We start from the raw sequence: 72,089 nt of genomic DNA, 5'->3' as shown, positions 1-72,089 counted from the left end.
CAACTGTATAAGGAACTGCCAGGCTATTTTCCAAAGTGGTGTGTACCGTGTATAGCAGCAGTGTGTGGGAGTTTTAGTTGCTCTAAATCCTTCCTACACAAAAGTTGGTATTTCAGTCTAGCTAAAATTGAGAATTCCAGTAGATATTTAGTGGTATCTCATTGTGGCTTAAATTTGTGTTTCCCTGATACTAATGATGTTGAGCACTATTTCATGTGCTTATTGCCCAGTTGTGTATCTTCTTTTTTGAAGTGTCTGTTCAGATCTTTTACTTATTAATTTATCGTGTTGTTCACTCTATTATTGAGTTGTAGGAGTTCTTGATGTAATTTGAATACAAGTCCTTTGTCAGATATTTTCTGCCAGTTTGTGGGCTTAACAGTTGTCTTTCAAAAAGCAGAAGCTTTAAATTTTGATGAAGTCCAGTTTACCAGTTTTTTTTTTTTTTTTTTTAATGGTTCTTGATTTTTGTGTCTGAGAAATTGTTCCCTGGATTTTCTCCCAAGTTTTCTTTTAGAATGGGGATCCTCAAACATATTCTTAAAGGACCAGATCATAAATATTTTAGGCTTACAGGCTACAGCACCTCAACCACTCAACTCTGCTGTTGTAGGGCAAAAACAGTTATTGACAGTACATAAACAGTTGGGCGTGGCTGTTTCCCCCCATAACTTTTATTTATAAAAACAAGCAGCTGCCTCCTCCAACTCCAGTATTTAAAAGACTGATAGTTTTAGGTTATATGTTTAGGTGTATGACACATGTTGAATTAATTTTAGGGTATGCTCTGAAGTAAGGATCAAGGATCATTTTTTTTCTCATATGGTTATCAAGTTATTTCAGCACCATTTATTGAAGAAACCATCTTTTCCCCTATTGAATTACTTTAGCAGCTTTTGAAAATCAACTGATTATATTTATGGGTCTGTTTCTAGACTCTATTCTATTCTGTTGATCTATGTCTATCTCTATACCAATATCACACTGTCTTGACAACTGTAGCTCTATAGTAAATCTTAAAATCAGGCATTGTGAATCTTCCAGGTTTGTTCTTTTCAAAAATTTTTTGGCTGTTCAGATTTTTTACATATTTATATACATTTTAGACTCAGCCTATCAGTTTCTATAAAAAAGCCAGGAGGGATTTTTGTTTGGGATTGCTCGAACCTATAGGTCAATTTAAGAGAAATTAAAGCCTTAACACTATTGAGTCTTCCAATCCATGAACATGGCATACTTATTGATTTATCCAGTTCTTTAACTTCTTGCCACTAGTGTTTTATAGTTTTAAATTTAGGATCTTGCACGTGTTTTGACTAATTTATTCCTAAAAATATCTTGTTTTTTGATGTTATTATAACTGTTATTAGTTTCTAAAATGTCACTGTCCAATTGTTTGTTGCTAGTATATAGAAGTAAAATTGATTATGGTATATTGACCTTGTAATCTGTGGCCTTGCTGTATTCATTTATTGGTCGTAGTACCTTATTTATAGGTTCCTTAGGATTTTTGAGGTGCACAAACATGTCAACTTGTAATAAAGTGTTTCACTTCCTCCTTTTCAATCTGAGTGTATTTTATTTCTTGTTCTATTGTACTGGCTAAGACCTTCAGTAACAATATTGATCCTGATCTTAAGGGGAAAACATAGTCTTTCATTATTGACTATGATGTTAGCTGTAGATTTTTGTAGCTGTCTCTTATCAGGTTGAAGAAATTCTTTTCTATTCCTACTTTGGTGACTGCTTTAATCATGAAAGGTTGAAGAATTTTGTCAGATGCTTTTTCTGCATCTGTTAAGATGATCACGTGGTTTTTCTCTATTGAATATTAAACTAAGCTTGATTCTCGGGACAAACTTTCTTGGTTCTAATGTATTATTCTTTTTTATATATTGTTGGGTTTGACCTGCTAATACTGTGTTAGGAAATTTGATCTGTAGTTTTCTTGTAATATCTTTGTCAGCTTTAGGTATCAGAGTAGTGTTGACCTAATAAAATGAGTTGGGAAGTTTTCCTGCCTACTCTATTTTCTGAGAGTTTTTGTAGGACTATTTTATGTGGTTCAATAGATTTCATTAGCGAGGCCATCTGGGTCTGCAGTTTTCTTTGTGAGATATTTGAAATTATGAATCCAATTTCTTTAATACATATAAGTGTATCCAGATTTTCTATTTCTTGTGTTAGATTTGGTTATTTGTGTCTTTCAAGACATTTTTCCATTTTATTTGTGTTGTTGAATTTTTTGGCAAAGTTGTTTATAACATTCTCTTGTTTCTCTTTTAATATCTGTAGGGTCTGTACTGATGTTCCTTATTTCATTCATGATATTAGTAATTTGTGTTTTCTATCTTTACTTTTTGATCAGTTCAGCAAGCTATTTATCTATTTAATTGATATTTTTAAAAAAACAACTTTTAGTTGAATTGATTTTTTTCTGTTTTCTGTCTTCTATATCATTGATTTCTACTCTTACCATTATTTCCTTCCTTTTACTTCCTGTTCAATTTGCTCTTTGCTTTCTAGCCTCTTAAAGTGGAAGCTTAAATCATTGATTTTAGGCCCCCCTTTGTTTCTTTTTTTTTTTTTTTTTCTGCACGTGGGCTTTCTCTAGTTGCAGCGAGCGGGGGCTACTCTTTGTTGCGGTGTGAGGACTTCTCATTGCGGTGGCTCCTCTTGTTGCAGAGCACAGGCTCTAGGCATGCAGGCTCAGTAGTTGTGGCTCAGGGGCTTAGTTGCTCCACGGCATGTGGGATCTTCCTGGACCAGGGCTCGAACCCGTGTCCCCTACATTGGCAGGTGGAGTCTTAACCACTGTGCCACCAGGGAAGTCTCCCTCCTTTCTTTTTAATAAAGCATCTAAAGCTGAATATTTCTCTAACCACTGCTTTTACTGTGTAACTTACACATTTTGAAATATCATGTTTTCATTTTTATTCAGTTCAAAATATTTTCAAATTTGCCTTGTGAAAACTTAACCCGTGGATTAGTTAAAAATATATTTTATAATTTCCAAATATTTGGGGATTTCCCAATTATCCTACTGTTATTTATTCCAAATTTAACTTTGTTTGGGTCAGAGAACATACACTATGATTTCAATTCTCTTAAACTTATTGGGACTTATTGTATGGTCCTACATATGGTCTATCTTAGTGAATATTTTATGTGTATTTGAAAAGACTGTGTATTCTGTTGTTGGGTAGAATTTTCTATAAATGTATATCAGGTCAAATTGGTTGATAGTATTATTTAAAATTTCTATATCCTTACAAATTTTCTCTTATTCTTTTTTTTTCTTGTCACACATTTTTCTTTGATCCACTTTTTAAAAAATTTAATTTAATTTTTAAAACAGCACGTTCTTATTAGTTACCTATTTTATACATATTAGTTATATATGTCAATCCCAATTTCCCAATTCATCCCTCGCCAGCTCCCCCACCCCTGCTTTCCCCCTTGGTGTCCATACGTTTGTTCTCTTATTTGTTCTCTTATATGTTCTATCAGTTAATGAAAGAGGATTGTTGAAATCTTAACTATCATTGAGATTTGTCTGTTTTTCCTCACATTTCTGTCAGGTTTTTCCTTGTATATTCTGAAGCCCTATTTTTAGGTGCATACACTTTTAAGATCATGTCTTTATGATGAATTGACTCTTTTATCATTATGAAATGTTACTCTTTATCCTTAGTAAAACGGGTTGTCTCATATAATAGAGCTACTTCTGCTTTCTTATGATTAGTATTTGCGTGGCATGTCTTTTTCTGTGGTTTTACTTTCAACCTATCTGTGTCTTTATATTTCAAGTCTGTTTCTTACAGGCACTTATGTAGTTGAGTCTTAAGTTTTTATACAATTTGACAATCTCTGCCTTTTTATAGGGGTGTTTAGAGTATTTATATCTAATATAATTATTGATATGATTGGGTTTAAGCCTATAATCTTGTTGTTTGTCTTTAATTTTTCTCATCTGTTCTTCATTTCTTTTTTTTCTTGTCCTGCCTTTTTTTGGATTAATTTTTAAAATTCCATTTATGTCCACTGTTGGCTTATTAACTGTACCTCTGAAGATTTTAATATACGTTTTTAACTTATTATAATATACCTTCAAATAATATTATGCTATTTCACATATAATGTAAGAACCTTACTTTGATTTCCCTCCTCCCTTAATTTTTGCTATTGTGATACTTTTTGCTATCCAGCATATGTTGTAAATGCCACACACATTGTTATTACTTTTGTTTTAAATATCAGGGTTTTTTTAAAAGAAATTTACAAAATGAGGCTTGTTTTGAAGATTTGTTGGGGTGAGTCTAGAATACTATTTTAGTAGGGCTGGGTTAGATGTACTACGAACAATGTCCTTCTGGGATCTCTCCTTGAGTATTCAACAGGTCTCTCTACTCTGGCTGATGAACACTCAGAGGTCTCCCAGACCTGCGAGAGCCCTGGGAATTGTTCAGCTACAGGTCCCTGGAAATTCTTTGTCTATCCTTGTGGGGATTCACCCTATACATATATAGCTTTGTATTCAGCAAGAAAATTAAAGAGTTGCCTATGCAAATTTCTGGAGCTCCTCTGCCTACCTTCTTCCTATCTGGTACTCTGTCCTATAGATTCCAGCTGTCGCAGTCTCCCTGAACTATGATCCCTTTCTCCTCAACCTAGCAAGAGTACCACACTCTGTCTGGCTTCCTCCTTACATGCCATGGTCTAGAGCGTGTCTCCCGGCAGAAAGTTGGGGTGACTGTAGGGATCACCTCATTTGTTTGTGATCCCATCTCTCCAGGATCACAGTCCTGTGCTGTTTGTAGTCTAATGTCTGAAAACTGTATAGTGGAAGGGCAAGTCTGATCTCATTTATTCCTGCACTTGATGTATTTAAAATTTTAAGACTTTTTTTTTAAATCTGGAGATTTTCTTTTCATCGTTTTCCTTGCAATTTATTTGTTTAAGAAACTGTTGTTTGCTCTATAAAATGACCCACAGTCTAGATTTTACTGAGTGCATCCTGTGATGTAATTTAATATATTCCTTTGTGTTCAATATTGCTTATAAAGTGGTAATTGGGTCTAGAGCAAAGTTCCTCGACCTTGACACTATTGGCCATTTGGGGATGGGTAATTCTTTCTTAGGGGTAGAGGTGGGAGGGCTGAGGCGTGCTCTCTTGTGCAGGTAGGATGTTTGGCAGCATCCCTGGCTCTATTCACTAGATGTCAGTACAGCTCCTTCCCAGTTGTGACAATCAAAGATGTCTCCAGACATTGCAAAATGTTTTTAGAACCATATTCTGTTATGAAAAGTAGGCTACCTAAACTACAGAATCAACTTCAGGAATATGAAGATCCTTACCCAGCAAAAATAGCAATACTACCTATGTTAACACTGAAGAGAACACATGAAAAATATTTTAACAATACGCAAGTTGAGGCTTCATAGAATGACTGAAGAGCAATATCACAGAGGATGTGATTTCTGTTTTAGAAGGGAAAAATACTAGAGACAATAATAACGTAAAATGGTAAAAACACAATTTTAAGATGTTGGACTTCTACAATAGATATACAGATGGTTTTACTTTTTTTTTTTAATCCTTTATAATTTAACTATAAACCAAGAATTTTGGAGTTGCAGAAAGGTATCGTTTCAATAGTGTACTTTTCATACTTGAAACTTACTTGTGTGACATAAAATTTCTTTAAACAAAATGCAAGTTAGGGGGAATAAAACAACCCTTTTAATTTAAAAGTGAACCACCATTCTTGCTAATGTTTCCAAATATTGTATTCCTCCTTACTAAGGAAAAAGAGTAGAAAAGATGACAGAAAATTAATCTATTTTTTTAAAAGCTATAAGAGGAGGACTGGGATTGAGAGACTTCTCAAAATTTCCCTCAGATAACCGTACTTATAATTTAATGGTCTAATATTTGTTGACGATTCACTCTGTGCTGGTTCTATGCAGAATAGTTGGTTGTTTTTAGATGGTTTAGAGGTAGATCTGGTGGGAAGGGTCTTGAGATTAACCCAGAGCAGATCCAAGGGGCAGACTTTCCTCCCTTGAGTTCCCTGAGGGTTACCCTGCCTCTACCTTCCATGGCCTTCAGAATCCTTTCCTCTCTCCCCCATTGGTGTCCTTCAGTTTAGTCATCAGTGGTGTCCATGGTGAGTGTCCATGGTGCATCATTCTTCTCCATTAGGATTTGAAGGAACATTTGGTTGTTAGGTGTCCCCAGCATTTTTAGTGCTTTTGATCTTGGCACAGTTATGTTTAAAGTTTTTAAAAATTAAGCAAAGATAAAAGAAATTACGATAAATAGAAATTAAGATAGCTCTACTATCTGCAAAATGATAGTAGAGCCCAGGTAATCAAGGAGCCTGAGGTTCTCATATTTATCCTTTCCAAGTAACAACCTAAGGCCCTAATTGGGTTTATTTGTCCAGAATTGTTTGGGTGTGAGAGGTGTCCGTCTCCCCTTTTTCCGTCCATGGGTAGTTTCCCCGTTTCTTTCTCTCTCTCTCTCTGTCATTTCTGTTTCTTTTCCTTATTCTGTCTGCATCTTATTTTCTCTTTCTCTGCCTCCATTTGTCTCTGCATCTTTCTTGGTCTTCTTTCTCTCTTCTCCACAATTGTTTCTCACCTTCTCACATCTCTTTCACGGCTTTTTCCTCTCCTTCCGTCCCATGTGCTCCTTTCTGTCTCTGTCACACCACCACTTCTACCTCACATACCCTTTCTCCCCATGAGGATCTTGTGCGAGACATTGTTCAACTTTAATAAGAAAAACAATCCTCTTTATTAAGGAAATGGTGATAATGGAATAAGAGTACAAAATAATTAATATACAGGTATTTAAAAATAGATATAAAGGGGTGTTTGAGATTGAGTGACTGCCTTATATTTCTTCCCCAAATCTTCCTTATGATTTAATAAGGGTTGGGATGCTCCAGCCCCCTTTTGCCCTGGGACCCCTGACCTCTCAGTTTGTTTCAGTTCAGGGCATCATCATTTTCCATGGTGAGAGTCCATGGTGCATTTTTCTTTTTAAGTGTGGTTAGAAGGAGAGTTTGGTTTTGAGGTTTCCTTAGTGCCTGTGGCATGTCCTTGGTACTGTTGTGTTTGGGGTTTGAAGGGGTAAATTTGTGTAAGTTGAGTCGGACAATTCCAGTGTGGAGCTAAAATATCCAAGACGCTGAGCATTTTCATATTTATCTTTTCCAAGTAGCACCTGAAGGGCCAAATTTGCTCTGTTTCCCCAACATTGTTTTTAGTATAAGGGTTCAAAGATATGAGAGATGTTCCTCTTCTCTTTGCCAATGAATGTTTTCTCCCTGTCTCACTACTTCACTTGTTGGCTCTCTCATGCTCACTTCCTTTTTGTCCCTGTAAGTAGGTAGTCTCTCCTTTCTCTTTTATTTCTCAATATTTTCTCTTTCTGCCTCCACCTGTCTCTGCCTTCCTTGGTTTTGCCCCCTCTCTCTCCCTATATCTGCAGCCCCGCTTTTGTCCTACTTCTCCTCACACTCTCCCGTGTCTTTTTCTGCTTTCTCCCACATGCGATAATATTTTTCTCTGCCTCCACCACTACCGCCAGCCACCCTGCCCATGTGCCCTCTGTTTCTCCATCAGTTCTTTCTGAACGTTCCAGAACTGAGATAACTAATGACGAGGCTTGTTCTCGTGAGTAGAATGATGTATGTAGAAGCTTTCAGCCCCTGCTGCTTTCTTTAATTATTCCATCTTTCTCAGACATTTTTCTCACTCTGAGCGAGTTTGAGAGTGCAGTTGAAGTAATATAGGTCTAAGTGGAAAATATGACCCTGTACAGAGGGCAGAGTAGTTGGCTGGTTTTGAGGAAGTTTATTCTTCCGGAAAGAAGCCTGGCCTGTGTTACACTTTACCTGTGTGGGGTCTTGTTTTTGTTTTCTTGAGTTGGAGAGAGAGGAACGAGGTGGCCAAAAGAAGTACCTCATAAAAAATGTAGATTGCTCATCCAAGAAAATTCCGATTTGCCAGATGAAATCATCAGGTGACCTGTTCCTAAGGTTCCTCCGCCTGTCCTGCCGCAAGCCGCACGGGGCGGCTAACACGTCCTGCTCGGCTCGGGACAGTTTGCGGGCCGAGGCGAAGCTGACAGCCTGCGCCGGGCGCGCGAGAGCCAGTGGCCGGCCCCACCTGCCGCAGGCGCCCGTCCCCGCCCCCCGGGCGCGCGGGCCAATGGGCTGGGCCCCAGGGGGCGGGCCGCGGCCGGGCGGGAGGTGCGAGGACGGGGGCGGAGCGGCCGGGGCTGGCGTGGTCGTGGCTGTAGCTGCAGGGGCGGCGGCGGCGGCGGCTTGGCCGGGCGTCCGCGGGCCGTGGGGGATGGGAGCGGCGAGCTCCAGCCCTCGGCGGCGGCGGCGGCGGCCGTGAGTGTCGGGCGGGCGTCCGCGTCCGTAACGCGGGATGGAGCGCCGCGGTGAGTGGAGGGTGGCGGCGCTCGCTGCTGCTGCGGCGGCGGCGGCGGCAGGGGCCTGGGGTCACCCGCGAGTTGCCGTCCGGGGTCCGGGCGGCCCAGGCGGCGGCCCGGAGTGGAGGCGACTGCGGGCTGCGCTGGGAGCCGGCGGCGGCGGGCCGGGCCGGTGTCCCCGGGACTCCTGGTCCTCCGAGAGGGGTCCGACCGGACTTTGGGCGCGGCGGGCGCGGCAGGAGCGGAGGAGCGGGGAGGGCGCGAGCTGTGGCCCTGAGCAGATGATGAAGATAATAAAAGCAGACACATAGCACGTCCCACGTTCGGCATGCACATTCTAAGAGCGCTACATGTTTTAACTTCACGGGAGTTCCACGATTATTTAACTAATTTTTCACACGGGGGAAACCTGTCGGAACACACAGACTAGTAATTGGCATAGTGTGATTTAAAGTCGGACAGTTTTGCTCCAGAATCTCTGCTCCCAACCGCTACAGAGTCTGATCGGATCCTGTCCCCCCCCCCCCCCCCCACCCACCCCCCCGACAGCAGCCCCTCAATTCATCTGGGTCTCTGTCCCGAGATATCTTAGAATTTCCGTGGTGCATTGTTCTCGTCCCTGTCTTTTGAGCTGAGGGAGGGGTGTTTCGTTCCGAGGCCTCTTCAGCCTTCAGTGTTTTTTTCCCCAATTCCGTTGTGGACGTGTTTGGGGCTTTTTTTTTTTTTTTTCTTTTTGACGTGGGATCCCAAGTCTGAGACGTTTCAAGCTGGAGCGCTAGTGGCTCACGAGCCTTGTTTCTCCATATTCATCTTTTTTGACTCTCTTCCTCAATAAGGAATTGGCCTCATACCTCTTCGGAGAGGAGGACTGTTAGTTGCTAAAGGCGGGAGCTGAGCGCCCCTTCCCCTTTCTCCAGGTGTCTCCGAGATGGTATCTCTTGTCCATCGCTATCAGTGCCTGCAGCCCTTTTTGGTTGCTCCATGTTCCCATTCTGTATTGAAATTCTGGGATGGGGAACGTGGTCTTTGGCATTGGGTAGTTTTGGAGAGCCCTGCCTGTCAGGAATGCTGGACATTCTGGAGGCGTGGGAGGTTGGGCAGCTTCATCTTCTTTAAACGTGCTGAATTCTAACTGCCCAGGAATGAAGTGTGTGTGCGTTGCACGCCTTTCTTTAGAAATTAGTTATTTGCATATTATTGATAAAACTTTTTAACATGCCCCATTCTGTTTTTGTGAAAAGTGCATTTAAAAAACGTAATCAAAGACCTCCAGAATGAGTTTTTCTGAGTTTTAAAAAACATCTCTAGGTATCAATAGATTCTTACCAATCAGAAATTTGTTGAAATAGCAGATTTCAGAAATATATGGCAGTTTTTCCTGAGGTAGAAATAGTAAGATAGGGAACTATTAAGTACAGATATTTGGGGTTGTTTTACTCTTCAGTTAGGCAGCCAGGTGCCTAAAATGAAAATACTTCTGTAAGGATACAGAATTTGGGGAGGAGGAACATGGGGCAAGAACATTTGATTAACACAGGCTCCTGAAGTCTTGGAAAAGCCACATTCCAGGGTACCGGAAGTTAGTGTTCACATTTCTAATACACATATTACTTAGAATTTAGAACATATAGAGAAAGTAGTTTGGCACAGTGATTTTCTCTTTGCTACAAAGTTCTTTGCGAAGTGGATAAAATGCTTTTTTTATGTTGATGGTTTGGAGTTGGAAGAGATGCAGAGAATTAGGAGGGTTTCACAAATATTTTGCTCAACAGTCTGTTTACACAGTTCAAACTTCACTTGGAAGCCATTTAGTAGGCTTCCATGAAGTCAGTTAAGTTTCTGGAATTGTTTCCCGTCCTATATTTCTTGCTCCCAATTTACAGATATATTGTAGTGAAGTCACATTTTGTTCATTGCTTACGTATGTTAACAATCTCCCACAGTAAAGCACGCTAGTGATAATGGCTAACAGTTATTGAGTCTTCATGATGAACCAAGCGTTGTGCTAAGTGCTTTCCATATTATTATCTCATTTAATTAAATTTCCAGTTGCAATCTGTTAGTAACTACATTTTATGTTACCACCAACTAGAGGATGTTCATTTTGGGACATGAGAAAGTAATGTGGATGATCTCGGAAAGTGTATAACCTCCAAACTTTCTCATTATCATAGTTCAATTTTGTGAAAGCTTGGATTAACTTTATGTTAATATTTTTTTCAACTGTAATGTTTCCTTTTTTCAGTTTGAAATATGAAAAGTAGTAAAGTATATGTAATAAAAGTAGTACATTGCTCACCGTAATCCCGACTAGAGGTAGAGTATAACCCCTTTTAGTTCCTTACTTCCCCATCGTTTTTGTTCGTTTACAGACATTCTTAGTCTTGACTAAATATATTCAAGCATTTCTGAAACACTTTTTACAACTTTGAGCTACTAATTTGACAGTTATATATATTTTTTTACTGAGATAGGTGAATTGTTTTATTCGAAGCTTGTGATATATGCTTTAAAATTTATAACCATCTTTTTACCAGTGACAATGACCAATTTTCTAATTTACTGAACTAAAAGCCATCAAAATTAATCAGAGTGACTTTATTAAGTAAGCTGCAAAAGTGATAAATTAGGCTAATAGTCCTCTCAATTAACGATTTGTAAAAGAGCTGCCCAAACAAGGCACTTGAGTGTTTTGTTTGTTTTTGTTGGAGGGGAGACTTAGGACAATTTGGGGGACACTTATTATACCTAAGTTCATTTTAGAAGTTATTTACACATTTAAGGATTAATGTTAAGGTTTGAAACTAGATTAAATGTAGAAATTGCATTTCCAGAAATAATTTGAGATTAATAAGAATACTGAATAAAGGAATTTTAAAAGCCATTGAAGAAGTGTCAGGACACCTTATTTAATAATCAGAAGTAGAGAAACAATAATAGAAATCAAGCTTTGATTTCAGTTTTATGTACTCTTGCCTTTACTCAACTTCATATGCTTGGTTTTTTGGTAAGATACTATTTTAGAGACAGATTTTTAAAAACCGATTCTATTTTCCGTTCAAAACACTGCAACAATCCAGAGTTAAACATTTTTATTTCTGTTAAAATTAATTGAAACTTTATAAATTTTTAAAGTTTATAAATTCATTATAAACTACTTATTTATTATTATTCATTATTAGTTCTGCAACTTCATCACTCATTCTGTGGACAGTTTTTTGAGTTGTTTATCCCTCATATGCCAAGCACTGTGCTATAAGCAGAGAACGCTTGGTTAGCAAACATTGGTCATGATTTCCTTGAGATTATAGTCTGGATAGGGAGACACGAATCACCTATGAGAACTTCAATAAGTGCAGTGATGAAAAGTATAAGATAGTATAAAGTATGTAACAGGAGATTCTGTTCTAGTTTAGTGGTGGTGGTGGTGGTGGTGGTTATGGGAGCAGGGAAGGTCCAGGAAGGTTTCTTTGAGGAAGTGATCTTTGAGCTGAGATCAGAATGAGAAAACAAAGAGGAAGGAGTAGTCCAGGCAAATGGAACTGCATATAGACAGGACCCTGAGTCCAACAGTTGGTGTTTCTCAAGTTGTAGGGACAGAACCCATTATAAGTCTGAGACCAATTTGGTGGGTTGCAATCGGCTTTTTAAAAAATGAAATGGGATAGGAAAGAAAACATCTAGTACATCACCTGGCTCCTTAGCCAGAATCTGTTTTATGTTTACGCATTCCTATGCACACACCACACACAAACATAACATACTTAATGTGTATACTGGCTCCACTGTGGGTCATGGTAAACAAATACTGTTGGAAAAATGAGAAAGAGGTGTGTGTGGCAGGAGTGTTGAAAGTGTTGAGTAGGAATTGTGACTCCAGACGACGTTGCAGAGGTAGGTAGGAGCCAGATCTCATGCTGAGCCTTGTAGGGCACGATAGCTTCTCACTTGTCTTTTGGAAGAGTTTTGAGCAGAGAAATGACATGATGAGATTCATGTTTTGAAAATGTACTCACTACATTTGGAATGAGACAAGAATGGATGTGGAGAGATCATTAGGAAATTAGTAACAGCAGCTAGACTACTCCTTCCTCTTTGTTTACTCATTCTGATCTCAGCTCAAACATTTGAAAAATGTTTTAATGATAATGCTTGAGCTAATTTAATTCCTCCAGTCATTTCCTTTTTGATTTCAAACAAAATTAGGACTTTTAATTCCAGAAAGGTAAAAGGTAAGGATGAAGTAGAAACAAGCTAAGATTTTCTTGAGTTCCAACTATGTGCCAGGTTTAGGTGTTTTAACATATGAAGTCTTTTAACTTTGTGTTCCCTTTTAATCTTCATACAGCCTGTAAGCAAATTGTACAGGTCTTACATTTAGGAAGTATTCAGTAATGATTCAGTTCTCAATCTTTCTCATAATAAAGATTGTGTTTTTATTATACCACCCTGAAATTACCAAAAATATGGCTCCAGTAATCATACATTTATTTGTTCAACCAATCCAGGTGTGTCAGATTAGTGGACATCTTTAGAACTTGTTTTCAGCAGAGAAATGTTCTTGATGAAAGGTGATAATCCAGAATATGTGTGTGTGTGGGGGGTGTGTGTGTGTGAGTATGCATTATTATTGAGAACATACTGCACTTGAATTTCTTTTATGTGTTGGACACTTCTATACCATTGTCTCTTTTAATGCTTACAATAATCTCATGAGGTAGGTATTGTCAGGATGTTATTTCCATTTTATAAATGAGTTTACCAAAGTGAGGAGATTAACAGTTTGTCAGGTCATGCATAGTAAGTGATGGAGGGGGATTTTGAAAGCAGGTCTTTCTTTTTTCAAAGCTCATATTTCACCTTTATTTTTGAAGGTGATGTCATGGAGGGAGAATATTTTCTTCCACTAATTGACATTTCAGAATAACTTTTACAGTTTAAAAAATTCTGTACCTTAGGAGTTAAGAGGAAGTTTATTAAGAGCATGGGTTTTGGTGACAAGGCAGATGTGGGTTTAAGTACCAGTTCATTTATCAGCTGAGAGCTTAGACAAATTATTTAACCTCCAAACCTCAGGTTCCTAACTTGTGAAATGAAGAGAATAGTAGCTTGCATAGCATAGAGTTGTCAAGATTATTGGCACTTAATAAATGGAAGTTGCTTTATCAGTAATACAGGGTTTGTTGTTATTGTTTTAAATAGAATATTGAGGCAGGCTTTGGGCTATTTGTGAAAATCTAGTATAATGTCCCCTGATTAATGTAGTATTTGTGTTTCTCTCTTTTTCTCACCCCCTTAAGGAGTTCCATTTTTTTGACTGTTACATGAAAGGATGATTGCTCACAAACAGAAAAAGACAAAGAAAAAACGTGTCTTGTCAACAGGCCAGCTCTCTACTGATGTTACAACTTCTGAAATGGGGCTCAAGTCCATAAATTCCAACTCCATTTTGGATCCTGATTACATCAAGGAGTTGGTGAATGATATCAGAAAGTTCTCCCATGTGTTACTATATTTGAAAGAAGCTATTCTTTCAGGTTCGTCAACTCTTTTCTCTTAGCATTCTTACTGAATAGTTTGTAAAATTTTAAATGCCAGCCTAGCTACAGATAAGTATTTACACAGTAGTAGCAACAGGGTATTCTGCTTTAGTTATTCTTTTTTTTTTTTTTTTTGCCAAATGTTTGATGTTTACAGTGTAAAGTATTTTATAATCAGATACAGTGTAATACATAGTAGAAACTTTGGTAAGTGAGAGAACAAGAATACAAAAAAAAAATTCATTCTTTGCTTCTTAGAAGTTGGACCCATTTGACATGGGAGATTTTTAGATAATTGGAATTTTAGCCACCTTGTTAATGGTAACAGTGCATTGATTGGTCTTTAATACGCAGACTGATGTTTTTAATTTACATTGTTGACACTTCTGCCTGGATTCAGTTTTCTATATTGTTCCTAAAATAATCTAAAATCACCGATTTGAGTGAATTTTTCCTCAAAAATCAAACTTAATTCTGTTTTGCTATTCTCTTCTTCAATTAAGAGATAATCACAGAATTTATTCTCTGTCTAGTTAGAAATGGATAATGGAGCATGAGACTTGATTCACCTCAAGTAAAGAGCTATATGTATTTGTACTCCCTGACTTGATCTTAGTACTTAAGTCTTTCAGCTTTCCGTGCCTCTTTTATATCTAATTTTGATGGCAATTAATAATCATACAGTTCCTGTTCTTTTGTAATAAGTAGCAGTTCAGTCCATATTCATAAAGGTATGTCTGGATGTAGAAAAATGAAGATTCCTAGTGTTACTTATATGAGACCTTCTGAGGCTTCATAGACATTTATAAGATTTCCATAAATATTTTCTGTGTTTATAAATTAGATATTCATTTTCTGACATGTGTTCCGAAAAACAGAAACTGCAACCATGTCTTCTATTTGTCCTAAACGCTGCTTTTAGGAGTTTATTTCTAACCTAATTGTAATTTTCAAGTTGAAATGCCCAAAATACCTGGACTTGAATTGTAGCCTCAAAATTTTAGTATTTGAATTTTCCTTAAAATGACAATCACATAAGTCATTCTTTTGACACTATATGTATGTTTTTAGAGAAGAATTTACTTACACTTATGTTCATTTTAATAGCTTGAATTTGAAGTCTAATTATGGATAATTAAATGGTAATAAAGTTATCTGGTTAATGTGCAAAGATATTCTAAATACATTAAGCATTATACTGGTAACAGATTCATTACTAAAATGACACATCTGCCATTTATTTAAAGAACCATACCTTTGTAATAAAGACTTGTTCTTGACTGAGTTACTTGTTTTAAATTTGTTTTCTAATTTACACACAATAAAATGTACTCTTTTTGTTGTAGCTGGGTTAATTTTGAATTTGAAATTTAAAATGATGTATTAATTAACAAATCATTTACTTCACTTTAGGGTAAAATCTGGTTTTATTTAATGTATCAATAAAAATAGGTTTTCATTAATATAAATAAGATTTTTAGTTAGGATATCTGTTTGTTTTTATTTGTTTTCCATAGGAGATTTATATCATTTGAAATCCTCATCTCGCATATTTATCCCTTGTTTCACAGATTTAAAATGATGGTAATTTAAAACAAGTTGGACCCACTCCTTATCTCCACAGTTTTTTTATATGAGTTTTAATTTGTGAGTAAACAGTTCATAGGTTAGGAAGAAAGAGGACTGAAAGCTGATCCTAAGTGAGAAGAAAAGAGAAAATTGGTAATAAGTATAAGATAGCAAAAGGAGATTACCTTTTGAGGTAAAAGGGTGTGTGTGGAAATATATATATATATATATTTTAGGAGTGTGTCTGTACTTGTCTCCTTGTTTTATTTAATTTATTTAATTTATTATTTGTTTTTAGACCTTTTATTTTATATTGGAGTATAGCCAATTAACAAAGTTTGTGATAGTTCCAGGTGCACAGCAATGTGACTCAAGGAAATATATTTTTTACAGAAATGTAATATTAAAAATCTGAAAGGGTGTTATTCTTTTAATAAGAAAACCAGTACTTCATAATTTAAGACTTGATTATATTGCTAATAATAAAAAAGCTTGCCGTTTATGATTGGTAAATTAATTTAAAAATGTGGAAACCATCTTTTGGGTAACCAACTCTCATTAGTAGGCAGTGGCCAGAGTATTTTCATTAATTTATCTTTGGATTGATTTTAATGCTTGGTTCTTCAGTCAGAGTTAAAAGGATTTATGTATGCCATCTCAGAATAAATCTTGGATTTAACAAGAATTTGTTTTCTGTCTTTGCATCATTGTTATCAAAATCTGGAAATATATTCTTTAGTTTATTTGAATTGATAGAACCTTTTTTGTTTGTTGTTTTCCTTAAGGGAGTATGTTAAACATATAAATTGGGCCTCCCTGGTGGCGCAGTGGTTGAGAGTCCGCCTGCCGATGCAGGGGATACGGGTTCGTGCCCCGGTCTGGGAGGATCCCATATGCCGCGGAGCGGCTGGGCCCGTGAGCCATGGCCGCTGAGCCTGCGCATCCGGAGCCTGTGCTCCGCAACGGGAGAGACCACAACAGTGAGAGGCCCACGTACCGCAAAAAAAAAAAAAAAAAAAAAAAAAAAAAAAAAAAAAAAAAAAAACATATAAATTAACCTCATTATAGATGACAAGAAATGCTACATAATAATATGCTTCTTTAATTTTGCTCATGATTTTCAGCTTGTTAGAGTATCATACTATTTATTTAATAGAATTATTACAACAATCACATGAGATCTTCAGGAAAACAGGTAAAAAGTTTAAATTCTGTAACTATTTAAGGTGGTGTTATTATATATGTTACTGGACATAGACATAGGCCATGCTTTTGTCTCTGGGTATTGAGAAATATCCCTGGACTTCTGCTGTTCTTTAGTACCAGCATAGTTGTAAACTGTGGCCACTGTTTTTATTTTGGACTGAGGGATCCTTGTCAGTATTGTATCAGCGGCCTTGCCAGTATTTTGTCTTTTGCCTCCTTAAAAGAAGGAAGCCAAATTTTTGGTATTGTTTGTTACTTTTCAGTTCATGTCAGTTGGCTGTTAAAAAGCTAAAAAGTTAGCTTTTAAGAATATAGACTGTGGGTATACTAATCACCTTTCGATGTTATCTGAATACCATTTTCTCTATGTACTTTACCTGTATGAGGCAATGATGTGCAAAATCACTTGACTACTGCTTCAAGTGTTAAATCATGTTGTTGAGACTAGGCTTAGGTTAATAGCTTTGTGATAGGCTTATAGCCACATTTCCCTTTCCTAAACTAGTTACAGAGATGATATATAATTGTATATGGTGCTTCACATTTTACAGAGTACTTTTACATACAAATAGTATATAATCATGCAGGCCCCACAATGACAGGTACTTTTAGACCTGTTTCACAGATAAGTTGTATGTATAATTTAGATTATGTGATTTCATCAACCTCTTATTGCTGATAGATAGTGGTTTCATTTGGAGCCCAGAGGTCATGAATGCAGAATGGTGTGTTCTTTTCTTGCTATCTCAGCTGCTTCACGTGGCAGGTACTATAAAAACACTGCTCAGTTTTCATTATTTCGTTAACCAATTCTGTTTTCCGTGGGGTTTATCTCGACCTGCACTATCCAATATGGTAGCCTCTGGACATATGGCTATTTAAATTTAATTAAAATTTAAAATGCAGCTCAGTTGCAGTACCACGTTTCAAGTGCTTATTCGCCACCTCTGGTTAGTGGCTACCATTTTGGATGGTGAAGTTATAAAAATTACCATCATTACAGAGATTTCTATCAGACAGTGATGGTATAGACATTTGGCTTTTATCAATCTCGAGAATATTGAGATGAATTTTTGAGCTCTAAGTATTTTTGATTTGTATAGCATGAAAAGCAAACCTAGAAAAAGTTACTATTGGAGCAAATTAAGGAAAATTTTACCTAGAAATAGGAACTCTTGGAATCTATTTGGAATCTCCCTCAAATTGCCTTTGGAATGTTAGCTTTCATGCCATTCTTTGATTTGAACTAGCAGATCACTTTCCAAGCATTTTATACAAGTTGGTGCGATTGGTAGTAAGGAATGACAGAAAGAGCTCAGGAAAGAGAATCACACAATCTACGTTCTAGGCCTAGTTCTGCTATTAACTAGTTTTGGAATATGGCTTAAGTCATTTAATAATTTGTTAAGAATGAGGCACTTACACCAAATGCTATTGATTTTATAATTCTGTGATCCAAAAATTGATTAGAGTTGGAAATTCTACATTGTTCGGAATATTGACAATTCAGGGCTGAAGAAAACAGCTAAGTATTTGTTTTCAAACTATATAATGCATTTTAGAGGACATTCGCCTCCCACCAGTCTGTAGCATTTTTTAATGTGAGTTTTATGATAACTTTCTTAAGTGTGGGTTTATGAAATTTTCCCAAGTGAGAACGTGAAGCTCGTATTGCAGTAGGTGTTGATGAACTGATTAGAAAAAAATTAGTGTCTGCCAAAGAACTCTTTGCCCCCAACAGAGTTAAGATATGTATGCACTGTCTCTACTGTTTTTTTAAAAAAATAATTAATTAATTATTTTGGCTGCATTGGGTCTTTGTTGCTGCGCACCGGCTTTCTCTAAGTTGCAGCGAGTGGGGGGCTGCTCTTCATTGCAGTGCACGGGCTTCTCATTGCAGTGGCTTCTCTTGTTGCGGAGCACAGGCTCTAGGTGTGTGGGCTTCAGTAGTTGTGGCTCGTGGGCTCTAGAGCGCAGGCTCACTAGTTGTGGCACACGAGCTTAGTTGCTCCGTGGCATGTGGGATCTTCCCGGACCAGGGCTCAAACCTGTGCCCCCTGCATTGGCAGGCAGATTCTTAACCACTGTGCCACCAAGGAAGTCCTCTACTGTTTTTATTTACAAAAAGTGGAGAGCTTTATGTGGGAGATCAGAGGACTATGAACATGCTTACTTTGATAGGGTAAGTGATAGTTTGTTGATTCTCTGTCTACTACTAATTTCCAGGAGGAGGTTACCCTGTAGTCTTATATAAGTAACAGATGTGGAATTTAAAGTTTTAGATCCCCATCTAGTGTCATTAAGGTGCATTATGAATAATTACAGGGCAAAATTTTCATCTTATGTTAAAATGCTGAAGGCATGCAATTATGCATATGTCCTTTGTATTTAAATATAACACTGCAGATTAATGTATGTGCAGTCTAAGTACCAGTTCAGGTTTATGGTTGCCCCCCTGAGGAATAATGTGTTCTGAATTCCAAAGAACACATTCATAAATGTTCTTCTAGTTTATACAGTAATCTTAAACTCTCTCTTTGTGACATACCTTCCCATTCCCAGGTGGAACACCATGCGTGGAAGTTCAAAATCTGGGAATTTGAAAAGTGCAAGGCTTTTAATTCAGCTAGAAAGAGTAGTGCAAATTGCTTAATTTGTCTGGTACTCAATGCTTGGCAGTGTCCATTGCCATTATAACATATTTGAAGAAAAATTGGCGGTTAGTCTAATACTTCTTGTAGCTTTTTGATTATGTAACACTATTTTTAAAATGGATTTTAATAAAAGTTTACTGTTGTGACAGTGGTGGCTTGTTTTTCTGTTTTGTTTTTTAAATAGGCTAGAAAGGAAGATTAAACTTTATCATCAGTTTTAGATCAACTAGTTAAGTTCTCTCATTATTAAAAATGATTTCTAATTTGAATGTATCACTTTTAATTTGTAAAAATGTAACTGATCTCTTAAGTGATAGCTTTTGATGAATTCTGGGTCCTAAATTTGACAGAACTATAGTCAGAAGTGGTATATTAACTTTCTAAAGCAAATTTTATTGAAAGAAGGAATTAAGTAAACATTTTAATGTCATTAAATACTATGTTGTGAGAGGGAAGTTCTGTATAAATTTTCAAAGTCTTAATTGAAATCCTGTCTTGTGGATTACCCCAGTTTTTTTTCCAGAGTAAATGAATATACAGGAGGATGTGTAAATTTATTTAGACAAATTCCAGTGAGTATTAATTTTACCATTGTTGACTATTACTTAATGTTCACCCTCTATAGTGTGCAAGATATTTTGTGAAATGTTGGAAACATTAAGTTGCTAGCCTCAGATATGTCCTCCTGCTATGTTTTTTTAGAAGTAAACCTCTCTAGAAGTGATTTCCAATGGTTACCGTTTAGGAAAAGCTAATATGAATGTTAGTAGTTTATGGCTTAGTGCCTAGAAGGTACAAAATGAATCCTTGAGGAATGAAGTATGAAATACAGGTAGCTCATTTATTACACATGTACCAGCTCTTAGGAGATAGCTTTCCTCTTCTGCACTTACCTAGAATGGCTTACATAATGTTACCATTTACAGTAGTTAACTGGCATATTTGATTGGAAGTTAAAGCCTGTGAAATCACAGATTGCAGAGTATATCTGTCATTAAGCTATAACTTCTTTAACCATGTTAAAGTTCTAGAGCCAGAACCCTGAGGTGGAATCCTCATTCTGCCACTATTTGTATATAGCCCTGGGCCAGTTACTTATATTCTCTGCCTCAGTTTCACGTCTGCTAAAAGGAGATAATAGTACCTACATTATTGAGTTGTGAAAATTAAATGAGTTCATAATTCATTTATATAAAGCTCATAGAATAAGTGTTTTAAAATGTCAGCTATTATTATTTTTACAATCCCCAAGTGGCTGGGTAACGAAAGCTGCACTTCAGGCTTCATTTTATCCTGTAAATTCAGAAGTCATTACAGAAAAAAAAAAAGTGAGTTTCCTAGTGATAAGTTCTGAACATTTTCCTTCCTTCTTGTTTTCATTGCTTTCCCAGAGGGGTTAAGCTGAATTAACAAGACTGATGTTAAAAATTATTGTCAGTTTTTTTTAAATCAAGGAAAACACTGTTTTTTCATTTATTTACATAAGCATTTCCATGAAGTGTTTGCAATATAAACACTACGGTATTGTGTTAATGCATGAGAACCAAAAAGTGGAACTGGCTAATCTGTTCTCACTTGATAAGCTGAATGAAGCAGAAAATAAATGGCACAAACGAATGAAACAATAAATTAAAATTCAGATTACCATATAGGGATGGTAGATAAACAAGCAAACATTGGGATACAGGAGTTTTACTCTTCTATATAACTGGTGTTAAGACTGGTTGAACATTATAATATTTGCATATATAATACCTTTGTAGTATAAATTGAATTATTACATTTACAATGTGACCACTGTAAAACTTAAAAATTATCTGGTAATTATATGACTAAATGAAATACTATAACTTGATAGATATAGAAATATTTTTGTAAAATATACTCTTAATTATGATTTTATTTCTAAGTAATTTACTAATTTAGATTTTACATATAAAATTAAATTGAAATTTAACTTTAATGTCTCTTTTTCATTAGCCAAAATATTGTGGGACCACACTGTAATTTGTTACTGAGTGTAATTCTGTGTGAGACAATTCTGTTTTCAAAGGTATTTAGTTTGAATGGTTTACAGATTTAATAGTAATAATAGTTTACATACATTAAGACTATAAAGCAGTTTCATTTCTGTTAATTTATTTGATATTCACAACAACTGTTTTACTGATGATGAATCTGAGGTCAGAGAAACTGAGAGTTTTGTTTATGGTCATTTCAAGCAAGTGGCAGATCAAACATTGGAATTCAGGTTTCTTGCTTTAAATCTGTTGTTCTCTACCACACCAACCAGCTACTTACCTTTCTTCTGTATTAGGGAAGAAAAATTACTCTCTCTTTTGCTTTGCTCATTGCTGCTGCTGTTGATGTGGGGATATTTAGTGTTGGTGAAGGAGCTGCCTAAATTTAAAACTTTCTGAAAAATAAAGTTCGTGAGGCTTTTGCTTCATAAAAATAATTTGAGGTAGCTTTATTCTACTATAAGAAAATAGAACGTTCTACCACTCATAAAACGTAATTAAGGGCTTGCTATTTTATAAAGTCCCAGCTGAAGTATTATCAGAATATACTGATGTCCTAGTAGTTGGCTCATCTACTCAAATACATAGGAGAATTTATGAATCTTTGTAATTAATGCTTGTTAAATTTAGCTGTCTTGTTCATTTCTGTTGATTTATAGCCTTCAGAGATGTGTTCAATCACAGAAAATTGGACTTATTTATAGGGTAATTTGAGAAACTTTGAAATTTCTTACTAAATAACTCAGTTATTGTTTTCTAGTATTTTGCTTTGAAACAACTTCAATATCTGTTTAGAAGGGCTTCCTTGTAGGAAAAAAAGAATTTCAAATTGGTAAAACATTTATGTTGACAATTATTGGAATGTTCTGCAGTGATTTTAAAGAAAAATTATAGCAGCAATCCTCAGGACCCGTTATGCTGTTAAAAATTATTGAGAATCCAGAAAAGTTTTTGTTTTTGTGGGCTGTATCTGTTACTATTTACTGTGTTAGAAATTAAAACTAGGAACATTGAAAAACATATAATAGTATGTTTTTAAAACATACAAAGACACTATAATAATTTTGAAATATGTTTATTCCACATAGTTAATTTCCTTGACTCTGAGAAGACCAGAATTTATTAACTTGGTTTATTTAGGCATTTAAACCATTAGTATTTTGTAGTTCTTGCTTAATATCCAACCCTAATTTTGAATATTGATATTGTTGACACACAAAAATCAAGCTCTTTTGTCCTGAGACCTCAAAATAAGACAAAGTATTTTTACTTAGTATTTCCTAAGTATGTTAGTATCTGTAGATTTTATTGTGAAACATCAGTAGGGGATAGAAATGACTGGCTTTCCTTTCTCTCTGTCTTTTTTTCTATTGGCCACGCTGTGCGGGATCTTAGTTCCCCGGCCAGGGATTGAACTTGGGCTCTCAGCAGTGAAAGCGCAGAGTCCTAACCACTGGACCACCAGAGAATTCCCACCTTTCTCTTTTTTAAGACAAACATAGATTAGGCTTCAGAAAGAGTATAGCACAACTCGTTATGACATTAGATTCAGCCTTGGTTTTGACAAGTAGGCAGAAGTATTACCATAAAATAGCTTTATTTAGTTATATATATATATATATATATATATATGTATATATATATATATATATATATATATATATATATAACAAAGGATAGGCTTTGCAATGCAAAACTGGGAAAAAATACATTTATATTATTTTTTATAGGTATTCAAATTATATTATTGTCCCAGAAATTTCTTTCATTTCGAAGCTACTTGATTCTATTTCAGACCTAGCCTATGTTGTTAACCTATTTCTACTTCTGTATAAACTAAAAGAAATAGCTGCCAACATTTATGGAGGGCTTACTATGTTCCAGCCACTGTTCCAAGTGCTTTATGTGTTTTAACTCATTTAGTCCAACAACCCTATGAAGTAGCTACCAATATCTTCTTTTTTTTATAGATGAGGTACAGAGAGGTTAAGTAACTTGCCCAAGGTTTATCAGCCATGGAGTTGGAATTCAAATTCAGGCAATCTGTTTCTAGAAACTATGCTTTTAACCAACCACTAAGCTGTATTGCCTCAGCTAAGTAAACCGACCAAACTAATATCCACAGTGATAAAACAGACAAAATATATAGTGATCATTTAATTAAGATAATTCTTGAAATTACATGCTTACATTTTCCTTAGGAATTAAAAAATTATAAATGAATTTTTAAATTATAAAAGTAATATATGTTTATGGGAAAAATTCCAACAGTACATAACATTGCTAAAATCTTTTGTCCATTTCTATTTCATTTATTAAATAGACTATTTTTAGAACAGTTTTAGATTTGCAGTAACATTGAGAAAATAGTACAGAGAGTTCCCATATACTCCTACACCCAGTTTCCTCTATTTGTTAACATCTTACATCAGTGTGGTACATCTGTTAGAGTTAATGAACCGATATTTGATAATAATGATATATTATTAATTAAAGCCCATAGTTTATTCAGATTTCCATAAATTGTTTCTAATGTCCTTTTTCTCTTCCAGAATTGTATCATATTACATTTAATTGTCGTGTCTCCTTAAGCTCTCCTTAGTTATGACAGTTTCTCAAACTTTCCTTATTTTTGATGACCTTGACAGTTTTAAGGAGTACTGGTCAGGTATTCTGTAGGATGCGCCTTTTTTTTTTTTTTCGGCTGCCTTGGGTTTTCCTTGTTGCGCGCGGCCTTTACTCTAGTTGTGGCGAGCAGGGGCTACTCTTCGTTGTGGTGCGGTGGCTTCTCTTGTTGCGGAGCGTGGGCTCAGTAGTTGTGGCTTGCGGGCTCTAGAGCGCAGGCTCAGTAGTTGTGGTGCCTGGGCTTAGTTGCTCCGCGGCATGTGAGATCTTCGCAGACCAGGGCTTGAACCCATGTCCCCTGCATTGGCAGGTGGATTCTTAACCACTGCGCCACCAGGGAAGTCCTGGATGCTCCTTGATTAGAATTTGTCTGATGTTTTTCTCATGATTAGACTGGGGTTATGGGATACTGAGAGGAAGCTAACAGATGTAAAGTGACATATTTCTTATGTCATTATCAAGAGTACATGATTTATCGCTGTTAATGGTGACCTTGATCACCTGTCATAAGAAGTAATTGTCAAGTTTGTTTAGTTTAATCTTTTTGTCCCCCTTTCCATATTGTACTCTTTGGAAGGAAGTCACTGTGCACATGATTCACCCCTTGAGGACAAAATATCTATATAATTTATTTGGAATTCTTTTATACAAGAGAGTTGTCTCTTTCCTTCCATTTATTAATTTATTCAGACATTTATTTGTATCAATATGGACTCATGGATATTTACTTTATACTTTGAGTTATCATACAGTGGTACTTTTAAAATTTATTGCTCAAATTTTTCCACCTTTGGCCATTGGGAGGTCTTTCAGTTGGTTCCTGTGTACCTTTGGCATACCCTCTTCAATGTGAGGGTTTGTTTTTTTTTAAGCTCTTACTTTCTGGCATTACAAGATGCTCCTAACTCATCTTGTGTTATTTCCTGACACAGTCCTAGAACCAGCCATTTCTCTAAGGAGCTCTGGTTCCTTTTATTGGAGAATGGTATTAGAGGCCAAGATCAGGGTGCTAGGTATGTTTGTTGCTACTGGGGCATCATTTCTTTTAGGCCCTCTCACCTGATGAAGAAAAGAAATATATGTATGTGTACTAACCTGTGTATATACACACATCTATAAATATTTCTAGCCACCTATATCTATATTAAGCTAAATACGAATTCTTACGGAAGTATCCAACTCTAATCTATCACCACATGGATCATTATAGCCTCCTCTCCCTGCTTATTTGTAAATTTCCATTCCAACAGTGAGATTCCTGGCTCCCACCATCCGCCGTCCAGTTACCTAGTTGTTCACTTCCAGGATACATGTATAGCAATATCAACATTTTTAACCTGAATCTTCATTGAAAACACTTTATCAACCAGAGTACAGTGCTTATGTGCATTTCCTTTGCCTTTAATCTTACAGACTCCAATCACTTCCAAAGCTGCTTAAGCCAGCACCTAATCGCCTGTGTTTCTTTTTCTATTATTAAAATTTTTGGATGAATGAGTTGGATTTTTTCCTGAAGGCACTCTGTTCTCTCTCCTTCCATCACTACCTGAACTATTCTTTCTTTACCCCTTCCTGGGATACTCTTTGCCCTAATGTACCCAGCTCCCCACCTTGCACTCACCTTGCCTGCTGCTCTTATACTACTTATTTCTCTCTTGATAATGCTGTTAATGAATGGAATATTTGATAGATGAGAGTAGAATTACTTGTTTTTGTTTTTTATCCTATAGACAATTTTTCTTTCTAGTGATTATCTTTTAACATTTCTGGAAAAAAAATTGCATAATTATAAAACACTCTTAAAAATTTTAATCAGCATCTTACTCTTTTTTTTTTAGATGTTGGGGGTAGGAGTTTTTATTAATTAATTTATTTATTTTGCTGTGTTGGGTCTTCGTTTCTGCGCGAGGGCCCTCTCTAGCTGCGGCAAGCAGGGGCCACCCTTCATCGCGGTGCGCGGGCCCCTCACTATCGCAGCCTCTCTTGTTGCGGAGCACAGGCTCCAAACGAGCAGGCTCCTCAGTTGTGGCCCACAGGCCTAGTTGCTCTGCAGCATCTAGGATCCCCTCAGACCAGGGCTCGAACCTGCGTCCCCTGCATTAGCAGGCGGACTCTCAACCACTGCGCCACCAGGGAAGCCCTAAAACACTCTTTTAAAAAATGTTTTTGATTGTTTTTTTAAGCTGTTTCAATAGGGAGACAGTATTAAGAGCTTAGCTTCTAGAATTATACTCTCTGGGTTCAAATTCTGACTTGGTAAACTTAGGTTTGCCTCAGTTTTCTCATCTGTACGATGGAGATTTAAAAAATCATCTACTTAATAGAACTGATGTGAAAATTAAATGAGATAATAGGTTTTAAGTGCTTTTAACAGTGCCTAGTACATAGGAAGCACTTAATAAATGTGCCATTGTTAATTAAACATTAGTGCTATGTGTAAGGTTATAGAAATGAACATTACATCAGAGTATTGTATTTCAGGTGGTTGTCTTTTCAAACTTTTGAGGTTTACTTCAGGGTTTTTTAAAAAATTATTTATTTCTTTGTTTTTGGCTGTGTCGGGTCTTTGTTGCGGCACGTGGGCTCTTCATTGTGGCGTGCGGGCTCTTCATTGCAGCGTGTTGGCTTCTCTCTAGTTGTGGCAAGCGGGCTCAGTAGTTGTGGTGTGCGGGCTCAGTAGTTGTGGTGTGTGGGCTTAGTTGCTCCGCGGCATGTGGGTATCTTAGTTCCCCGACCAGGAGTTGAGCTCAGGTCCCCTGCGTTGGGAGGCAGATTCTTTACCACTGGACCACTGGGGAAGTCCCTACTTCAGGGGTTTTACAGGTTAGGGTGACTGTACTTTCTGGTTTGCCTGGAATGGTGATCCAGGGGTATGCCTGTTTGCTGGCATGATTATGAGTAGTACCCACCTTTTCTCTTGCTAGAGTATTTTGGTTTGGAAGATAAATTATATGGTCACCTTATTTCCAGGGGTTATAAAACGTTGTCTGTGTCCCTCTGACCAGGGCTGCTGTAAAATGGGTAGAGCAGACTAGGGCTAGGCAGGTAGGGACTGGGAAAGAAGCACACCTAAGAGAGCAGTACTGCTCTGTTTCAACTGCTTGTGGCCAAGGAGGATGGGGGCCTGGTATAACCAGATTTTGATTTTTCAAGGGTAGGCATAAATCTGGAGCTTTTGTAATGATCCCCCAATTTTTCATCATTGGCAATTAGTTCAATTTTTCTAAAAAGTACAAAATTTCATTGAACCATATAAAGATCTATGCATTTTATTGTATGTAAATTATACCACAGTTTTAAAGATGTGCAGGTCAGGTGGTGGTCCTTATATATATGCCTGTGAGTTGCTCATTTCTAATATCTGATAATAACTTAATGCAAAGAGTCAATTCTTACGTAGAAACTTAACATGTAAGTGCTATTTAATATTAGTTAATATATCAGGCACTATAGGGCTTTAACTATGTTACCATATATATTAAAAAGTATATTATAGTAAAAACTGTAAGACAGGAAAAACTTGTAAAGTTGCCTCAAGGGAAATCTGGAGAGCACATTTAGACTGAGAAAACTGAAAAAGGTAGTGCTAAGTTGACCATGACTGTGAGTGACTTTGAAATCTTTAATGAATTAAAATGATTATGGATTTTTGAAGGCTAAATAAATTACATATAATTGCAGTAGTGAAAATAAAAGTGAACATACAGTAGGCAAAAGTTGTGGAGCCACTGCTTCTACCTGAAATGTGCTTCAAAATGGTTGATTTAACAAATTAAAAAAAAATTTTTTTTTTCTTAAGACTGTTTTAAAGAAGTCATTCATATACGTCTGGACGAACTTCTTCGTGTTTTAAAGTCTGTAATGAATAAACATCAGAACCTCAATTCTGTTGATCTTCAAAATGCTGCAGAAATGCTTACTGCAAAAGTGAAAGGTAAGAAAGATAATATTAACAGTGGGTTGGCATGGGCAAAAAGGATCCAGATGATACATTTTCGTTTATAATGATTATAGAACCATCTCTCTTGGCATCTGTATGATGTGTATCATTAAGAGTTACATACACTTTGGTATTTAAATATCCCCACTAAGTCACACCTAAACCTCTCTTTCTTTTAAAAATTAAAACTTTATTTGGCAGGAAACACTCTAAAAACGCTAACTGAAATGAACTGAACAACTGAGGTTTACAATTTTTGAGTTTTTTGAAAGAATATGCTCTTTTGAAGTAGGTTATTAGGGTACAAAAAGTCTTTGTTATCTGAAGACAGTTGGTGCTGGAAAATGGCCATTTGTAGTGATTCCACTTAAAGGAGGAAAACAAATGGAGAAAAAGAAGACTTAATTGGGACCTTATTTTCAAATGTGGAAAAATGAAACTAAAATTGGAAAATAAGTTTATCATATATGTGTATGTATATGTGTATATATATATGTGTGTGTGTATATATATATATATATTACATGTGCTAAAAGAAGTAAGAATTGGGACATTATCCTTTGATGAAATGATTTGCCACCAAAAATTGTTAGAATCTGTTATCCTAGGCTGCATTGTATAAAGATTGAGGGTGAAGATTATATAAAGATAGAGAAGAATGTGACTGGAACCAGGGAGTTCAGTTAGGAGATTGTTAGAAATAATGGGCTAGATGAGGGTTAATAGTCTGATTTAAGGCAGAAGCTGGGGTGTGGTAGTCGTGGAATGTGCTTGTCACTGAAGAGGGGATGGCTTGTTGAAGAAACATAGGACAGGTTGAATGTTAGGGATTAAGTTGAAGTTGGAGTTGAGCACGTGGACTTGAGTGTTGTTGGTCTATGGGTGGTGATGGAAGAGGATGACACCAACTCAGAGTGTGCAAACTAAGTAGAGGACTGAGTGTGAGATCCCAGGGACAGAGAGAAGATAGAGGAACCTGAGAAACACTAATGAAGTAGGGAGATGATCTGGAGAAAGATGTTATGGAATTTTAAAAGTGTCATATTCTAGGAAGTGATTGTCAGTGTTAAATGTCAATCTGATAGGTAATATGAATTAAAATGTTTAACAAAAGTGAGTCACCATGGGTTGAGTAAGGAAACTCAAAAGGCTTCTTTGAGTAGAGGGATTACCTGTCCTGAGTCTTAAAGATCAGGTGGGCATTAACCGGGTTAGAGTGGGGATTGGCACTGTGATAAAGGGTGCTTGTATGAGAACTCTGGATGTGAAGAACAGGATGTGATTAATGAACATACTCACATGTAGAGAGGGCAAAGGGCAAGTGTCAAGGGGATGAGGCAGGAAGAGAAAATAAAAACCTTGTCAATAAAATACAGTCTATATACTTAAGAACTGCCTTCCCTACTTTTTATGTAGATTAATCATGTTTGCATGGTTCTCTTTTTTCTGTATTTCAAGCACTGAAAAAAATGTGGATGGCTTCAAAATGGATAGCTTCTGTTGCGCCTCTTAAAAATGCTTAGTAACCAAATTTGTTTTAAAATAGATTGTTTGTAAGTGCAGTTTAACTTAAGTTAGGGAAATTTGTGTCTGTAGATAGTAAAATTTCCATGCTTGGAAGTAGCGAAAATAGCGACCACAGTTCATTCAATTGTTGTCAGTAGCTATTGTGTGCAGTCAGGATGTCCTGGGGAAGGAGTGTGTCTGTTGATGTCCACATTCCAGAAACAGACTTGAAGAAAGTGGCCTCTCAGCTGCCTTATAGATCTTTTTTTCTTTGAGGTAAAGCAATGTTTTGAGTATTATTTCCCTCTAAGACTGTCTTTACCCTTGGAATTATTGTTACGGTTTTACTTCTTTGTTGGATGAAATTTAAAAAATTACTTTGTTGTTGGGGAACTTACTCTGTTTCAGTAGGACTCCATGATGCTAGAAAACTTTAAAAATTGTGTTTTCTTTGGTGTAAGTTTAAGTTTTTAAATACCCCCCCCATATTGTTGAGGCCATGTAAAAATATCATTGATACCCCAAATGAAAAATATTCAGTAACCTGGAAAATTGATGTCAGATTGGAGCTTATTTAATTCTTTCATTGAATGGTAATTTTGTTTTCAAACCCTGGAAAGGCAAGGGGGAGGTAGAAACCATTTTTGAATGTCTATCTTGTGGCAATCTAAATGTTTTGCATACGCTGTCTACTTTCATGTTTTCAAAAAACTTACAAAGGTACATTTTTACTTCTATATTAAAGAGGAAAACTTAAAAACTATTGTATATTCTGATCAGAAAGCTGTCAGGAATGTGATCATTTTGTCTTAACCTCCTAATTACATTTAAAAAACAGTGGTAACCTGACTTGCTTTGGAGATCTTGCAACTGTCAGATGCATTTTGCAAATATACCAAACCATTAAAAAATAACATATACAGAGTAATAACTTTAGATCAGGGAGGTATAATCTTATTTGTGCTGCTGCAGGTTTGAATGCATGAAATCTATCCACTTCCTATGCATAATAAGAATAAGCGCATTGGAATAAAATTGGAATCTTTTAACATCTCTTATTTTTTATTTTAAATGTAGAATTTACCTTTAATAACTTTAAAAGAAGAATCCTTAGCTTCTCCCCATTCATTCTAATAGTGATTTGTATTTCCTGTGTCTCCTCTTGTTTCCAAGCAGGAAGTTCAGTCTTACAAAATATTTGCAATATGGTAAGAGAGATACAGCTTATTTGTGAAGTAGATGAAGGCATCGTAGCACTCAGTAATTTATTATGTACTTAGTATTTGTGTTTTCATCATTTAGAAGTATTCTGGTAAATCTTATTTGTAATATAATTTAAAAGGACCATTTTTAAGGTTTTTCATGATTTGTATTTTGCCCTATATTTAAAAATTGGAAACAAAAAAGAAAAATAAGCTTTAATTATGCATCCAAAATTGTAGATGCCTCATGTTTTCTTTCTGTTTTGAAACTTAATTTTTTTAATAGGCAATTCATTCACGTGATTCATAGTGCAAATGGTATAAAAGAGTATTCAAACAGTGAAGTGTCTTTCTACCTCAGACCTTAGCCACCATTCCTTTCCCTAGATAAGCAACAACTATTACTGGTTTTTTGTGTATCTTTCCAGAGACATTATACACATATAGAAGCAAACACAGCATGTTCTCTTCTTTACACAAAGGGTAGCATTCTGTTCCTTGCTCATTGTTCTGAGTTATCTGTATATAAAAAGTCTTCTTCTTTTGTTGTTATTTGTTTTGTTTTTTCAAAGCTGCATGATAATCCATTATACTGATGTACTATAATTAATTTAACCAGTTCACTACTAATAGATGTTTGGATTGTTTCCAGTTTTTTTGGTTACAAACAGTGCTTCAATGAGTAGCCCTGTATATTCCTAGGTGGGTAGTTACTGGAACAGAGTGCATGTGCATTTATATTTTGTATATTGCTACATGCCCTCTGTAGAGGTTCTGTCCTTCTGATATGATAGCCATGCTGAAGAAGCTGATTTCCTACCCCTTTGCCAACAAAGCTGGTTACCAACTTTGTTACCCAATCTGATAGTAAAAACTGGTATCTCAGTATAGATTTGATTTGCATTTGCCTCATTTTGAGTACAGTTGAGTATCTTTTAATATGTTGCAGAGTCATTTGCACATCCTTTTATGTGACTTGACTGTTTATTCATTTTTTTCTTGATAGTTGGTCCTTTTTTAGTATTGATTTATAGAAACTTCATATAAGTGAAATTAGCCCTTAATCTTTGATATAAGTTGCAGATTTTCTTCAGTTTGTTTTTTAATCTTTTGATTTGCTTATGGTATTTTGTTTTATTTTGCATTTCTATCTCAATCTTTTATGTGCCTTTTATATGCTTTTTGAGTATTAGGGAAGGACTTCACTGCTTGGAGATTATAGTAGCATTCTCCACTGTTTTTTCTTCTAATGTTTTCATGGTGTTACTTATTAAATTTAAATCTTTGATACATTCTAGAGTATCTATGTTTCTAGCTAATTTATTGAATAATTCATATTTTCCACATTGGTTTGAGATGCCATCTTTATCATAAACACACTAAATTGTCACATATATTTATTTCTGGACCTTATTCTATCCCCTTGATTTGTTTAGTTATGTGCCAGTACCATACTGTCTTCATTGTGGTTTTATAGTATGTGTTACTGTCTCGTTGGGGTAGCTTCTCTTTCCATTACTCTTTTTGCTCAGGATTTTATTTTTCCATCAAGATTTTTGAATTGGCTTGTCTAGTTCCAGAAAATACCTATTGGTATTTTGAGGGTGATTTGAGTTAAATATGTAAATTTATAAATTAATTTATAGTTAAGTTTATGAATGTATAAATTATAGTTAATTTATAATTAAATTTATAAATAAAATTAAGGAGAATTTATATACTTAGCATTTCTATCTGAGAATATGGTATGCATTTAAGTTCTTCAGGATGTCTTTTTTTGTTTCTCAGAAGCAGTGTGAAGTTTTCAGTTTATAAATCTTGTAGCTTTTGTTTTGTTTTTCTCCCTAAGGAATTTTCCCTGTGAAAATGGTGAAAATTTTCTTCCATTATATCTTTTAATTTGGTGGTTTTCAAACTTTGGCTTTTGATTTATGACATCGAGTTAGTGAATTGTAACCAGCATTTTAAAATATGGCAGAGAATAGAAAAGAAAATCAGAGTGTAACACTCATTGTATAAGACTTAAGGATATTTCAGAAACTTTGTAGGTGTTATGTAACTGATAACTATTATGTGTATATGGTATACTTGGTCACGATGTGATATGTATTTCTTACCGAAGGTTGTGGTAAAACTGTTTGAAAGCTGCTGTTCTAATAGGTTATATGTATGAAAGCTATTCATGTGTTTTCTTAAAGAGATACTAAATGTGTCTTAGTGCTCATTGTTGTGACTTAATAGGGAACCCAAGGGAGACAATTATTTAAACTTTAAGCAAAATCTTGATTTGGTTTCGAAGGTCAGCTAGTAGAGGGGAGAGAGTGGAGACAGAGAGGCCACTTAGCAGGTTGGTAAATAGTCCAAACTAGAAGTAAAATATGGCCTTTGAACTAAGTCATTGTCAACAGGAATGGAAAAAAAGAAAAAAAAGTTAGAGGCATTTTGGAAGCAAAACTAATGAGCTAAGGAATGTACGGAAGGAAGAGAGTAGGCTTGAGGGGCAGAGTAGATAGGAAGAGATGAGAGTTCAGTTTAGTACATGTTGAGATTGCAGTGCTGGTGGGTAAAGATTGGGAAATAGGGGGAGGAATGTATCAAACAGACCATCGAAAATATGGGTCTGGAGCTCAGAGGGTAAAACTAGACAGGTAGTTTAAGGATTCATTCCCTTAAAGGTATTGAAAGTGGATGAGATTCTCTGGGGGTAATGTATAGAGAAGAAGGCCAAGATGAGAACTGCCGGCTGAGTGGAAACAACTGTATGAAGCACAGATCAGATGTAGAATATGGGGGTGCTCATATTCACTAAATACCAAGCACTGTACCCTAGGTGTTTTACATTTGTTTTCTCAGTTGTTCCTTTCAATAACACGCCATTTTACATATGGGGAAATTGAAGTTAGGTGATGTATCCAGAGTGATACAGGAAGTGGTAAGGGTCAGATTTGAACTCAGGTTTGAAACTCTGAAGGCTTGCATTTCCTAGTTGCTATAATGTATTGCTTCTAAGCAAAGTGCTTCAAGATAGAAGGAAATGGTTAATATTTGTATTAATAATAGCTGACATAATATATTGAGGATGTACTTACTGTATGCCAGATGCTGTTAAGCTCTTTACATGGATTACCCATTAATCTTCACAGCAAATTATTATTATATCAACTCCCATTTTGCAGATAAGAAATCTGGGACATAGAGTGATTTGTCCAAGGTTGCATATGTATGAAGTGGTAGAGTTGTTCAGAGTTGCAGAACAGTGAAGTAGGATGAAAACTTAGAAGGAAAAAGACTTCCAAGTTTGACTAAAACAGTTGGAGGTTATTGTTGACAGTGTTGTTCAGTGGTATTGAGTGAAAATAACATTTATTGAGCATTTTCTGTGTAACAAGCTCTGTTCTAAGTTCATTAAATCTTCACAGTGTTTCTCAAAATACATATTATTATCCCCATTTTATAAATGAGAAAACTGAAGAACAGAACAGTTAAGTTACTTAACCTCGTTAAGAGGCAGATTTAGGATTTAACCTAGGCAGACTGGCTTTGGAACCTATCCTTTTAACCAGGGGTGCACAAACTACTACCAGTGGGCCAAATCTGGCCTGCTTCCTGTTTCTGTAAATAAAGTTTTATCGGAAACAACTACTCTTATTTGTTTATGTTTGGCTACTTTATACAAGGTTGAATAGTTGCAACAGATTGTATGGCCTGAAAAGTCTAAAATATTCACTATCTAGCTCTTTACAGAAGTTTTCCAACTCCTGCTAACCATTAAACTGGATGAAAAGCCAAATCCTGGTGAATTGTCATTATCTATTTATAAAGTTTTAGCAGTAAAGAAATGCTGAATTAGTTAGGATGGTAGCTTTAAGAAGAAATATGGTAAATTTAATTTTTTTCCTGTAGAAAAGATTTGGGTATGTTGTTAGTAGCATAAGAAAAAATGTCAGTTGGTAGGAGATAGTGAAGTTATGAGGGAGGAGTAATGGTGGTAAGGGTTTTGGAGAATGCGGGAGAGAATGGGAAGATTTATTATTGGAAAGGAGCCAAAGACTTTTCTTTGAAACACTGGACAGGAGCAAAAAAACAATGAAAGGATATTAGAAGTATAGAGCTGTTAGAGCTGTTTTGAAGTAGAGGCAAGGCCCGTAATAGGAATTTTCATTAGATGGCTGTAACCTCATTTGAGTAGGGATGAAGATAACGATTGAAGATGGTTCAAATAATTGTCTTTTTACTACTTACAATTATTTCACTACTTACAGTTATATCCCAGTCATGTTTAGTGCTTTGAAAAATATATTTATAGGAAAAGAAAAATAATTATAGAATTTTGCAAAGTGTTATAAAGTATTTTTTTCTTTAAAGTCTAACGGGTTAAAGTTGGGAAATAGTGAGTAGGCTTTACATTTTTGCTGGTATTACATTATAAATTACATTTAAAGTCTACTTTCAAGTGCAGTTTTAAAAACAGCATTATTGAGGTATAATTGACTTCAGATAAGCTGCACATATTTAAATTAAGGGTACAGTTTGATCAATTTTGATATGCATACTCTTGTGAAACCATCACAATCCAGGTAATGCATGTCCCTTTGTCATCCCTCCCTTCTGTGCCTCTCTGCCACCACCTTCACCAATATTTATATATTGTGTTTTCATTTTCATTGTATTCAAAATACTTTCTAATTTCCCTTTTTCTTCTTTGATCCATGGTTTATTTAGAAGTGTGTTAGTTTCCTAATATTTGAGGATTTTTCCAGATATTTTTATAATTTAATTCCATCTAGTCACAGAACATATTTTGCCTGACTTGAATCCTTTTAAACCCATTGAGACTTGTTTTATGGCCCATAATATGGTCCGTCTTGGTAAATATTCAGTGTGTGTTTGAAAAGAACATGTATTTTGCTGTCATTGTGTAGAGTGTTCTTTAAATGTCAGTCTCGTCAAGGTGGCTGATCGTATTGTTGAAGGCTTTCACATCCTTTACTGATTTTCTGTCTACATGTTCTGTCAATTATTGAGAGAGGGTTTTTGAAATCTCTGGCTGTAGTTGTGAATTTGTCATTTCAGTTCTATTAGTTTTTGCTTCATGCATTTTGAAGTTGTTTATTAGGTGCATAAATGTATAAAATTATGTCCTCTTGATGAATTGAATCCATCATTATAAAATGACCTTCTTTATCTCTGGTAGTTTCCTTTGCTTAGAAATCTTTGTGTGTTATTAGGCAGTAAGCTTGGGGCAGTTGTAGAGCCTCACCATGTTTGTTTCTTGTCTGTTAGGATTTTTGTTCTGTGTTGCCTGATAGCTAATGTCACGAAAACTGCTGTTTTGTATATTTTGTACAGATTTCTTTTAGTTGCTTCAGATATATAAGCCTGTTTTTCCATCTTGACCAGAGCAGAAATCAAAAAATATTTTAAAAATTATTTATGACGGTTCTTAAGTTTTTCTTCCTGTTTGTATCAGGGATATTTAGAAGAATCTGATGAAAGGTGTGGACCTTACCCCCTCATATCTACAAAGGCGGTTTTTAAGTTTTTCTTATTGTTTGTATCAGGGATATTTAGAAGGATCTCATGAAAGGTGTGGACCTTACCCCCTCATATCTACAAAGGCGTGTAAAATCTTGGTTGTAATTTCATGAGGCTTCCAGGCTTAAGGTTTAATTCATCCCTGCTTAGGAATCCTGGCTTTCCAGGAAACATTTTCAACCCTAGTTGCACATTAGAATCACCTGGGAGAGCTTTTGAACAAATATATGTGCTTCACCAGACCTGTGAAATCTGAATCTTTGGTGGTGGGACTCAGACTTTGTTTCTAAAGCTGCATAAATAATTCTGATGTGCAGGCAAGCTTAAGAACAACTATGTTTTAAAACAAAGGATAGCTTCCTCTCCACTTGGTTTCTCTCCTTGCAGTTATTGGCAAGGATCCTAGGGAGGGTGGGATACAGGGAGCCAGTTGCTCCTTAAACTCAATCTGAGTAGAATGAGTTACTTTAAAAAATTTACCTATTCAACCCTCAGATTTTGTCTCTGTAGATTGTATCTGGGCTTTTAACAAAGGTGCATACAGATGAAGTTATGATAAGAAACCTTTTTCAGTTATGTTTCATAATTTTAACAAAACGCAAAATGTTAGACTGTCCCTGTGATAAACAAAAGACAGCTATGTATCAATTAAAATGGACCTCAGAGCCCAAGACCCTATAAGAAATAACGGTATAAATAAATAGGAATTTAAAAATTTTAAAGCTTTGTGTGTTTTTAATTGGTATGCTTTGTATATAGGTTTTACGTTATGTCAAATGTATATGTGACTTTAAATATTGGTAATTTGTAGTGGAAAATGTACTTCATATTGACTTAAGTGAGCCACAGTGCATTTAGCTGTTTTTAAAAAATGCCATGAAGCAATAAGCAAGAGAAAAAAACACAGAGCACTCTTAATGAGAGAAGGCTGGTGTAACATGGACTGTGTGACTCAAGATCAATTGATTTCACATTGAGTCACTTTTTAGATGTGTCAAATTATGTAATGTGTGGAGCAGTCAGGTTGGAATGCTGGCTACTTTTATGCGAGGTGATTCTTTTGTATGATTTCTTTAATGAAGAACTTGAACATCATATTTATTTTGTGTATTAGGCTTTTCAGCTTCTGAATCTTCTAATGCTTCTAGTAGTAATGATGGATTTTTAAGGGATTAAATGACTTTGTATAAAACTAGTTTAAAGTATTTTCTCCTCATTTATTGTAACCAACTTTTCCCTAAAGCTGTGAACTTCACAGAAGTAAATGAAGAAAACAAAAATGATGTCTTCAGAGAAGTGTTTTCTTCCATTGAAACTTTGGCCTTTACCTTTGGAAATATGTAAGTATAGGACTGTCATTTAAAGAAATTAGGGCCTAGATGTCTCAATGAGAGTATGTCACAATAATTCAGTACATACATGCAAAGTAAAGTATTAACCAGCATGAAATATTATCACAACTTCAGAAAAGCTACATTCTGTGTTGCTTTACTGCTGTATTTGGAGGTGTTTATAGCTGTTTAGAAGCAACATCCATTTGCAAGTGACTATGTGGTTTATGTGGATAGATTCCTAGCAGTTTATTTCTAAGGTTCTTACTTTAAAAAAATTTAACCTAGATGACATGTTGAATGTAAAGCTTGTGACAGAGCAATGTCATGACTTGTTTATTTCCATTTCTTTTTTTTTTTTTAATTCCCCTGGATAGCCTAACAAACTTCCTCATGGGAGATGTAGGCAATGATTCATTATTGCGACTGCCTGTTTCCCGGGAAAGTAAGGTAGGCCAAGTTTGTATGAAAGCAAAGATTTTAATATTTTTAACTTAATATTTTAATAATATCCTAATCTTAATCTCAGCATTAGTCTTTGATAGGTGTTTAGTTTAGCAAAAAAACCCAGCTCAGTTCATTTTAAATATGATAAATTATGGTCAGTTTCTGGACCAAAAATTTAATTGTACTTTTGAAGTGGAACTATCATTTTTAAAAAGCATAGCTGGTAATTTTATAGTGTCTTATGTAATGAACCTATATGTCTATGGTCCAAAATTTTAGTAAGTAATTCATAGCTGTTTTTCCTTCCTCACATTGTCGCAGATTTTAAGACTGGTAGAAAAATGATGCAAGAAGTAAAGAGGGTGTTAATCTTTTCACACATCCTACAGTTTGTTTGTTACCATGAAACACTTATTAACAGAACTGAAGGTCTGAATTCTCCCTGAGAGCATCCTTATAAGTATGTTAGAGAATCGGGGTTCTGATTCCTAACTGGAAGAAAAATTGCTATGAAATAAAAGAGCATTAGGAATGTTTGTAGAATATTGCTTTATAGATTTATACTAATTGTAGTAGTAATATTTTCATTTGACTAAAATTTTTTCACCAAATGCAAGGTATTTAAACAAACTGCATTAGGGACATATGTTGATCATTTCCTGTTAAGGATTTCCAAAAAGGATTGGAATCCAAAAGGATTGCAACAAATATTTGGAAATGTGCCAAGTACCTGTTATTATATCAAAATAATATAGAAACTACAGATCTTTCTTAAATAATACAAAATATGAATGACTATTTAAGGCATTTGTTATATGTACTACAGTACTTAGAAAACAATTGTGACTACTTCTGAAGTCATCCATTTGGTGACTGAAGGACTAAAGGAGGATAGTGTAGAAACCATATCAGAATGATGAAGAATTTTAAGATCTTTAAATATTTTGCTGTTATTTATGATTTTTCCTCAATTTCATATTTTCAAGCTTGCTGCTAATTTAGAAGGTGTAATAAAACATTATATCAGTGTTAAAGGGGTCTAAACAATTTAAATTTTAGGTGTAAATCATATCTCCTATTCGTGTACTTCTGTTGTGCACATGTATATTAATTCTTAATAGGATAATACTTTTTCCTTTTTGCAGTTTTTAATTTACCCTAGAAATTGAAATCTAAAAATCCATGATGATATACTACTAATAAAATTACTTTGTTCAATGAAGAGTTTTGAAAAATATCTTTTAAAATAATAGTTGCCGGGCTTCCCTGGTGGTGCAGTGGTTGAGAGTCCGCCTGCCGATGCAGGGGACATGGGTTCGTGCCCCGGTCCGGGAAGATCCCACATGCCGCGGAGCGGCTGGGCCCGTGAGCCATGGCCGCTGAGCCTGAGCATCCGGAGCCTGTGCTCCGCAACGGGAGAGGCCACAACAGTGAGAGGCCCGCGTATTGCAAATAAAAAAAATAAAAATAAAATAATAGTTGCCATTTATTTAATAGTGCTTAATAGATAACCATGCACTGTGCTAAACCTACATCATCTTAATCCTTAAAATAGTCTTATGAAGTAATGTTCTTATCCTCATTTTATAGAAGGGCAAACCAAAGTTAAATGAGTATAAATACATAGCTCAGTGTTATACAGCTACTAAGTGATAGAGCTTGACTTCAAACCCAGGTTTTACTTGATTCCTGTTGCATTGAATTCCTTCATACTCCGTATTGCCCAACTAAATATAAACTCTCACAATTTCGGTAGATAACCTTTTCCTGCACTGTTCAATAAGGTAGCCACTTGTCACATGTAATTCATTAAATTAAAATTTTAATTCTCATTTAAATTAGCCACTTTTCAAATGCTCATATAGCTACATGTAGCTATTAGCTACCTTACTGGACAGTGCAGATGTAGAACATTTCCATCATCATAGAAAGTTCTGCACTAAGCTGTCCAGTGGACCTTCAGAGACAGCTTATCATATAATGAAACGGTAAAAGATGGCTGAAAGAGAGAGGTCTTTGTCTTCTATTTAGATAGCAGTCTATTTAGATTGCTTCTATAACTTGCTGACTAATATTTTTGAGATCTGCAGAATTTAAAGTTTTGAATGGATTCATTAATGTTAACTAATGCTGTTAGTAAACAATGAGGTTATTCATTCTTGGACCTTGAGAACTGCTGTTGTAAAAAGCTATATAATTCTTATTAAATGTTCTGGCATTTAAACAGACTTCTCAGGCCCTTTGAGTTCTAAATGCTTGAAATTCTTTAGTAGGAATTATGTCAGAGTAACAAATTAGAGTGAAAAAATTTTGAAGCCAAGTTCTGTTATCTTCTGCTCTAATCTTAAATTTGTTTTCTTCCATGTTTTAAGTCTTTTGAAAATGTTTCTGTGGAATCAGTGGACTCATCCAGTGAAAAAGGTAATGCTTGAGGTACTTAAAACTTTAGTCAGATTTTTACAGTTACTTTTGATAAATGTTTTGGATTACTTAATCTCTCCTTGCTTAGTAACCTAACGTATCCATTTCAGACGTGAAATGAATGATATGTGAAGTTTTACATGTAAAACTTAAGGAAAAAAACCTGCTAGAGTAGATAGATAATGTGATGATAGACTGATCAAGAATTATATAGGGCTTGTAACTTGATGAATAATAGAAATACACATTTATTAAAAAATATAATTTAATTTTCAGTTTAAACTGTGACCCTTTAATTATGAATTTGTCACATATTTTTAAACCAGTTTTCATTGAAGAACATCTTAGGATATGAATGCTTCTTTGTTTAGAGTTACGAGCTCATATTTAATGTATACTTACCTTGATATTTTTATTTTCAGGAAGTTTTTCTCCTATAGAATTAGACAGCATGCTGTTAAAGAACACTAACTCTATAGAATTGGCTTTGTCATATGCTAAAACATGGTTAAAATATACCAAGAACATAGTTTCATGGGTTGAAAAGAAGCTGAGCTTGGGTGAGTTGCCCTTTAGGGCATCTGATTAACTTTGGAACGTAAGAACTGAATTGTTTGTGATTAATGTTCTACAGACTATAAATAATATGATTCCAAATTAGTAGCTCTTTCATTGTAGTGCATTAAATCATTGTCCATTTTCTCTTCTTAAAATAGGAAAGAGTCTTCTTACAGTAAATATACTTATTGAACATTGATGTGGACCAACCACTAGATCTGGGGGCACCAAGACAGATAGTATACTGTCTTTGTCTTTAAAGAAGTCATACTCTAGTGGGTGAAAAGAAATGCAATCAGATAATATGGTTAAAGGAGACAAAAACAACAGTAGCTGTCGGATCAGAAGGCAATGGAAACATATAAGGAAAATCTTAATAGATAATATTTTCCCAGTGTTTTACAGTTGACAAAATGCTTTCAACATCCATTATCTCATTTAATCCTTATCAAAACCCTGAGAAGTAGGCAAGACAAGATTATTATCCCCATTTTACAGTGGAGGCAAATGAGATGGGATTTGCCTAAGGTCAGCAGATTTGCCTAAGATCATATAGTAGTAACTGGAAGGGTATAGAATTTACCCAAAGCCTATGCTCTTTCCACTACATTATTTGCTTTTAATAGGGAATGCCCATCAGATTCACCTGAATATCCTTAGAAACAGATAATACACAGGCCTAGGTCCCATTCCCCCAAAGAAGTGAGATCTAATCAAGTGCATTTTGAAAGTTTCCCAGTTGATTTTGATGAGTACTACCAATTAAGAATCATAACTTCATATCATGATGCAGACTAGTATTTGTGATCACTTTTTAATTGGGGGATTACAAATAATTTTAGAGTATGGAGGGGGAAAAAATAAGTTGAATTTACCTTCTGATGCCTTCTTTGACCTTTTCAGAATTGGAGTCCACTAGAAATATTGTCAAGTTGGCAGAGGCAACTAGAACTAACATTGGACTACAGGTAAGTGATCAGTGAACTACTAGGGTCCTATGCCGAGAGATTACTCAGATGAGCGCCTTGCAAAATCAGATTAAATTTTGTACTTAACAGGAAAGAACTTACATGCTACATAACCTTTTTACTGACAAAATAAAATCTTTTTAAACTTATAAGGATACCCATTATGAAGAAACTAGGAAATCCACAGTTTTATATGAATGTTGATTATCTTGTTAGCTACTAATTTTGCTAACGCGGTTTAGAATAACTTCATTAATTTTCTTCAGTATTTTTCTCATATGGTCATATTTATGAATAGTCATTTTTCTGAAAAAAATCTAAGCTTAAAAATTCTCTTTTTGAAGAAGTTTAGTGGGGGTGGGGAGGATCTAGAACTCTAGTACATTTCTATTGGAAAATTTACTTTTCAATTTTAAATTCTAGGAGTTTATGCCACTGCAGTCTTTATTTACCAATGCTCTTCTTAATGATATAGAGAGCAGTCACCTTTTACAACAAACAATTGCAGCTCTCCAAGCCAACAAATTTGTGCAGGTAAAAATTTATAAGTACAATATACTTAAAAAAAAAAAAAAAACACACAGCAGTATACCTTTAGAAAACAGCTTTTTTCTCTCTTTCTTTTTTTAAAAATACCCTTGCCAGCCTCTACTTGGGAGGAAAAATGAAATGGAAAAACAAAGGAAAGAAATAAAAGAACTTTGGAAACAGGAACAAAATAAAATGGTTAGTATTATAGTAAAGTTTCATCTATTTGTGAACATCTAAAAATCATCTGCAGTCTATAAGCATCTACCCTGGGAAGATGCATATCTTACTCTGTAGTTTATCTAAAATGCAGTCTTAACCATCTTGCTGAATATGCTAAAGAAACTTGTACAGTAGGATTTTTCTTATTCTGTATTTAATACTTTTTTTTTCTGTGTAGCTTGAAACAGAGACTGCTCTTAAAAAGGCAAAATTGTTGTGCATGCAACGTCAAGATGAATATGAAAAAGCAAAATCTTCCATGTTTCGTGCAGAAGAGGAGCATCTGTGCTCAAGTGGTGGATTAGTAAAAAATCTCAACAGGCAGCTAGAAAAAAAGCGAAGACTGGAAGAAGAGGCTCTTCAAAAAGTAATCATCTTTTTTGTTATTTGTTATTATTGAATTAGCACTAATCTGCTAAGGCTTTGGTTCTCAAACTTTAACCTGCATTAGGACCACCTGGAAGGCTTGTTAAAACAGACTGCTGGGCCCCATCCCCAGAGTTTCTGATTCAGCAGGTCTAGGGTTGGCCCCAGATAACCTGCATTTCTAAGTGCCCATGTGCTGCTGCTTCCGGGGATCCACACTTTGAAAGCCACTATGCTAAGAGATTTTTGCTTATCTTTTGAATTTTGGGGTTTGTTTGTGAAAGATATATCTTAGAGCAGTAGTTTAATATTTTTTACTTGATTGTTCAGAAAGTTCACCATTTAGGCAACTGTGTGTATATGTGTACTTATTCTAATACCTGGTAGCAAGACTAGGCCGAAGCTTTGTATTATTTATGAAATATAATTGATAAATTGTGTAAGAAGATTATATAGAAAATGGTAAATATAAATAGAAAAGGCTATTAAGTAGAAGTGGATGTTGATTTTATAGACAAACAGTGTACTAATTGTAAATCATACTTGACTATTCATAAAAGACAAGTGTCCTTGAATTGCTTACCAAAACAGAATATTTCTCTTTAGAAATATTCTACTTAAAATATAGAATATTTCAGAACGTTCATGCATAAGCCTTTTCAATTATTTAAATCGAGCCTTACTAGAGTAAGCATTTGTTTTAAAATATAGATTCAGTGAACCAGTGTCACTTTTTTCTCTGATACTCCTGCAGGTAGAAGAAGCAAATGAACTCTACAAAGTTTGTGTGACAAATGTTGAAGAAAGACGAAATGATCTAGAAAATACCAAAAGAGAAATTTTAACACAACTCCGGAAACTTGTTTTCCAGTGTGATCTTACCCTTAAAGCTGTAAGTAATTTCTTCAGTATTTTAAAGAGGAAAAAATAGTCTATATATCTGAAGAAAGGAGAGGAATGCTTGATGAGTCATGATTCTTATGGGATTTAGTTTCTGAGATTAATGGAAAGTTTAGATTTTAAAAGTCAACTCTCAGTTTTTAATACTGGTATGTGGTTTGAGTTTCATTTTTTTTATCTGGTTCTCCACTCCATGGATTGATGATTTGTTCTGTTAAAACTGAAGTCTGAGAGTTTGAAATTGCCTCTATGTCACTGTCTTTCTTGGCTTGGTTGACAAAATGGATTTAATACCTGGAACTTCTATAAGCAGTATGAGATCTTTCTTCAAAATTTGAGTAAACTAAATATTGAAATTGAACCCAATGGTTTATTTGAAGACAAAGCATCCTGTTCTCAAGTGTTTTCATTTGCCTCTGTACCATGGTTTTTATTTTTAAAATGTATGTGCAAAATACAGTCAGCCCGCTGTATCCACGGGTTCTACATCAGTGGATTCAACCAACCATGGATTGAGAATATTCAGGGGGAACAATTTTCCAGAAACTTCCAAACAGCAAAACTTGAATTTGTCCTGCGCTGGTAACTATTTACATATCATTTACATTGTATTTACAGCTATTTACATAGCATTTACATTGCATTAGGTATTATAAATAACCTAGAGATGACTTAAAGTATACAGGAGGTTGTGCGTAATATATATGCAAATGATATGCTATTTTATAAAAGGGACTTGCACATCTGTGGATTTTGGTATTCATGGGTGGTCCTGGAAACAATTCCCCTCAGATACTGAGGAATGACTGTACCTTTTTTCGGTGTACATTTCACGAGTTTTAACACATACATAAATTTGTGTAACCACTACTGTCACAGTCAGGATTCAGAACAATTCCATCACTCCAAAAAAATTTCTTCATGCTGACCTTTTGTAGTCAAACTCTCCACCCATCCCTTATCAATCCCTGGCAAGTATTGATCTGTTCTCCATCTCTGTAGTTTGGTCTTTTCCACAATGTCATATAAATGCGATCATAGTATGTATCTTTTGGAGATTGGCTTCTTTACTCAGCATAATGCTTTTGAGATTCATCAATGTTATGTATGTATCAATAGTTGATTTCTTTTTATTGCTGAGTTATAGTCCACTATATGAATGTACCACAGTGTTTATCCATTCACCTGTTGGACAATTGCATTGTTTCCAGTTTGGGGTGATTAAGAATAGAGCTACTAAAAATACTTATTTACAGTTTTTTGTGTGACTATAAGTTTTCACATTTCTGGGGTGAATACCTAGGAGTGAGATTAATGGGTGGTATGGTAAATGTCTGTTTAACTTTATAAGAAATTGCCAGACTGTTTTCCAGTGTAGCCATAACATTTTTCATTCTAACCAGCAATGTATGAGAGTTCCAGTTGTTCTGCATCCTTGACAACACTTGTCAGTTGTTGTTTTTATATTATTGCTGTTCTTAGGTAGTGATTTTAATTTGTGTATTTTAGAATGACTTATGATATTGAGCATCTTTTAAGCGGCTTGTTTGCCATCTGTGTTTTGCCTATTCTTTTGGATTGAGTTGTTTGTTTTCTTATTGTTGACCTGGCATATATTGGCTTCCAGTCTGAAGCATATCTTTATTCTTTCAGCAGTGTCCTTCAGGGAGCAGAAAGTTTTAAGAAATTAAGTCTAACTTAATTTCTTCCTTTATGGGTCATGCTTTTGGTATTATATCTAAGAGTGCTTCATCTAACCCAAGATCGCAAAGACTTCTATGTTTTCTACTAAAACTTTTATAGTTTGACATTGAGAAATGATCCATTTTAAGTTAATTTTTTTATAAGGTGTGAAGTACAGGTTGAAATTCAATTTTTGCATATGGATGTTGTATTAAAATTATACCCACGGGACTTTAATTTATAGAGGTGACTGAATGTTGACGTGGAGAGGTCAATGTCATTGAAAAATGAATTACTTCGATTTCCTGAGAGAAGGGAACACACTATGCCACACAGGGCCATAAAGGTACCAGGTTTGGTGAAGCAGAAGCAGGAGTGAGGGGAGAGTTGAGTATAAAGCCTTTATTGGGGTTTCTGGGGAAAGGCAAGGTAGGACAGGATAAGCAATAAAGGATTGGCTAGTTTGTGTAATTTCAGTGGGCTTTGGGGAATAGGGATGGCCTGCAATTGCTTGGTACCTGGCCCTGGGATGACTTAGGGCAAGGGGAAATATTGGCTTGGTGTGTGAGAGTTAGATAGAGATGGTTGGAGTTGCATATGAAAGACATGCATGTTCCCCGGCTAAGAATTGGCTAGCATTGGGAGGAGCAGTCTCTCCCCAGCAGCAAGCTTTTTAAGATATTAAAACATCATAAGGGCTTCCCTGGTGGCGCAGTGGTTGAGAGTCCGCCTGCCAATGCAGGGGACACGGGTTCGTGCCCCGGTCCAGGAAGATCCCACATGCCGCGGAGCGACTGAGCCCGTGAGCCATGGCCGCTGAGCCTGCGCATCCGGAGCCTGTGCTCCGCAATGGGAGAGGCCACAACAGTGAGAGGCCCGCGTATCGCAAACAAAACAAAACAAAACAACAAAAAAAACCATCATAAAATACAGAAAATTAAAAAAAAACATGATTAATACAGATGTCCACTTGTTCCAATACTGTTTGTTGAAGACACTGTGCCATCGCCATTGAATTGCCTTTGCATCTTTGTCAAAAATCAATTGACCACGTTTCTGTAGTTCAATTTCTAGTTTCTCTATTTTGTTCCATGGATATATATATATATATATATGTGTGTCTGTCGTTTTGTCAAAACACTACTAGGTTGATTAATGGTGTTGTCTAGCAAGTCTTAAAATCAAGTACTGTGAGTCTTCCAACTTTATTCTTTTCAGAATCGTTTTGAGTGTTTCAGATACTTTGGCTTTCATAAAAATGTTAGAATCAGCTTGTCTGTATCTACAAAAAAATCTTGCTAACATTTTGATTGGAATTGTGTTAAATCTTAATCAGATTAGGGAGAATTGACTATATACATAGCATCTTAACTATGAGTTTCCAATCCATGAACACAGTTTGTGTCTCCATTTATTTAGGTAAATGATAGTTTTAATCAGCATGTTGTAGTTTTTAACATGTAAGTCTTTCCCATGTTATGTTAGATTTAAGCTTATGTATGTAAGTGTTTATTTGGGGGTCTGTTGTGAATATGATTGATATAAATAAATACATGATTTATGTGTATATGTATCTATGCATATATACATACACACACTTATTTAATTTCAAATTCACTTATTCATTGTTAGTGTTGAGAAATACAAATGATTTTTGTATGTTGATTTTGTATCTTGCAACCTTGCTATAAACTCACTTATTAGTTCTAGGAATGTTTTTTGCAGAATCATTGGGGTTTTCTACATAAAAAATCACGTTGTCTGCAAAGAGGGACAGTTTTCTTTCTTTCTTTCAAACTATTCCTTTTTTTCTTTTTCCTTATTGCCCTGGCTGGGACTTACAGTTCATTGTTGAATAGGAGTGTGAGAAAAGACATCTTTGCCTTATTCTTGATCTTAGGAAGAAAACAGTCTCTCACCATTAAACATGATGATAGCTGTAAGTTTTTTTAAAGATACCTTTTATCATGTTAAAGAATTTCCCCTTTTTCTAGTTTGCTGAGAATTTTATCATGAAGATCTTGGATCTTATCAAATGAGGGTTTTTTTTGCATCATTTGACTGATGTGATAATATAATTTTTCTTCTTCAGTCTCTTAATATGATGGATTACATTTGATATTTGAGTGTTCATCTAGCCTTGCATTCTTGGGATAAGCTGCTCTTGGTTATGATGCATTGTTCCTTTTCTGTATTGCTGGATTCAATTTGCTAATATTTTGTTGAGTATTTTTTTTCTTCTCTGTCAATGAAAGATACTTGTATTATGTTTTTGTTTAGTTTAGTTTTTTTCTTATACTGCCTTTGTCTGGTTTTGGAGTCGATAATTTTGGCCTCATAAAATAAGTTGGGAAATGCTCCTTCCTATTCTGTTTTCTGGAAGAGATTGTGTAGAATTGGTGTTATTTCTTTAAATGTTTGGTGGCATTCCCTGGTGAAAGCATCTCGGCTTGGAGTTTTCATTTTTGGAAGATCTTTCACTATGTATTCAATTTCTTTTGATATAAGCCTATTTGAGTTAGTTATTTCTTTTTAGGTGAATTTTGGTATTTTGTGGAATTAGGTCCCTCCCTTTCATCTAAGTTGTTGTATTTATGTGCATAGAGTTGTTCATAACTCTTATCCTTTCAGTGACTCAGTGGGCTGTAGTGATATCCTTTCTTTCATTCCTGATTTTGGTAATTTGTCCCTTCTCCCTTACTTCCTCTCTCTCTGGTTAGTCTGGCTACAGGTTTATAAATTTCATTGATCTTTTCTGAGAAACAGCTTTAGATTTCATTGGTTTTTCTCTCGTCTTTTTAAATTTTTATTTCTGCTTTTTATTGTTTCTGCTTGCTTTGTGTTTATTTTGCTATTCTTTTTAGTTTCTTAAAGGTAGAAGCTTAGGTTTCATCAAGACCTCTGCCTTTTTAATACAAATATTTAATGATTTAAATTTCCCTCTAAGCACTACTTATCTACATCCCACAAAGTTTGAATTTGTACTTCCATTTTTATACAGTTCAAAATATTTTCTAATTTCCCTTGAAACTTCATATTTTACCTGTGGATATTGTAGAAGCTTGTTATTTAATTTCTAATTATTTGAGGATTTTCTGGGTATCTTCCTGATATTGATTTCTAGTTTAATTCTGTTATGGTGAAAGAAATAATTTCTGTGATTTTTAATTCTCTTAAATTTGTTATGGTTTGCTTTATGACCCAGGATATAGTCTATCTTGGTGCCTGTTCTATGTGTGTGCACTTGAAAGAATGTGTGTTCTACTGTTGTTGGCTGGAGTATTCTGTAAATGTCAATTAGTTCCTTTTGGTTTATGGTATTATTTATTACTTCTATATCCTTGATGATTTACTTTTTATTTATGTCAATTATTGAGAAAGGAGTTTCGAAGTTTTCAATATACTGTACATTTTTAATTCTATCAGTTTTTGCTTTATATATTTTGAATCTCTCAGTTGCTTACATATTAATGATTGTTATATTTTCTTGGTGAATTGATCCTTTTATCTTTATGAAATGTCTCTTTTTATCCTGGTAATTTTCCTTGCCTTTTAGTCTACATTATTTAATATTGATAGAAGTATTTAAGTTTTCTTTTTATTATTTTTAGTATGGTACATCTTTTCCATTTGTTTACTTTTAATCACTATATTTTAAATGAAGTTCTTATATAGCATATTTTTCAGTGTTGATTTTTTAAAAATCTATTTTGATGATCTCTATCTTTTAAGTGAAATGTTTAGACCATTTATATTTAATGTAAATATATGTTCAGATTTAGGCTTACTATTTTTTATTTGTTTTCTATTTGTACCTTATGTTTCCCTTCATCTATTTCCCTTTTGCTGCCTTATTTTGTATAAATTGAAAATTTTTTAGAATTACATTTTAATTCATCTATTTATCTATTAAAGATTTAATCTGTTTTAGTTATATATTAGAATTATATTTTAATTTATCTAAAAGGATTATCTAAATTTTAATTTATCTCTTGTATACATTTTAATTTATCTATTGGGTCTTTGATTATATCTGTTTGTATAGTGTTTTTTGTTTAAATGGTTGCACTAGATATATATAGATATATATAGATATATATGAACTTTTCAGTCTACTTAGAACTAATATTTTACCAAGTTCAAGTGGAATGTAAAAACTATACCACCATATAAGTTCCTTTACTCATTTTGGGTTGTGCTTGATATATGTATATTACATCTATGTACATTGAAAACCTCACCAGACAATCTTATAATTTTTGTTTTCAAAAGTCTCATATTTTAGAGAAGAGAAGAAAAATAGTCTTTACATTTACCCAGATATTTACCATTTCTGTTATTATTCTTTCACTCCAAAGTTCCATCTTCTCTGTGGTATTATTTCTCTTTTGTCTAAAGAACTTCCTTTCCCATTTCTTTTATAGTTGGTCTTTTGGTGATGAATGCTCTTGGTTGTCTTTCATCTGAGAATGTCTTTACTCTTCTTCATTCCAGAAGGATATTTTCACTGGTTATAGAATTTGGTTCTTTTCTTTCAACACTTTAAAAATGTTATTCCACTGCCTTCTGGCATCCATAGTTTCCAATGAGAAATCTACAGTCATTTGAATCAGTGTTCCCCTATGTGGCATGCATTGTTTTTTGTTTTTTGGTTTGGTTTGGTTTGGTTTGGTTTTTTTGGCTGCTTGCAAAATTTTTTCTTTATCTTTGGGTTTCAACAGTTTGATTACAATGTATTTGGGTGTGGATTTTGTTGAGTTTCTCCTATTTGGGATTCCCTTAACTTCTCGAATCTGCACGTTTTAACTTTCGCAATATTTGGGAAGTTTTTGGCTATTTTTTTTTCAAATATTTTTTTGTAACATGCTCCCCTCTTCCTCTAAGACTCTAAAGACTCAAATGTCAGACCTTTTGTTATTATCCCACAGGAATGTGGGACCTTTTTTTCCCCCAATCTTTTTTTCCTCTTGTTCTACTGGTCTAGCTTCAAGTTCACTGACTCTTTCCTTTGTTATCTCCATTTTTTATACAGTCAATCCAGTAAATTTTTTGTTTTGGATATTATATTTTTCAGTAGTAAAATTTCCTCATTTCTTTTTTATATCTTCCAATTCTCTGCTGAGACTTAAGTCTTTCCACGTTTTAATATTGTTGGCCCTTATTTCTTGAAACCATTATAATATCTGCTTTAAAGTCTTTATCTGATAATTCAAATAGCTGGGTCATCTCAGGGTTGGTATCTGTTTATTATCTTTTCTCTTGTGAGTCACTGAGATTTTCCTGGTTCTTTGTGTGGCAAGTAGTTTTGGATGATATCCTAGACATTTGCAATATTACCTTATATGACTCTGGGTTTTCTTTATAACCTACATTGAATGTTGATTCTTAAAAAGTTTTGCAGGCATTTTATCTAGCAAGGTTCACTCTTCAACTCCTAAGGGCTCCCTTCTAGGTCTTCTGGCTGGGAAACTGTAGTCAACCTAGTCTGTTGCTTTAAGAGCTAAGTAGGGGAAGGATAAAGAGAAAGAAAAAACAGGAATTTCAGATCCCTCACTCTTCAGACCACAGTTCATCTACTTATAGAGAATTCCCCTCTGCTTATAGAGAAGAGTTTTAGATGTCTGTTCTGTTGCTACTGCCATCACTGACACTGCCACAGGACTTCATCTTAGGGCTTGGGGCTTGCATGGGGGCTGGGGCAGGAGAGAAAACAAACATACAAAAGAAACCAAAGGATTTCCCCCACTCTTTCAGTCACATTTATTTGAGTAGGAGCTGTGTACTAACTGGGAAACACAGTAGCAGAAAAAAAATAACAGGAAGCATACCACTAATTGGTCATACCTTGATTTGTAGTTTATTTCCACAGTCTACCTGCTACCATTTACTTTTCAGAGCCCTCAGCTAGCTAATCCATGCATTCTGTCAAGCGTTTTTAGGAAAATTCATTGAGAGACTGTGGGAAGTGAGCTTATTCCATCTGAATCAGAAGTCTTCCTTAAAATGTTTCTGGGTGTTTAAAATTGTATTTCATTTATTTATCAAATTCTGATTAATTAATATGTGGTTAATTTACAGAATCAATTTTAGTAAAATTATTTAAAAGAATTACAAAATCCCAGGATCCAAAATTCCCACATAAATTATTTAAGCCAATCTTTTACCTTTAACAAGTCCTTTTCACCTCAAACAGTAGCTAATGATAGCTAAGATTATGTGCTTGCCAGTGCCTTAAGCTCTTTGCTTTCATTAACACATTTAATTTTCACAGAGTCCTACTAGGTAAAAACAGTTGTTTTAAGCTCCATTTTACTGATGAGGAAACTGAAGCTTAGAAAACCTTTCTTCTCAAAATATATTCCTTGGACCAGTCACATTCTCATTCCTTTGGGAGCCTGTGAGGAATGCAGAATCTTGGGTTTCAGCCTAGACTTTTGATATCAGAATCTGCATTTTGAACAAGATCCCCTATAATATGTATTTGTACATTAAATTTTTTGGAAACACAGGTTTAGAGAAGTTATAAATAACTTGATATCAAGGTCACCCAGCATGTAAGTTGTAAAGCTAGGATAGACCCTGGTTGAATAACTTCAGAGCCTGTGCTCCTAAGTACTATGCTATCTTGCTGAATGATTACTTAGCCTGGATTTGAACAGCTCCAAAATTAATATGATGTTTATATTGAGCTAAAAAAAGATCTGTTTTCTTGTGGACCTTTCAAGTTGTACTGTACTGCTATAATCCCTCTTCCACAAGATAGTACTTTAAATATTTAAAGGTAGTTATTACCTTCTTTCCCTGGATGTTTTTTTCCATGCTAAACACCCCCAAATCTGATTACTTTTCTTCACGTGACGTGGTTTTGAGTTCTCTCACAAGCTTAATCTTGTTTGTCTACCTCCCTCCTAAAAAGTGATGTTATTTGGTGATCCAACAATTATGATTTCTTTTAATTTGATGTGATATAAACAAGAAGTTACCTAATTTTGTATATAACATCTGTATTTATTAATGCCTACTATTTATTTAAAAGAAATGTAAGACGGATGCCTGCCCTCAAGGAGTTCAGCATTTATTTAGGGGGAGAGAATGAATACATCTGAAAAATTGGAGAACAGTACATATCAGTGTATGAAGTAGACTTCGAGGTTAAAGTTCCCCAAACTTGAACAAATCCCCAAACTGCTGAAAATCACTACAACATGTAATGTATAGAGACAGTTTATAGAAAATTTCTCTCTATATATTTGTGAGCAGAATTTCTTACTAGCTGGAATTCTTTTGAACCAGTTTAATCAGTTTTACTTATTCCGTATGGCATTATTCACATGAAGATCCAAATCCAACATTGAGTTCTTGAATATTGGTGTTTTTTCCCCGGTAAGAGCCATAATTTTCTCAGATTTCTTTATGTTTTCTTCTCCATCAAAGCAGGAGAATTAGGGGATTTTGGTGACTTATTTTGCAACACCATCTCTCAAATTGTTTTTAAAAGAATTTTATTTTCACTCTAGGATATGTTATTGTGTATATCATTGCAGAGAAAACAAAATTATTTGAGATGTAAAGATGCTAGGCACAGTTATATTCACTCACTGTCTTAAGAAAGATACACAAATCAGTTTCATGTCCCAGCAAAATTGTAAGTTATGTCATGAACATCAAGAATTACTCCTGAATATTCAAAATTGTCTTGAATTATGAAGTATTGAAGGCTATGGGATGTAGATCATAATTACATTACTAAGTGAGAGGAAGGAGAAATTACCAAGTCAGTCACTAAAGACCTAATCAAATCAATGGGCTTTGAAGAATGGGAAACATTAGCACAAGAGTTTTTCCTTTTGTTTTAAAGAGTATTCAAGAAAAATTTATCTTTTTAAAAATATAGGATAGAAAATTATATTGAACAAAAATTAATTTTTAGATTATTGCTAATCTATATGGGAGAATCTGTTCCCATTGATTTGATATTATGGCATATTCTGTTTCAACAACTGTCAGAAAAATGTGTGCTAATCTATGTGCCCATGGAATAGCTAAAAATTAGATGTAGGTGACAAAAGCTGGGCATAGAGTTGGAAGTCCTATGTGCTTGAATTAGCAGTACCAGGAAATGTGCAGAATTTCAGTATGACCTTGACTGATAACACATTCTACTACTATTCATTTGGTTATTTCCCCTTTATGAAGCACTTAGGACACTGTGCTACACATTGGGGACCTAGAAGAAAAGGACCAAGTCCCTGACTCAGGAAGGGATTGGGGGACAAAAAGATCTTAGAAGCATGATGGTTTTTGAGGTACCCATGAGCCACCCCAATTAAGATGCCCAGCAAGTCCTGTAGGATCTACCCCATGGGGACCTCAGTCTTTAGCATTTCTGTTAGGTGAGGGAGAAGGCTGAATCATTTAGGGAAAAGAGATTTTAAGATTGGGCTTCCAGTATATATTATTGCTTAAGTCTTTATTATTAATAAGTACCCAGAGACAAACATTCAGCAGATGAGCAATTATGCCAGTATATTCATTTGGCTTTTTGAATTATTGGTGTTTCTAACTAGATTCCTAGAGCTTATTAAAAAGTATTAAAAATCAACATACAGTTAGTTACCTTTACTCAAGAGAGTAAGTTCAGTTTACCATTAACTGGAGAATTCCCTGATTGTAGCTAATTGCTGGACTTAAACTTCACCATCCACAGTTTGAATTTCCTATGTTCCTTGAAAGAGGCCACAAACAAGCTATTCATTTATGTGCACTTTTCAAATACTATTTATGCTGACTCTTAGTTATCCTTGGAGAATGCCTGTCTATCTTGGAAAGGACTTAGAGGCTAATCAGAAGTTCAACATATCATCTGGTATAATCAAGAGAGATGAAAGAGGAAACATGGCAGTCTTTGAAATAACATTAAGCCAGTTGAAATTTGGCATTCATTAACATTTCCCACACAGGAGCCGGAGTGGCATTTAGAAAAATAAATCAGATCATGTTATAGCTCTTAACACCCTTTTAAAACCTTCCACTGGCTTCCTTCAGTTGTACTTAAATCCAGACCCCTTACCTTGGTTTAGATTACATCTTCCCCTTCTGGCTTCATCTCAAACTGAATTGCCACACTGACCTTTCAACTGTTTCTTGAGCATGACAAGTTCTTTCTTACTCACTTTTGCCGTAGGATCTTTGCACTACCTCTTCCGTTTATCTGGATTGGTCTTCTCCCTGAAACTTCACACTGGCTCTTTCTTATATCAGGTCTCAGTTCAGATGTTACCTCTTCAGAGAGTCCTTCACCAAACTGTCATGTCAAAAGTACCCTTTTGGGGCTTCCCTGGTGGCGCAATGGCTGAGAGTCCGCCTGCCGATGCAGGGGACACGGGTTCGTGCCCCAGTCCGGGAGGATCCCGCATGCCGCGGAGTGGCTGGGCCTGTGAGCCATGGCCGCTGAGCCTGCGCGTCCGGAGCCTGTGCTCCGCAACGGGAGAGGCCACAGCAGTGAGAGGCCCGCGTACCGCAAAAAAAAAAAAAAAAAAAAGTACCCTTCTGCAAGCATATACCTGGTCATATTCCATAACCTGACAATATTATATCGTATTCTTAGCAGTTTTCAGTACCAGAAATAATCTTATTTACTTAGTTTGTCCTCTCTCTCCAACACCACCCTCAGGAAAATGCAGACTCTTATGAGGGCTGGGATCTCATCTGTTTATTTGCCGTAGTATATCCAAAACCTGGGTTTCTGTGAACATGAGAGTAGTTAAGTCATGTACAGCTCTCAGAATGAATCTGGCATATTGTAAGCACGCTCCAGCTGCTATTGTTGTTACTATAAGTGGCAGTAGTGACAGTATATTTAGGCATTTGTAGAAACTCAGTGGAATAATGTATTTTGAAGAGACTCAGGATAGTACCTAATTATAAAAACTGAGCACTGTAGGACACATTATAAGTATAAAGCATTTCTATTTGTAAAGGATTGAAGAAGTGAAAGTCAAAATAACAGTGTTCTGATTGGAATATTTTTCCCCATGTTTTTCAGTTTAGACAGTTGTGGTCATACCATCAGTACAGAGCTGGGGATCCTCAAAAACATATCTGTCTCCTAAAATTGTGAACCATTAGGGACATGAGGTTGTGCTTTTAAACATTTCAGATTAAAGCCAGTTTTGCCAGAAATGATTGCTCTTAGATATTGGATTAAAACTTTCTTTTTTTTTTTTTTCTGATTTAGACCTGGTACTGAGTCAGGCAACATAGTGTGCTCTCGAGGAGATTCACTGTTGAGCTCTTCACTGTGTGACCTTTTTCTTGGTGCTGTCACTTGAAATAAATATGTATTTATGTAGCATTCTCTATAACGTGAGTTACGTTGCCTTTTGTTTCTATCTGTTCCCACAGGTAACAGTTAACCTCTTCCAGATGCAACACCTGCGGGCTGCCTCCCTCGCGAACAATTTACAGTCTCTCTGTGATGGTGCCAAACTCTATGACCCAGGCCAGGAGTACAGTGAGTTTGTCAGGGCCACGAATTCAGCTGAGGAAGAAAAAGTTGATGGGTGAGAATTAATGTTAGGTGAAATTATTTCAAGGCATAAAACCTTTACTGCTAAGTTTCCTATCTGGTGTCAGGTGATGTTTTTTTCTAACACTGGTAGAATTGACTTTAAAACCTTCTGAATTTTAAAAATATTATTTAAGATGTGACTCACTTAAGAGTAAAGTTTTCCATTTTAACACAGAGCTCAGTTCTTTGAGATTTAGAAATCCTTTGAGAATGGCAAATCATGGTCATATCAATTTCGAATGTCCACAAACTTAACAACCTACATTTTCCACACAGGTTGTACCAGAAGAGTTTAACCATGATATGAAAAATGGACTGTATTTTTGCTATTCTTTTCTGTGTTTCAGCTATAATAAATACAAATGATTAATAAGTTTTATTCACATCTCTTTTAAGAAGTTCAACAGTATAATATGGTTTGTTCCTAATATTTAGTTAATTTAATTACTCTGTTCATTAAATTAACAGATTTTCCTGAAAATAGAATAAAGTAGTCATGCTTCTGAATGATGAGTTTTATTTGGGTTTTCTTAGGAATGTAAATAAACAGTTAACAAATACCCCTCACACTTCTGGATATGGACCTTCCGACTCTTTAGAAGATGTTGTGCGCCTTCCTGACAACTCTAATAAGATTGAAGAGGACAGATGCTCTAACAGTGCAGACATATCAGGTAGTGTTTCACATTAAAGAGAGCACTAATTTATGAAAGATCAAATTGTTTAAATGTGATCATTACATGAATTGCAGCTCTGGAATTTAAAAATCAGGCCTTGAATTGTAACCTTATGAGGTTTTATTCACAGTTGTGAGCACTGTGCTTGTCTTACAGTCAGTTGCTTAACACTGTTAAAGAAGTTTGGCTTGCCTCATTTTAAATAATGTCAGTGTTTTGAAACACTTATGAAATTTGTCTGTAGCCAAGTTTGACTTTAAATATTCTTTTCTTAAAGGTCCTTCTTTTATAAGGTCATGGACATTTGGAATGTTTAGTGATTCTGAGAGCACTGGAGGAAGCAGTGAATCTAGATCTCTGGATTCTGAATCTATAAGTCCAGGTACATAAGTATTTAAGTCTAGAGTGAAAATTCAATGACAGATTAAAATTTTCCTTTTGGGGGATACTTTTAACTACCTTTTTTTCTTTTTTTAAAATTGACGTATGGTTGATTTACAATATTATGTTAGTTTTAAGTGTACAGCAAAGTGATTAGGTTATACATATATTTATGTATATATCTATATACTTTTTTGATTCCTTTCAATTATAGTTTAGTACAAGATAATATAGTTCCCTGTGCTATATAGTAAATCCTTGTTGTTTATAACTATCTTATTTTTATAATGAACTGTCTCATAGAGAGGGGTTTGTACATATATGTGTACAGTTTAAATAAAAATAATAGAACAAACCCTTATATATTCAACACCTAGCCTAAGAAATAAACCATTATTAGTATATTAGAAGGCCCCTATGTATACCTCCTTGATAACCTTGCTCTGTCACCCCCCAGATGAGCCATCATCCTGAATTTTGTTAATCTTTCCCTGGCTATTTTAAATGTTTTAGTACTTATATCTAGTTGAGCTTTGCCCACTTTGGAATAGTATGCAGATGAAATCATACTATCCTTTTGTGACTTCTTTCATGCATTTTTTTTGAGATTCATATTGATATGAGAAGCTGTCTTTATTTTATACTTTATACTGTATGCTGTATAGTATTCCATTTTATGAACGTAACTGTGATTATCTGTCTTTTGGATTGTTTTGTAGTTAATCACTATAATGAACTGTACAGTTAACAACAGTTCTTGTGCCTGTGATAATTTCATTTTTTATAAATGTGCTTTAAGGTACTTTGATAGTCTCATGCTCCTTAGAGAGGCAGAATAGATGTTTTGAACCCTCCCTTAGTGGCTTCAAAGAGAATAACTTGCCAGAGATAATACAGCTAGCAAGAGAAGGTGTCACTTGAACCCTTGAGATTATTACTTTCGATGTTCTTTCTCCTCTGCTTTTCTACCAGAGACTTCCCCCAGTCTTGTTCTTCCTGGCTAAGTTTCTTTCTCCTAAGATTTTGGCACTGCAGGAGATAAGTTAGGATTTAACCTACCTCAGAGTCCAAGGCTTTGTTTTTTTTTCTGGTGTTCTACATATTACAGAAATTTTATTCATGTAAATAAAGCCCTTGAATTTAAAGTCAGAAATGACTTCCATGCCGTACTGGGGTTTATAGGCAGATTGTCAGCAACTACTTTGAGTCCTACTTTAAAATTATTGCTGTTCAGGGACACTCTGGAGATGCAGTCCTAAATATTTAACTGAATATTTGTAATTAGCTTTGTAAAAACAGAGTGGTTCTAGCTATCCCCAGAAATTAAGAGACAGTCTAGAGCCAGCTCTAAATTATTTGGAATCCTGTAAGACTTCATGTGGTAAAGACAAAAATTTGGAAACTGGTCGCATGATAAATGGGTGAAGATTGAGGTATGCATAGCCTGGGAAAGAGGAAACCTGGGGACGTGACAGCTGTTCTCAGACATTGAAGTGTAAAAGGGTGAGAGTCAGAGTGCTTGTTTGCTCCTTTAGGGAGACATGTGACCAAGAGCTGGGATTTATAGGTGGCAGGTTTCTGCTCAGCAATACAAGGAAGTCATTTTACAGTTAGAATAGTTCTAAAATGAGCAAGCATGTGGTCTCATGATTTCTTAGTCATTGGAGGACACATTCAAAACAAAAACTAGATGACCACCTTTTAAGCATAGTTTGAAGGCAGGGGGAATCTTTTGGGAGAGATGTGGTTTAAATAATTTGTAAAGCCCTTTCTAACTATGAACCTAAGACTGTTAAGGGCTTGAGTAAGTGTAACCTTCCACTTAGACACAGCCCTGTGTGTAATATCAGCAGGGAGCAAATAAACCTCATTACCTGGTCAGGCTGCTTCCAAACATGCTTTGAGACACATGGCAGAGTCCTTGGCTGACAGCTTGTATCCCATGCTCCGCTCCCTGCCAGGATCATTGGTCCTGGTTCCTGGTCTTCTGTCTTACTGGCAACATAAATGTGACGGTACTATTGTATTGCTATATTTGCAGATTTTTGTTTATTTTAGAAAGCTTTAGGTTACATTGTAAGTATTTCTTTATCATTTAATTCAACAAGCATTTAATGACAACTTTACCATTGCGCCAGCTATTCTGTCAGACATTAGATATAAGACTTGAATAGAAAAAACTCCCTGTCCTTGAGTTTATAATCTCTGGCACTTACTATCAGAAGTTGACAGTAAGGTTCATTGGGATGTGTGATCCTCAATTTTAAATTTATTTGGAAAAGTCAGATTTGGCTCAATTCTCTTTTGTTCCCAAGAGTATCACAATCCCCTGCATCCAAAGTCTGTGAATGGAAGCAAATGTTTACATTGTAGCTAATATAATAATATGACTTGCGTTATTCAAAAAATGTTGTCACTACCCATTTCTTAAATTCTACAATGGATTTTCTTTTAGGAGACTTCCATCGAAAACTTCCACGAACTCCATCTAGTGGAACCATGTCTTCTGCAGATGATCTGGATGAAAGAGAGCCACCTTCCCCTTCAGAAGCTGGTATTACACTCACCTGAATCAAGTTTCCACTAAACCAGTTGAATCAGTAGCATTGCATGATATTAGGGAAAAAATAGTATGATTTAAAGAATTCCTTTACTGTGTATTTAAAAAAAAGGCATTATGGTGACTTAAATATATCCCAACAAATTATGTACAAGTATGGGTTGATAATGTATTAATCAAATGTTACAAGTGAAAATATAAGAATAAATAGCAAAACCACTGGAGCCAAAATGTATTAGCATGTTGATAAAATAGGCTAGATATTTTGGTCTTTCATAAATCTAATAGTGACTTAATTGTTCAGAGTGTTGCAATACATGAGACATTCTAGTCATGAGAATTTCTATATGAGAAAAGCCTCTTCAAAAGAAATAGTGTAAGAAGCTAGGCGGGAAAAGTAAATACATGTACTTCTTGAGGGTGGGGAAAGTTGTGGATGCTGAAGGGTATAAAAGGGAAGTCACGTTAATGGCTTCATTTGAGACCTCCAGATACCTGGAGGTCTGGTATCATTTTCTTAAACAGTATAAGAACATCTGACCTCTGGTAGGATTTTTTTTTTTTTTTTTTTTTTTTTTGGGCTGCGTTGGGTCTTTGTTGCTGCGCGCAGGCTTTCTCTAGTTGCGGCGAGCGGGGTCCACTCCTCGTTGCGGTGCACAGGCTTCTCACTGCGGTGGCCTCTCTTGCTGCAGAGCACGGGCTCTAGGCGCGTGGGCTTTAGTAGTTGCGGCTTGCAGACTCTAGAGCGCAGGCTCAGCAGCTGTGGCTCACGGGCTCAGCTGCTCCGTGGCATGTGGGATCCTCCCGGACCAGGGCTCGAACCTGTGTCCCCTGCATTGCCAGGCGGACTCTCAACCACTGCGCCACCAGGGGAGTCCTCTGGTAGGATATTGATAGATAGCTAGCTAGTATTACTTATAATTTTGTAATGAATTGAGAATAGCTTTAACGCAAATAATGCTGACACACTAACCTCATATAGCTAGTTTTATTCCAAGCTTTCATAGGGTCATTTTCTAAGAATGTAATGCCACCTGAGTAATAAAGGACATGTTAATAACTGTAAATTTGCTGATTCTGGAAACATTATGCCATGCTATTTTAGAAGTATCTTATTGGTCTGATGGTGATTTTTACTCGTAGCTTAAATGTTTGATATATGTGTGCCTTGTAAGAGATCTATAAGTTGGATGCTTATTTTGTTATTATAGTAAGAGCTTTTTGTAATCTTATTTAAAGATTTTTTAAAATGTAGTATCATACGGTATACTTTTTCTGTAGTCTTACAATTCTTACATACTATTCTACTTCTGTTACAAGGACCCAATTCCCTCGGAACATTTAAGAAAACTTTGATGTCAAAGGCAGCTCTGACTCACAAGTTTCGCAAACTGAGATCCCCCACGAAGTGCAGGGACTGTGAAGGCATTGTGGTATTCCAGGGTGTTGAATGTGAAGAGGTAAGATCTTTCTGGAATTACATTAGCCCTTTTATGCTTTTTGCTTTGAGCAATGCTTTTTGTTATTAATTTTACCAATTAGGATCTTTTGCAAATGTATTTTTAATAAATTGAACCACGGTGTATTTTCTATAATTTTATATTTCATTTTGCTAGTAAATGTATTTCAAACACCACAAGTAATACCTTTTAAACTCATTTTTGTTCTGTTACCACTCTACTTGTAGTTCATCCAGTTGTGAATAGTTTTAAGGTGAGTTAACCATTTTAGACTTTGATTTTCTTGTAGTGTCTCCTTGTTTGTCACCGAAAGTGTTTGGAAAATTTAGTCATCATCTGTGGTCATCAGAAACTTCTGGGGAAAATACACTTATTTGGAGCAGAATTCACACAAGTTGCAAAAAAGGAACCAGATGGCATCCCTTTTGTACTCAAAATATGTGCCTCAGAGATTGAAAATAGAGCCTTGTGTCTACAGGTATATTATAACTTTTAAAATTAAAAATTTTTAAATGTAAATGTGATTTGTTCTAATGATAAGGAGACATTAAAGGAGAACAATGCTCTCAGTCTTTACTAAATAACTGAATTTATTCAGATTTATTTGGAAATATTACCTCATTTGGTCCTAGTTTTTTCCTATAATATTTAGAATTGAAGTAGACATTAAGTATATTTAGAGGTCTGCATTTAATCATTTGTACTAAAGCAGAATTTTTCAAAATTTTTTCTTCTCAAGGGAATTTATCGTGTATGTGGAAACAAAATAAAAACTGAAAAACTGTGTCAAGCATTGGAAAATGGAATGCACTTGGTAGACATTTCAGAATTTAGTTCACATGACATCTGTGATGTCTTGAAATTATACCTTCGACAGGTAAAGTTTTTAGCCTTGAAATTTACCATTAAATAGAGCAAAAATATAATTTGCGGTTTGCTGATAACGTTTGCCACACATATTTTTTTCATTGACGTAGACCATGTTAATATCTTTCCAATTATTAATGTACAGATCAAAGAATGTATAAAATATATGTACAATTTAAAGACCCATAATAGTAAAAGCTCATTTTCCATCACCTAGCTTAAGGAAATAAAATATCACTATACCTTATAGAAGGCCCCTGTATGCCCCTCCCCAGTTGTAGCCCACAGCTCTACCCAGTGGTCTTTCCTAACCATGTTAATACCTCCCTCTCTTTTCTTAATAGTTTTAATACCTGTTGTATATTCCTAAACAATATATCATTAAATTCTAGAAAACTGAGTAGAAAGCATAAATCTAGCTGTTCAAGAAAAGTCTACCATTCACACTGTTATATGAAAAATTCAGCCAGTAGAACAGTGTCTGGGTCATAGTTTGGCTTCACTTTCATAGATATTTTAAAATAACTATTGTGGGAAGTTAGTAGTCAAGGTGTGAATGCATTCAGGGAACATGAAGTTCACCATAGTTAGGGGGCAGGGCTATCCTATAAGCTAGGTGCTGGAAATTCAGCAGGAATGTGGTTGGGAGTGGACTTGCTCTATATTTTCTCTTTCTTTGCTCACTCTTGCACCTGCATGTTATAGGAGTAGGTCTGAAGAAAACGCCTCTGTGGGTGAAGTAAGTGGCCGTAGTGGCTCAGGCAGCAGTTCCTGGAAGGGTTACAGGAACAACCAGCACATTGTCATGATAAGCCAAGTACAAAAGATCTGGGACAAGCCCAGCTGCATTCTGTCCTTGGGTGAAGCTCTCTGTCCTTGGGTGAAAGTAAAGAGACAGTTACAGAGAGCATAGTGATGATGGTCCTCATTGTGTCCATCTCAGGAGCTTTGTTCTTCATCTGGGCCCTTTTTAATATGGTGAAGAGCTGTTATCCTGGGATCTCTCTTCTCTACCCTCTTCTGTGAGGGAACACCTGTCTTCTGTGTCATGTCTTCCTGTTTTTTATTTATTGTCCTGTTTTGGTCATGCCCATCTTTGAGCAAGGTGGAATAAGAGTAAATATTTGAAACTGTTTGATCTGTAAATGTATTTATTCTGCTTTCTTGAATGGGAATACTGTGAAAGTTTATAGTATTGTAGGCTGAAAATTATTTTTCTTCAGAAATTTGAAGGTGTTTTTTAATTCTCTTTGAAGCCTGAAATCCTTCTCATTCCTGATTCTTTTTATGTGGCCTATTGTTTTCTCTCTGAAAGCCTGTAGAATCTTCTTTTTCTCTCCATTATCCTAAAATTTCAGTGTATGCCTTGATGTGGGTGTATTTTCATCCATGGTTTCAGGCAGTCCACAAGCTCTGTCATTCTGCTTACTTGTCCTTTAGTTCTTGGAACTTTAATTTTCTTGCTCATTTCCTCCTCTCTATTTTCTTTCTGGAACTTATATTTGGATACTTAACAACTGCACTGGTTCTCTAGTTTCCTTCCCTTTTCCCTATTTTCATTTGTTTTTGTTTTCTTTTAACACCTTCTAAGAAACTTCCTCAGCTTTTTCTTCCATTCCTACTATAAACTATTTTATTTCTGAGATCATCTTTTAAATTCCAAGAATTCTGGTTTTCTGTCCCTTTTATAGCATTCTTTTTAAACTTGAATGCAGCATCTCCTCTACCTGAAATATTCGTAGCTTTTTTTAAAGAGGATTCTTTCCTCTGCTTAGCTTCTAGCCCCATCCAATAGAAATATAATGTGAGCCCTATATATAATATTAAATTATCTAGTAGCCACATAAAAAGAAACAGGTGAAGTTAATTTTAATATTTTATTCAACATATTGAAAATATTATCTGAACATCTAATCAATATGCTTAAATTATTAGTGAAACATTTACCTTTTTGGCCCTGACCCTTAGAAATATGGTATATACTTTTTTTGTGTGTGTGTGGTACGCGGGCCTCTCACTGTTGTGGCCTCTCCCGCTGCGGAGCACAGGCTCCGGACGCGCAGGCTCAGTGGCCATGGCTCACGGGCCCAGCCGCTCCGCGGCGTGTGGGATCTTCCCGGACCGGGGCACGAACCCGCGTCTCCTGCATCAGCAGGCGGACTCTCAACCACTGCGCCACCAGGGAAGCCCCTGGTATATACTTTTCATCTAGAGCACATGTCAGTTTGGAGCAGCCACCTTGCCACTGCTCAGTAGCTGTATGTGGATAGTGGCCACGATATTGACAGCACAGTTGTAGACCTTCAAGTTGATTTTTTTCCTACTTATTTTGACTCTGTCTTCCATAGTTGTCTCCTTAAAATTAAAGCTTTGGGAACTGAAATCTATCCAGAAGCTCTTGAATACATGAAGGCTTTGAAGATTTTGAGCTTTACTGTAGTGTTATCTAGGAGAGCTGTTTGGGAAGTACTTGAGGTCTGTATCTCTAGTTCTCTGCTCTTGGGCTGGTCTGATACCCCAGAGAAAGGTCCTTCCCTGCCTACAGGTATGGTTCCAGAACTCTGGGAGCCATGTTAGGTCAGAAGCTCCAGGATCTCTGCATTCAGCAGGCATACAGTCATTAAATCCTTATTTTAAGATAGTTGCCCACCTGTTCCTTGTGCTTGGCATTGCCCGTCCAGAGACCCTCTGTTTCACACTGCCCAGAGAAGAAATCCCCAGACTTCTGAGGTTGCTCAGGAGCATGGAGTGGAGACAAGGATCTAAAAATCTAATTCTGTTCAGATAGCTCACCCTTCCCCGAGATCAGAGGACCTAGTCTGACAATCCCTGAGTCTCCTTAGGATCCGCTAAATCATGTTGGTTCTCAAGTTTGGAATTTCAGCTTTCTCAGGAGTGCTAAGTCAGCACTTGTTCATCTCCTCTTCAGCTTGTGAAATGTTACTTTTGTCCCCATTCCTGTTCTTCCAGTCCTGTAAGCTTAACTGTATTTCAGTGGGGTTGTAGGAGGGAAAGAAATTAGGTACAAATGTTGGATGTGCCACGTTAGCCCAGGAAACTATTGATATCTCTTCAATCACATTTTATAGGATTCTCAACTGAGAAGTGGAAACAGTGTCTTTGAATGACTTTTAATCTCATAATGAATCATCCTTTATTTCTTTTAGTCAGTGGAGGAGAGGAAATAAGTGAGGTCCAATACTATCAGCTCTCATTTTATCCTAGGAATACTATGGGACCAAAGCTTTAGTGTGGGAAGCCATGCTCAATTCTTACAGTGTTAAGAGAGCAGCCTTTATTTACTCATTACCATGTGGTAAATCTGAAGCTCCAAGAGTGACCAAGATGGTAGAGGTAGAAATTAATCTCAAGGCTTCCCCTCTCTGGGAACAGAAGGGGAAACTGGAGAAGTGGTGCCTACCTCACCACAGATGTTGTAGGACATCAGCTAGCCAGAGAGATGCTGTATTTTCCATCGCTGGGCAGTGGAATCATTGAAATCAGTTATGCCAGTAGACAGATCAAGGTGGTATGCCCATTGACAGTTTGAGAGAGGAACTTTTTTTGACCTACTTATGGCAATTCAAGTGGTATTTAAAAATTGGATAACAAAATGTTGACAGTTTCTTTCTCGTAAGTCATATTGTCTTTTGCTAATCTTCAATGTGGCCCGAGTAAAACACAAACACCCTATAGCTTTTTGTTCTCTCTCTCCCCCATACCAACAGAAAATGAGCTTTTTCTAATTAATTTGACTTATATTGTATATTATCCTGGGTTTGTTTTAATAAAATGGTTGAAGATCGTGCTAACTTTGGGGCAGTCATGAATGTAATTGGTATAGCATATCTATCAGAGTTTTAAAATCATATCATGTGGCTTTAGGTTTAGAGTTTTACTGATTACCAGTTAATTCATTTTTAATATAGGTATAATGTATGGTGATATCGGATTCACTTTATAGATCACATCTAGCAAAGATATGTACATTTCTTTTTTTTCTTGTTCTTGGGTGTAATTTTTTTCTTCTAGTTGTATTGAGATATAATTGACTACAGCACTGTATAAGGTTAAGGTGTGCAGCACAACGATTTGACTTACATACATCATGAAATGATTATCACAGTAAGTTTAATGACCATCCATCATCTCATACAGATACAAAATTAAAGAAATAGAAAAATATTTTTCCTTGTGATGAGACATGTACATTTCTAAATGTGATTGACCTTAAGTCTTGCTACTCTAAAAAGAACATGCTAAACCACTCAGTAGCTATTCAGTAGGTTATTAACAGGGAAAAAATGGACAGAATGATATTTCTAATGTAATTTTATTTCTTTAGCTACCAGAACCATTTATTTTATTCCGATTGTACAAGGAATTTATAGACCTTGCAGTAGAGATCCAACATGTAAATGAAGAACAAGAGATGAAAAAGGATAATCCTGAGGACAAAAAATGTCCAAATACGTGTATAGAAATAAACCGAATTCTTCTAAAAAGCAAGGATCTTCTAAGACAATTGCCAGCATCAAATTTTAACAGCCTTCATTACCTCATAGTTCATCTCAAGCGGTAAGAATTTGAATAAGACCGACATTGATTAGTGGGTGGATAATTGATCAGTTTTTTGGTTTTGCTTTTATGGGTTTTTTTAAAATTGTGGTAAAATACACATATAAATTTACCATTTTAGCCATTTTTAAGTGTACAGTTCAGTAGTATTAAGTACATTCACACTCTTGTGGTATTGTTTTTACATTGAATGTTTCATTTCTAATATGTGTTAGGGAAAGAGAGACATTGAATATATGCTCATGCAGCCAACATCTTTCCCTCAGATGCCACTTGTATGCCAGGCTGGGGAAATTAGGACGCAAATATAAGGTTTCTGTCATCCGTTGTGCTTGTCAGCTTGAGGGGCAGACCTGCACACAAGTGCAGTGCAGCATCATTCTTGTTCTGACGGAACTTTGCTCAACATAGAGTGGAAGATGGGGGAGGGGGTCGTGAATCAGAGAAGGTAACCCTGAGCCAGACTTGAAGAACTGAGTAATGGTTTGGTGACAGAGAATGTACAAAAGAGCATTCCAGGCAGAGGGTAATAGACACAGAGACACAAGAGATCATTTTGCTTTTGAGGACGTTTAAGTAATTTGGTTAGGCCAGGATATAGCAAGCAGTAGCACAAAGTGAGCTGGAGGAGTCCTGGTAAAGTCATACATACCTGGCAGATGAGTTGACTGTCTTCTTTCTGTACTCACTAAAGAATTTTAAGCCAGGAATTTAACATGCTCAGGTTTGCCTATTAGATCTTTACGGTAGCAATATGGAGAATAGGTTGGAGGGGAGATATTTACTTCAGTTCGGATCTCTTTGAATAGCCAGAGAAATAAAAGGTGATGAGAGCTTGAAGTAAGGTCAGAGCACTAGGATTGGCAATAAAGCAGAGAGATCTTTAGGCTCAACTAGGCTTAAAGACTAGCAGTGAGATAGAAAGTTTCCAGTATATGGACCTGGGAGGGTATAATATATATTTACTAAGGTGGGAGCAGCTTTTAGGGGTGTTTTTTAATTTCTGCTGGTAAAACTGTACTGGTTCCTTCTGCTTACTTATATTTAATCCTAATACTGTGAAACCCAACTTGGTGTGTGGTCAGTATTTAAGCAAATAAATATATCCTTTCCCTAGACTTCCACAGCCCATTTTTCCTCCACCCTTCCCAGCTCATAGTAAACTACTGTAAATCTAATACAGCCTTATGTGTTCTGCATCACAGAGTTGTAGATCATGCAGAAGAAAACAAAATGAACTCCAGAAACTTGGGGGTGATATTTGGACCAAGTCTCATTAGGCCAAGGCCCACAGCTGCTCCTATCACCATCTCCTCTCTTGCTGACTATTCAAATCAAGCGCGGTTGGTGGAGTTCCTCATTACCTACTCACAGAAGATCTTCGATGGGTCCCTACAGCCACAAGATATAGCTGTGTGTAGTGCAGGTGGTGGTGCACCTCAGGTTGACCAAGGCTATCTTCCGAAGCCTCTGTTATCACCAGAAGAAAGAGATCCAGAACATTCTACGAAGTCACTGTTTTTCTCTTCAAAGGAAGTGAGTTTTGCTCTTTTGGAATTGTGTTGGAACTTTGTAATGTTTACGTTATTAATAAGAATCTTTGAACTGTTTATTTTGAGGTGTGTTTTGCTTCTTCAAGTTTAAAAATTTTCTTCCATCGACAGGATATCCATACTGCAGATAGTGAAAGCAAGAGTTTTGAATCCACTGCATCATTTGAGGAATCAGAACGGAAGCAAAATGCATTCGAAAAATGTGATGCATGTCTCATTGGTGAGTGGCCATGTAAAATGCATATTTGCTGGCTTAAAACTGTCCCAATAAACCATGATTAAAAACCAAGGTGAGTGGCGTTAAGAGAAGTCAGAGAAAGAAGCTTCGTTAGTAAGTACATCTTTGCCAGCCACTAAGAAAGTTGCTTTCATTCTTTACAATAGCCCTTCTTATAAAAAGACATCTTGGAGTTCGAAGGTGTGTTTTGTGTTCTGAAAACTTTTTTTATTTTTATTTTTGCCATTAATCAAAGTCAAGGCAGAAATCTGGTAAGCAGTATGATGATTCATTAGCATCTTCTATTACTATAGATCATTGTATTAATCTCATTACTCATAAGGTGTCAACTGGACTCCTAAAATTCAAAAAATTTAGACTCAAAAAAACCTCTAAAATTTTTTTCAAATGCCTTTTCCTGTTGCCTGCCTGTAACACATTAAGCACACTTATGTGTATATCTTTTTAATTTCCTTGACTGTAATCATTTTATTCACTGGTAATTTTAGTTTCAGTGATAGCTACCAAGCTATTCATTTGTGGAAAGGCTTCCACTTGTTACTGTAATTCTGTACATCACTAGAGCTAACTTGCAGTTTTTTTAAGTGCAGCCATATATTTTAAATTTGAGTGTAATGAAGTATTAGTGATCACAGCCTGACAGGTCCAAAAAAAAGTAAGGGAGCTAACATTCATTAAGTACCTGCCTACTCTGTGCTAAGCACTGTGCTTATTGTTTGATTCCATTTATCTGATTTTATCTTTGGAACAATTCTGTGCTGTAAATAGGTAGTAATAGCCCTGTTCAACCCATAGCCTAATAGTCTGAGAGAGGTTAAATAATGTCAGAGGTCATGCCCCTAATAAATTGTTCAGTATTTGGACCTGTGTCTGTGATTATTTCACTATTCGGTGAGCTAGGGCTCCCAATTAGGAATAGTAATAAAAATAAATGTCATTTTTCAAGGGCTAACTGTATACCAGATAAATAAGCACTTTTCATGGTTAGATCTTTTAGGCCACATATAATCATAGGTAAAATTATGATTCCTTTTGACAGATGAAGACACGGAGGGGCAGTGAGATTGCCTTGCCTAGTGCAGAAGGGGTAGAGCTGAGTTAAACCTGGCAGGTGGGCTTCAGAGTCTGCACTCTTCCCCATTACACTCAAGTTTTTTCCCTTAGAACTTAAGAATGCACTTTGGTGCCTACAGCCTGACCAGAGTGTGTCAGGTCCCTTAGGGTGTTTTATACACATGGGGAAGCACCTGGGAAATCAAAACAAGAGAGCACTGCCCTGGAAGCCCAGAGAAGAGAGGTCCACAGTCTCAGGTAAGGAGAAAGGTCAGATGAGGTAAGGACTGTGAAGTCATTCTGATGGGCTACTGTTTGCAGACCGCTGCCCAAAAGAGGAGCATGAGCAGAAGGCTGGAACTTATCAGAAATGGGAATATTTTAGGGGAGATGCTACAAAAAAGGATAGGGTCTGAAGGAGTTCAGGGTCCCAGTTTTGATAGGAAAGAGAAGAAACTACGTCTGGGAGTAAACAGCAAATAGGGAGAATGGCATTTTTTACTTAAAACTATTCAACCTTGATCAGGCAGGATGAATATTATAGTCAATTTATTAGTTGATCACATGAGGGCATCTAAGGCATTTAATAAGATATGCTCTCACTGGGGGTTGAATGTAACTGAAAAGCAGATTGAGTTGGCAAAAGCCTTAGGATTCAGGGCATACTTAACATTTGGTTGGCATGTAAATTGGTGTCACTTTTCTGAGGGTAACACACCAATATCTGCCTGTTGAAATCGTGACAACCCTTTCAGCCAGCAAATACTTGTTCATATGCAGCACATAAGAGAAGCCACATCAGCAAGTGTGTTTTTTTTCACTAACCTGCAGTGAATTTTGTAGCTGTTTATTGTATTGATTTAAATAAATATGGAATTCTAACATTTTAATTCAAAGTGTACCTTTAATATTTTATGAGTATTTTACTCCTCTGCCTAGAGAATAACTTGGAAAAAATATATGAAGACCCTTGTTTTGAGAGGGTGTTCATCTATAACTCATTTAGACTCTCTTGTTAACTACGTGCCATAAAGTTTGATTTTTAAATGAATCTTTTCCTTTTTCAGACAACAAAGTGCGTTTGCTTGTAGACCAAGAGCTTGAATCAGCATCACAAAAGATGGAAGATGTTTGCAAAACCTCCAAGCTGCCTACTCTGAAGTCTGATAGGGAAATAAATGGTGTCGAGAGGCATACTCCAAGGACCAAGATTAGACCTGTAAGTTTGCCTGTAGACAGACTACTACTTCTTGCAAGCTCTCCTAATGAGAGAAATGGCAGAAATATGGGAAATGTAAATTCAGACAAGTTTTTCAAGACTCCTACCTTTGAAGGAGTTAATAGAAAAGACACCCCAACTATTGTCTGTTCCAAATTTGATGGCTTTGATCAGCAACCTCTACAGAAAACTCGGGAGAAACAGTATGAACAAATTGACCTGACTGCAAAGACTGCAGTGATTGTGCCCAGTGCATTCCAGGAAAGAGAAGTGTCAGTGAGCACCAGGAGTGGTGGGGACCACCCAGTCAGCACCACCAGTAAGCCATACACAGAATCCATCAGGTCAGCCAGACAGGTGTCAGAGAGACGGTCTTCTGACTCCTGCGCTCCTGCTCCTGTCAGAGCACCCAGAACACTGCAGCCCCAGCACTGGACCACGTTTTATAAACCACCTGCTCCTGCTGCTATTGGGAGAGGGGATGAGGAGAAATCTGTGACATCCTCTGCAGCTGTGCCCCCTTGCACAACTCATGCTCCCCAGGAGCACACGCTGAAATCAGTTCCAGGTTGTGAAAATGCGTCAGCTGGTCCCGTGCAGCCGGTTAGCAAGGCTAAAGAGAAGGCTGAAGAGCGTGACTCACCTGGTATACATCCAGCATGTCAGAGACCGAGGCTAAAACGAATGCAGCAGTTTGAAGACCTTGAAGATGAAATCCCACAGTTTGTGTAGGGCTGTCAGAATTCAGTTTTTCTTTTTTTGTTTTGTTGTTTTGTGGTGTTGTATTTGTTTTCTGGAAGAAATTTTTGACAGGGCCTCTCTTGTATAGGATTGCCAAATCATGGATTTTGTTTTTTGTCATTGTGTTGTGTTATCCTGTGTTGGTTATATTGAATGACAGAATGTTTTGATAGGGCCCCATCTGTGCCTCACTGGAATTATGTGTATTTTTGAAGTTGTGAATAAATAGATAGACTCATGTTTTTTAAAGTTCAGTTGATTTCCCATAGTATGATCCATTTAAGTGCATCCCTAATATATGATATAGCTCTCAACTAATAGGTGCAATTGAGGAAATCAGCTTTATTTTTTTGAAATGAAACTACATGCTTATTTATAAACGGAATGTTTCCGAGTGCAGGTGCCTGAAAGATCTTTGTTTGGTATGATTGTTTTTTCACACAATTTTATAGTGTATCTTTGACCATTTGTGCTTTTATGGTATGTGTGTAACCTTTTATTTTTCAATTGGCGAGTCA

General features: G+C 35.9%; 1 protein-coding gene across 3 annotated transcripts; it reads left to right on the top strand.

Moving 5' to 3' along the window:
- Nucleotides 1-13,784: 13,784 nt before the first annotated feature.
- Nucleotides 13,785-71,659, top strand: ARHGAP29 (Rho GTPase activating protein 29; the record flags this gene model as incomplete). 3 transcript variants are annotated; one of them, XM_079698576.1, is made up of 23 exons in its annotated part: nt 13,785-13,989; nt 16,718-16,756; nt 27,867-28,001; nt 37,494-37,590; nt 37,959-38,031; nt 40,401-40,449; nt 40,872-41,009; nt 41,911-41,975; nt 42,399-42,509; nt 42,621-42,701; nt 42,904-43,092; nt 43,846-43,983; nt 56,079-56,236; nt 56,779-56,918; nt 57,199-57,303; nt 59,758-59,856; nt 61,183-61,322; nt 61,612-61,800; nt 62,062-62,199; nt 66,535-66,767; nt 67,973-68,303; nt 68,432-68,540; nt 70,679-71,659. In XM_079698576.1, the coding sequence occupies 23 exons, from the start codon at nt 13,785-13,787 to the stop codon at nt 71,560-71,562; spliced, it is 3,846 nt and encodes a 1,281-aa protein (XP_079554702.1). In that variant the 3' UTR covers nt 71,563-71,659. The 3 variants fall into 3 exon arrangements, with proteins under 3 accessions (XP_079554702.1, XP_079554704.1, XP_079554703.1); XM_079698578.1 differs by lacking the exon at nt 16,718-16,756 and having other exon boundaries at nt 56,106-56,236; XM_079698577.1 differs by lacking the exon at nt 16,718-16,756.
- Between the last annotated feature and the right edge of the window lie 430 nt (nt 71,660-72,089).

This window comes from Hyperoodon ampullatus (assembly GCF_949752795.1).
Source record: "Hyperoodon ampullatus genome assembly, chromosome: 2".
NCBI classification, from domain to species: Eukaryota; Metazoa; Chordata; class Mammalia; order Artiodactyla; family Ziphiidae; genus Hyperoodon; species Hyperoodon ampullatus.
This window is presented reverse-complemented; position numbering and strand designations above follow the sequence as displayed.